Source organism: Echeneis naucrates, chromosome 1, assembly GCF_900963305.1.
Source record: "Echeneis naucrates chromosome 1, fEcheNa1.1, whole genome shotgun sequence".
Taxonomy (NCBI): domain Eukaryota; kingdom Metazoa; phylum Chordata; class Actinopteri; order Carangiformes; family Echeneidae; genus Echeneis; species Echeneis naucrates.
The window spans coordinates 19,545,082-19,617,170 of record NC_042511.1 but is presented as its reverse complement, the minus strand read 5'-3'; the positions used below and the strand labels follow the sequence as shown (position 1 = coordinate 19,617,170).

Here is a 72,089-nt window from a genome sequence, read left to right as displayed (position 1 = left end):
AGCTCCTGACCAAGAACATATGATGTGAAGAAGTTGTCACTTGTGATATTTTGCCCTTGGAGACCGGTTGTCATGTCCAGCACAACATGCATTCCCTGTTTTTTTTCGGCCCTTCCAGTACTGGGTTTCCCCATGTATACCTGCATATTCCAGGCATAGCTGGTCCTGGCGTCACATGCTGCCTGGACATTCCTGGTTTGCTTGGAATGTACACCTTGAACGAACAGCGACCTTTGAAAGGAACCAGGTTCTCATCAGCTGTCACGTCAGGGCCTGGATTGTACATAAGTGGTAGGCACTCCACCCACCTGTCCCAAATGTTCCTGATGGCAGCCAATTTGTCATTTCGCCAGCGGACGGGTCGTGTATCTCTCTTATCAAATCGAATAATTTTTGAAAGGACATGAAACTGTTGTAAGGACATAGTTGCCCGGAATATAGGCCTTCCAGACTCTGCATCCCACAGACTTTTTGTAGCCTCATTGTTTGAGCGATATACTCCAGCTAAAATCAACAGACCTATGTAGGCCTGGAGGTCTACCAGGTCTCTCCAGGTCTGTCCATCTGTTGACTGGTCAGTCTCCTCAAAGTCTGGATCAAAATCTAGGTTTTCTTTCACTTCTGAGACATTCTCGTCTATCTCTGGTTCAATTTTAGTGCCTTCTTCATCATGTCAAAAAAGCTGGACCAGAACCTCTTCGACAGAGAACCGCTTGGTCAGTGGCCTACTCATTGTGCTCAAAGTAAAAGGAATGCAAGGCAAATATCATGCTATATATATGGGGTCTGTGTGAAGATGATACATTGATTAGTCTGGAAGGTGTATTTCACGTGGGGGATAGGCACAAAAGCATGGGAAAGAAATAGGTTCACATAACAGACACCTGTCTAGTCTGTGTGAAGATATGATACATTGTTTCATTGGGAAGTTGGTTCACATGGGAGGATCGGCACATAAGCACGGGAAAAAGATGTCTACCCGCAAAATACATTGTTCAGTATGAAATGTGTGTGTGAGCGAGTGAGTGAGTTGGGGTGGTGTGTATGGGGATGTTTTCTGTCTGATAGATGAATATAGTCTGGATACCCATTCATTTCCTATGGCAGTCACTTTTGACCGGGAACACCACAGGTGTAACAAGGTTGATTAAAACACTCAGAATTCAATGAAAGAGGTGATCATCATTTTTATATGTTCAAGTGCATAGTGTTGAGGATATCATAAGGCCTTGAGGCAATCAGATGTAAAACACAATATTTATGAGTGTTTTAAGTTGTAAATCGGTCAGATTTGACCCAAACACGACAGGAGGCACTATTACATGTCATGTAATAGTGCCTCTAGCAAGCAACGTGTGTGTCGCCTGTCTGCTCTTTTCTTCAGGGCTGTGTCTGAAACCGCTCCCTAATCCCTAATTAGTGCACTATATGGGGAGCTCATCATTTTCTAGTGGTGTCCGAAATCTTTTGCGACAAAATGTAGTACACTGAAAGTGTCCCACAATGCATTGTGAAAAGGAGTGACTAGCCGATGGTCACTAATCCATGCAAGATATCCCATGATGCAGTGTGCTCGCGGCAAAAATAAGAAAATCCCACAGAGAGAATATAATAAATATAAAATATATAAATAAAAAAATAAAATATAACTAGAAAATTCCTTGGCGGAAATTTCGAGAGTGACTCGGGGGGGCTGCTGCTGGGATGTCCATTTGGCGCAATTCCAGAAGCGTGTGTGCGTGAATGTATGTGTCAGACTAGTCTGACCGAGGCGTTAGGAATTGACAAAGCCGTTTGGATAAGAGTCAAAACATCTTTGACAAAAACTAAGTCCTGACTTCATTTGCTTGCGATTCAATTGTTGACCGGATATTATTTTCACCTGTGTGAATATACAGAATATACACAGCCAGACGTACGACAGACATACGATTATGTATTTCAGACATCTGTTTCACACATACACCCTGAGACACTATTCAAATCAAATCAAATCAAATCAGATTTATGTATATAGCGCCAAATCATAACATAACAAACATCATAACATCAAGGCACTTTACATATAGAGCAGGTCTAGACCAAACTCTTTATAAATGTATTTAAACAGACCCAACAGATCCCCCGATGAGCAAGCACTTGGCAACAGTGGCAAGGAAAAACTTCCTTTAAGAGGCAGAAACCTTGAGCAGAACCAGGCTCGGGGGGGCGGCCATCTGCCTCGACCGGTTGGGTTGAGAGTGGGAGAGAGAGAGAGATAGGCATTGGGGCTGACTTGTGCAGTAGTACAGAATTCATGAAATATGGGACCAGCAGGTGTTGCAGGAACATGGGATGGCGATGAGTCACCACCTGCAGGATGAGGACAGGGAGGGAGAGGAGAGGAACTGGGAGAGAGAGAGACTTTGGCAGAACATGGTTGGTAAATGTAGTATAAATGCTTAGAACTGGGTGAAACTGTGTTTTTTAAGAAGGATGGTTCTTATCAGCGCATGCAGGGGGGGAGGAAAGGAGAGCGAGCGAGAGGGAGGGAGAGAGAAAGAGGGAGAGGGGGAGAGAGGGTGACAGGGAGAGACAGACAGACAGCGAGAGAGAGAGAGCGAGAGAGAGAAGCTCAGTCCTTCTCCCAGCAGTGTAGGCCTACAGCAGAGATTTGTTTGGACATCCAGATAGTAATGAATTTACAGTAGTCCAGCCTAGAAGTTACAAATGCATGGACTAGTTTTTCTGCATCATCCTGAGAAAGGATCTTTCTGATTTTCCTAATGTTTCTCAGGTGGAAGAAAGCTGCCCAACTAACTTGTTTTATGTGAGGGAGAAAGGACAAGTCTTGTCCATGTCAAAAATTACTCGAAGGTTTCTTACAGTGGAGCTGGAAGCCAAACTAATGCCGTCCAGACTGATGAGATGATTAGATAGTATTTTTCTGAGGTGCTTAGGGCCGAGTACAATAACTTCTTTTTTGTCAGAGTTAAAAAAATTTCCAGTCATCCAGACTTTTATGTCTTCAAGACATGCCTGCAGTCTGACTATCTGAGTGACCTCATTTGGCCTCATTGATAGGTACAGCTGAGTATCGTCTGCATAGCAGTTGAAGTTGATGCTGTGTTTCCTGATAATGTTGCCTAGAGGAAGCAGATAAAGCGTAAAGAGGATTGGTCCAAGTACCGAACCCTGCGGGACTCCATGACTGACTACAGTACAAGAGGAGGAGCTGTTGTTAACATGAACAAACTGATGTCTATCTGATAAGCAGGATTTGAACCACCTTAGTGCAGTTCCTTTAATTCCAATTTCATGTTCCAGTCTCTGTAGTAAGATATTATGATCTATGGTGGTGAATGCAGCACTGAGATCTAGAAGGAAAAGTATGGAGGCTGATCCATTGTCTGAAGCCGTTAGGATGTCATTGGAGACTTTAACCAGTGCTGTTTCTGTGCTATGATGGGCTCTAAAACCTGACTAAAACTCTTCAAACAAATTGTTCCCATCGAGGTGGTTGTGTAATTCTTTTGCTACAGGTTTCTCAATAATTTTAGAAATAAATGGAAGGTTCGATATAGGTCTATAGTTTGCCAAAACATCTGTATCAAGATCAGGCTTTTTAAGCTGGGGTTTGATGACCGCAGTCTTAAGTGCCTGAGGTACATAACCCAGAAATAAAGTCTGATTAATCAAATCTAGAATGAACAGCTCAATTAAATAAAAGATCTCTTTAAAGAAGCTAGTTGGTACTGGGTCTAATAGACAGGTTGACGGTCTGGATGATGAAACTATAGAAGCTAGCTCTGAGAGATTCAGAGGTGAGAATGATTCCAGATGTAAAAAGAGGAGTCGCAGCTGATTCAGGAGTTGCTGTATTCAGCAGGAGATTTTTATCTAACGTAGGCAAGAGCTGATAAATTCTTTCTCTGATCGTGAGAATCTGTAAAAAAGTCCATAAAATCATCACTGTTTAGAGCTAAGGGGATCACTGGTTCAACTGAGCTATGGCTCTCTATCAGCCTGGCTATAGTGCTGAAGAGAAACCTGGGGTTGTTCTTGTTTTCTTCTATGAGTGCTGAGTAATATGAACTTCTAGCACTTCGGAGAGCTTTTTTATATGTTTTTAGGCTATCTTTCCAGGCTCTGTGAGACTCTTCTGACTTACTGGAACGCCAATTTCTTTCTAATTTCCTTGATGTCTGCTTTAAGGCACGGATTTGGTAATGATACCATCAAGCCAGCCTCCTCAGATTGAATACTTTCTTTTTGAGAGGGGCGGCATTGTCGAGATTCGAACGCAGTGTGGCCATAGTGCTAGTCACAAGGTCATCAACCTGCGTATGGGAGAAATCCTCATTTGAATTTAGATATGGGAATGATGACCGAATGTTCTCTTTAAATTTAGCCACAGCAGCTTCAGATAAACATCTTCTATAGCTGAATTTATTCCTCAATGCTGTGGATCCCATTAAAGTAAACTCAAATGTAATGAGGTAATGGTCAGTCAGGAGAGAGTTTTGGGGAAGAATTGTTAGCTTGTCAATTTCAATGCCATATGTTAGAACAAGATCAAGGATATGATTGTAGAAGTGAGTGGGTTCATTCACATGCTGGGAAAAGCCAATTGAGCCTAGTAGGGAAAGAAACCCAGAACTAAGGCTGTCGCTTTCTACATCAACATGTATATTGAAATCTCCCAGTATAATGATTTTATCTGTACTGAGTACTAACTCTGATATAAACAGAAAAAAAAAGTTGACAAAGAGACACAGACAATTTTGACTGATGAATTTGATTGGTACTTAACTAAGACCAAAACTAGTTCAACAGGAAACACTGGACCAGAAGAAAGAAATATAACACAAGATGAACAGCACTGTTCCCCCACATGTATATGGTGCGTCAGAACAAAACTGGTTGAAGGACTCTGGTTCCTCTCCTCTCTCTCTCTGTCCTCATCCTGCAGGTGGTGACTCATTGCCATCCCATGTTCCTGCAACGTCTGCTGGTCCCATATCTTCATGAATTCTGTACTACAGCTCATCTTCATGAACTTCATGTAGCAACATGTTCCTACCTACACCCCCCCCATGCCTCTCTCACCCTCTCTCTCTCTCTATTTCTCTCCCACTCTCAACCCAACCGGTCGAGGCAGATGGCCACCCTTCTTTTCTGCTCGAGGTTTCTGCCTCTTAAAGGAAGTTTTTCCTTGCCACTGTCACCAAGTGCTTGCTCATCAGGGATCTGTTGGGTCTCTTTAAATAATTTTATAAAGAGTTTGGTCTAGGCCTGCTCTTCATGTAAAGTGCCTTGATGTAACTTTGTTATGATTTGGCAGTATACAAATAAATTTGATTTGATTTGACGACTTCCTAATAGAGCTGGACGATTTGAAGAAAATATCAAATTGAGATTTCACTGAATGCTTTGCTGCAAAGACAGCCCGCCTCCGAGTTTAGCGACCACTCTTTCTGATCAATCATCAGGACATATCGAAAGGCGAACCAAGGCTTGAAGTGGAAGTTATTGACGATACTGTCAGAGAGTCCAATGGCGCTGAAGGCGAGATAACACTTTAAAGCACAATGTTGCCTTCTGACGGGAAAGGCGCAACGAGCACGTACATGTTAACGTCTGTAGTATAGAAAGTTAAACCTGACTGTTGCATTCTTCTTTTCGACTGAATTCTGAATATACATACATACATACATACATATATATATATATACACACACATTTTTGTGTGTCTAAGTTTTTTCCCAAACTTAGACTCATTGGTCTTGGCTCACTTTCTGTGATGAACATATCGCAGAACACAATTTCAAAGACCCCAATTCTCACACCCCTCCTTCACATTTATAATTACCAAAATTGTGTACCTTCACTCTGTCCTCCTGTCTGGGCCTACTGTTTGTGTTTGTCAGTGTGAGTTTTGCGTTTCTGCCCCTGCTGTTCCCACATAAGGATGGAACGTTTTTGCGAAATTCAAATGCCAACACTGTTCTCACATTCCTGCACATTTTATCCTCTATCTTGTGGGGGGGGGGGAAATCTTTATTTTCTCATACTCTATCCCAGGTGCAAATTGGGAGCAGGAGACAATAAATATAGCTTTGCCAGTGTGGTTCCTTTTGACAACTGATCAAGATGGCCAAAAGACTATCCAGAGGGCATTGCAAATCATTTTGGAAGTTAGAGAAGCTTCTGATGATGTAGGGGAAGAGGCATCAGAATGTGAGGATCACAGTTTTGAAAATTCAGACTCTGAAAGTGACTTTGAAGAAAAGAATGAAATTGAGCATCAGCTAGTTCCAAAAAAAAAAAAAAAAAAAAAAGAGGAGCCACAGGACAAGCCTGCCAGCTGCTAACAATTTAAGTATTATGGATGTGGAAAAAAGTCATTAAATTGTCTTTGTGCCCAAGAATTGAGTCACTCTGTATGGCTGCCAATCTAATAGGGATGCCACCAGCGCAAACACAATGTGCAGGATGTCAAATCTTTTTACCTTTTTGTCTCAAGAGACCATGTAGAAAATCATTCTGGATTGCGCTAATTTAGAAGCAAGGTGTGTTTTTGGAGGTGCAAGGGCGAAGGAGATGGAAAAAACCTATTTACATGCCTACTTTGAGGTTCTTATCTTTGCTGGAATTCTCAGTCCAAAGGGGAACACACAGAATCTCTGTGGGATGGTGAAACGTCCAGATAACATTTCCATACTACAATGCCTATGGAAAATTTCAAAGATTATCCACCTCTGTCGGCAAAACAACAAAGAGACAAGCTAGCTGCCATCAGGACAGTGTGAGAAAAGTGAGTTCACCAACTACCTGTTTTATAACCCTTGGCCTAATGTCACCAGTGATAAGCAGCTGATGGCATTTATGGGGCGTTGTCCCTTTAGGCAGTATATATACACCATTTAAACTGCAAAATATGGTATAAACACCTGCCTGTGACGCCACTTCCTCATATGCTTGGTACTTACAAATCTACACAGGGAAACCTGATAAGAGCCCCAAAAAAAAGGAATGAGAATAAATGTCCTGTACATAACTCAGGGACTAAGACACAAGACCAAATGTGAGAATGTTTTTACCCACACAGGCTGGGGCAGGAGCTCTTCACGAGGATGCTGACCGTGGTGGGTGCAATACAGAAAAAAAAACAAAACAAAAAAGTCTGAACTCCCCTCCCAACTGCTGACTACAAAGAGCAGGCCTGTCAAGCCAAGTTGTCTAGACTGGCATGGTTACTATGTGTTCAGCTTGAGTTACGCCACCCAACCTGAATCGGTAAAATTTCAAGAGGTTCAAAAAATAAACATCAGTAGTTATGAAAGACCTTGCCTCATTCATAAATTTGTAGATTTTTGTCCACTCATCTTGATAATTGATTTTTTTATTTTATAAAAAGAGTAGCACTTTAATTCATAAATGTGCTCTACAAAGGTATAATTGCAAATACTAACCATATAACTGTTTATATTGCTTGTAACTGGGATGAAGTAAACAGCTATAGACTATTTTAATGTTTTCACTGTACTATTACAAACCCAAAAAATTGCAGTGGGTCTACAAGATCCACAACATCAGCCAATTAACAAAAACATGAACACAACACAGTGGTTCAACATTCCAAAACAAAACAGTACAGCTTTTGGTTGTTCTTTTTTATTTAGAAAATAAAACACCCTTGTGGATGTTGCAACATTCTTCAGCCTCCATGGTGAAAGCCTCTGTTGCTCCTTTTCATGCAAATTTGTTCAGTAGTTTTTAAGGGTCTTATACTTGGAGTTGTAAGTGGCTGACATAAATGCAGACATATAAAGAAACTTGAGGCTGCTTTTTTTGGAGATCTGCCTTCTTTTCCCTTCTTTGCAATGGCATGCTCACAAAGGATATTCGCTCCACAGGCTAAAAGACAAAGAACAATTATTGACCCAATGACTATCAGTGTCATTCTGTCTAGAGAAGTTGGTCTACATGGAATTTCCCTGAATCTCTTCATCTGAGCAGATACAATTTCCAGCAAATATCATATTATTGTCTCACACTGAAGTGTCACTGACCATACAAAGTTACACAATATTATTAGCATTGTGTAACTTTGTGTGGTAATAAAGATTTGGGATTGGGAATGCCGCTAAGCATTCTCAGCATTCCCACTAATAATTAGCATCATTACTATCATCTACACATCAACAGTGAGCACTGAAGCTCATGCTGGTCTACACAGGATCTGCTCCAGCAAGGCAATAAGAAAAACACATATATGCTTTACATATAAAGCAGGGGGAGTGTAGGGGGCTGTATATTTACGTGTTTGTATATAACCTGGGTTTGCAGTCAAGGTCAGTGTGTTTTTGGAGCAGCAGATCTCTGATCTCCTCAGGTGGGTTCAGACCATGAAGCTTTGCTCTCTCCCATCTCTGCAATCTGGTAATACCTGAAAGAGAGCAAGAGCAAGAACTTGACCTTATGTCTGAGATGTTATCCACAGATGAATAAAGCAAGAACATTTCAGTTTAGTTGATCCTTTTCATCTTAACATTGACAAATGTTCCCAAGAATATTTAGCAGTTTCTTTTAAGATTATCATCAAAGCTGCAATTGCAGCAGAACCAGCTGCAAACATAACATCTGGTATATCATCACTGTCAATGTTTCAGATGCAGAGCAGCATTAACATGAATTAATTGGCAGAATGTATCTGGGCGTAAAACAAAATTTCATTGAATATCATTTTTCATTTAATCTCTTCCGCTTCGAGTCTATTGTCATTTTCATATTGCCAATTTGTCATTTGCTGTGTTTTTTGTTTTTGCTGTATGTCCATATGCCTTCACATACTTGACTTGATTTTCTCTATTTACTTACTTTATACATTTTTTAGATGATGTCACACATAAGTGTGACCAAGTATTTATCTCTAATTGCAGGCACCTTATAGAGTAACAGGGTAGATGGCACTGTAGCCTTTATCCTGACTGTGTACCATCATATTGCACATACAGTTAGGTCCATAAATATTTGGACACTGACATAATTTTCAGCATTACAGCTCTGCGCACCACAACAATGGATTGTCAAGTAGTCTTATGAGCAAACTTTCAGCTTAAATTTGAGGGTATTTATATCCAAATCAGGTGAATGGTGTAGAAATTACACTGCCTTGAATATATACCCTCCACCTTTTCAAAGGCACTACAACTCAATTGGTCCCTCCATAAATATTTGGACATTCACACAGGGACCAAACTATATCTTTCACACTTTGCTCTGAATAAATGATGAAGAAAATGTATCGATCTTATGTATAGGGTTCAGATTCATTATTACTACACTGTCTTTCTGTCCAACAACCAGCGCAGAACCTTCCATCATCACTCAAAAACTGTCCAGACATATTTTATAGCATATAAACAGTACATTTATACGTATATGTGTATGTGTGTGTGTCACCTGTACAAGGCCCAAATCTCCAGTCCAGATCAAACTCTCTTAGTCTGTGCAGCTGTTCCTCTTTGACCAGCTCAGTCTCAGCCTCTAGTCCAACAAAAAGATTCAGTCAATGCTGCACAACATAGCCAATGTTACATTTAGATTACATTGACCCTACATTTACATTTGACTGTTAACGTTCCATGAACCTAAGATTAACTTAACATTGACATTGGATTACCAACATCACATTAACATGTTGGGCTGAAACAACTACTGAACTAGTCAAATAATTCCATCCATTCATCTAGCCATCCATCTTCTACCGAATTTCCGTTTGTGGGGGGTGCTGGAGCCCAGCTCACTCTGAGTGTGGACGAGGTACACCCTGGACAGGTTGCCAGTCCATTGCAGGGCCAACACACAGAGATAGACAGAGACAAACAACCACTCACACTCAGACCTACGGACAATTTAGAGTCACCAGTTAACCTAGACAAGCATGTCTTTGAACTGTGGGAGGAAACCCACACAGGCACGAGGAGAACATGCAAAACAGAAACTGGGAACCAAACACGCTCCCCTAAACGGGGGGAAAAAAATAAAAAATAAAATTGTTAAACAGTTAAAACGTAAAAAAAAAAAAAAAAAAAACTAACAAAAAAATAAAAACAAGAACAACTCAGCTTGGATTGCCAGAGGATCCTTAGAAGCGCAAGAGTTTCCAGAGACTGGCAAACCCCATTTGCTCCCTCAGAAGAGTTTCTATATGTAATTGGGAAAATAGATTGGCATCCATCTGTCAGCTTTTAGAACCTATGAATTCAATGGGGCTTTGACAGTCCTACCGACAGTCATGACAGTGCCTTAACTCAGGAAAAAAACAAAAAACAAAAAAAAAACCCCAAACAAAACACATTTTCAGTGACTGATACTGACCCCTAAACAAAAACACTGCGGGTCATCCACAAAGTCCCACAGAATCGGTTGTTTTGTTCTTCCTGCGTCATGGTATAGGCCCCATTTCAAGTATGAGAAAACAATATAAAATTTTAATTTCTGTCACAACACAGATGCAAACAAAGATTTGCATAAAAGACAATACATGACACACGAAAACTACACAAACTGGCCAGCTTACCTTTCTGTGGTGGAGGAGGTGTAGGCTTCTCTCTGCCCCCTCTCCTGGCTTTCTTTACCACCTTGAACGAATCAGTTATCAGGCGGTGTTTGGTTGTCATGGTGACTGATCTTGAACAGACATATGCACAGCTGTAATTTGGTGTACAGCTTTAAACTACAACTCATTCATCATTTCCACAGAAATAACAATAAACAGTGAGTAAATGTCAGTTCAGCAATGTCACATGTCCATCTGCTTAAAACTGCTTTTTGTTTGTTCTACCTGTTCATTGCATCTTTAACTCTCCTGTCATTTAAGATCCTACCACCCTTTGCACTGCAATCCCCTCATTCTCCTCATCTGAGCTTCCCTTCACTTTTCCACAGCTTACCCTCATCATTCCCCCTCTTATATTCAGCCCTCTTTCATGTACTCTCAGTCAGAGGGTCAGACTAAATGCTCTGTTCTTGTCAATCCCAGTATCTTAACTGGAACACCTTTTTCAGACATCCTCTCAGTTTTTTTTAAACTTATGTAGTTTTGTGTCTAGTTGATTCATTTTTTTACATAAATATATTTTTGGACACTTGCTTTACCTCTGAGATCGTGGTTTTGGATCTAGTACCTTTATGAGTGATTGCAGTGTTGCGCTTGTGAGTGAAATATTGACTCTTCATCCTTGATTTCAGTGAAATTGAACTTGATTACTGCACTGACTTTCTAAAACAGCAGCACTTATTTTGATGAGCAATGATGATTATTGTTTAAGAAATGTTGTGTTGCAGCTTGTTTGTAGCTCCACTGGGTCCAACTGCCATAACCTTAATTTAACCAACTTTATCCAAACCAAAAGGTCACCATGAAGAGGGTGTACCTACCATGTGATTGGACTCTATCCTGATTGTGTGCCACAAACGATCTGTTATTACCTTCACACGTGCACATTAATCTCATAAATTACTTCTGCTTTGAACTTTAAAAATAAAAAGCCATTCTAGTGTGAAAAAAGAAGAAGCGCTGTAGTTTCAGTTCACTCAACGATTGTTAAACGGTAACTCAAAGAATAGACGCATCAGCTTATCTCAAGCTTCGGATTCCACTCTTTTAAAGGCTTGGTTTAACGGGCGTGCGGAGTGACAGTAGCGAAAGCATTGATGGGTTATTACGACTTTGCTATCATCTACTTCACCGACTCGTTACATGAAGGCCGCGTTCATGTCTGATTTTACTGATGCGCAATAGAAACGTACAGGCAGGTTGAGCGTTGCGACATAGCGTCCGATCTCGTTCTCGATCTAGTTTCAATCAGTTGATTTTACCTGGTTAAACAGTTAAGAGTTCCGTTTAGTGTACCCTCAGCAACAACGACGACTTCCACTTCAGTGCTTCCTCTGTTTCTTCGTTCTCCTCGAGTCGGTCTTCTTCTCTTTGGTGTTGTACAGCAATTAAAATGCTTAATGTTGCTTTACTGCCACCTTCTGGAGTTTGTGCTAACTCCAGCATTCTCTATCGTATTATAATCCTGTTGTTCAAAGGAAGCGCATTTAAGATGTCAGCAATGAATCTAGTACAAATAATTGTCTTTCAGAATTAAATAAATTAGGCCATTCTGCATACCCAACGTACCTGAACTCAACGCACACGCAAGAACACAAAGACAGGATGCGGTCAAATTGGAGTGCAGCGGCGAACCACAGCCAACTAATTGTAACCCTATCTTTCAAGCGGCAAGCCCTGCGTTGTGTTTGGTGACACCAGGGCCGGTAAGACAGACAGGGAAACAGGACTCCAATGGTGGTTGAGGCGAACTTTGACAATTTATTGTTTTACAAGACACAAAACAAAATTCCATAAGTTTCCAAACCGTTCATTTATAAATCAAAGACAAAATAACTTAAAATACAGCTGTCTGTGTTACAGTTATGGATTTGGCCGCAAGAATAAGTTATAAACTAATTAAATCCTTGGCAGAAATTTCGAGAGTGACTCGGGGGGCTGCTGCCGGGACAGGGACGTCGACTTGGCAGATGTAAAGATATACTCAACACTGTGTGCAAGAATGCATGCGTCACACCGGTCAGACCGAGGCGTTGAGAACTGACGAAGCCCTTTGGATAACAGGCAAAGCTTTGGCAAAACCCAAGTCCTCAGTTCAGTTGCTTTCCATTCAACTGTTGGACGGATATTACTATGATCTGATTGAATGAGAATATACACAGACAGACATATGTCTTTAGACACACAACTATTTAATTGACATATACACTCTGTGACACTATTGTAAAAATGACCAATGCTGTCTATCTGTTGTGTGTCTGTGTGTGTCAGCTGTGTTTCTGTTTGTCTCAATATGTGCATTCCTGTGTGCATCTGTATATTTGTCTTTGTACATGCATATATTTGTCTCCGTGTGTGTGTCTGTATATGTGTGTGAGTGCGTCTGTATATTTGTCGCTGTGTATTGCTGTAAATATGTTTGAGTGCATCTGTTTATCAGTCTCTGTGTGTGTTCTGCAGTCTAACAAAATTGTCAGTAGTAACAGTTGATCAAAAGCTTTCATATCAGAGGAGTCTGATGACATCATTGATTTGTCAGAGTCAGAGAAGAAATCCTTCAAAGTGATGGCCTTAGTCATAGTGGTTGTCAGCTGTGTGTTTGTGTCTCAGATTTTTTTGTGTGTGTCTGTTTGTGTCTGGAATTGTGTTTCTGTATGTATGTGCCTATGTATAGGGCTGTATGTTTGAATATTTGTGTCTCTTTGTATGTGCCTGGCTGTGTTTTTTGGTCCCCGTCTGTCTATAAGTGTGTGTATGTGTCTGCGTATGTCTGTATATGGGTGTCTGTATGTGTCCTTATATCAGTCTCTGTGTGTTGTGCAGTCTAACACAAATGTCAGTTGTCACAGTTGATCAGCTGCTCTCATATCAGATGAGTCAGGGATGAGTACATGGATTTGTGTGTCGGAGAAGAAATCCTTCAAACTGATTGCCATAGTCACTGTTTGTCAGCTGTATGTTTGTGTGTCTTTTTCTGTGTGTGTGCATGTGTTTTTGTATCTCTTTGGGTTTGTCTGTGTCTGTTCATGTCTGTGTTTCTGGATGTATAATTGGTCCTATGACTAGAGCTGTATATGACTGTATTTCTGTGTATTTGTGTCTGTTTGTGTATCTGTGTGTGTTTGTGTGTGTGTGTCTGTATGTCTGTATATTTATCTGTGTGTGTCTGCATATCTGTCTCTGTATATCAGTCTCAGTGTGTGTCTGTGTATCAGTCTGTGTGTGTGCCTGTGGATCAGTCTTTGTGTGTATCTGTGTATCAGTCCTTGTGTGTGTCTGCATATCAGTCTCTCTGTGTGTGTGTGTGTGTGTGTTTGGATCAGTCTCTGTGTGTGTCCTGCAGTCTAACACAAATGTCAGTGGTAGCAGTTGTTCAGCTGCTCTCCTATCAGAGGATGATGACTTAATTGACTGCAGCTGTCTGTGTGTCTGAGCTTGGATTGCATCATCCTTCTCAGAAAGAGAAGAAAACAGGTTCGTTTCTCTCGGAGAGCCTCTCACTCTGAGGCAATTTGTGACAAAACGGTAACTCCTATCAGAAAACCGAGCAGATGCTGAGCACCACAACAAGTGGTGTTCCTAGGATGTAAAATGTGGACACGGGAGCGAGTTAAATACACATGAAAATGTGAACTCCTCTCCTTCCGGCCAGAGAAAAATACATGGGAAGTAATGGGAGAGAGGAGGGGTGAGCATGTCCTTTAGATCGGCACAGTTCAAATTTGGTTTGTCTGACAGTTAAGGTAAAGCCATTTAACATTTCAAGAGAGGACAAGAATCTCTACTACTTTGGAGAAAATGAGGTGCATACCTTAAACTATGTGCCCATGAGGGCACATAGTTTCTGTGTGTCTGGATATTTGTCTCTGTTTGTGTATACGTGTGAGTGCGTCTGGATATTTGTCTCTGTTTGTGTATACGTGTGAGTGCGTCTGGATATTTGTCTCTGTTTGTGTTTGTGTATACGTGTGAGTGCGTCTGGATATTTGTCTCTGTTTGTGTCTGTGTATACGTGTGAGTGCGTCTGGATATTTGTCTCTGTTTGTGTCTGTGTATATGTGTGAGTGCGTCTGGATGTTTGTGTCTGTGTATATGTGTGAGTGCGTCTGGATATTTGTCCCTGATTGTGTCTGTGTATATGTGTGAGTGCGTTTGAACGGCGTTGCTGTGACAAAGTATGACAAAGCAGTGTGGCTCCAAAGAGGGGTGGGTTTGATCCAACACCAACAGCAGCACACAGACCTGAGCTGAGGGACCTGCGGTTGCCACAGTGACTTGAGAATTCGCTCTGGTCAGAGCTCAGACTCTCCCCAAAAGTCTCAGAAAAGTGGCTTTTGACCACGTCCCGCTCTATGTCAAATTGCGAGCAAACCATAGCTCCGGTCTGAAAAGCGAAAACACCGTGAGAGACAGAAGAGTCGGGAGATTCCGACAGTCTTTATTTGAATCGGAAACTAATTAAAATGAGCGTGTATCGACAGTGCGAAGACAGAGTGAAATTGTTTTGAGGAAAACTTTGATTTACATTACGTTCAATTGGGGCAAAAACAGGTGTTGCTGGCGCTCTGATCCCTCCCGTTTAAATTTGGTGAGGAGCAGACCTCTGAAAATTAAATTTTATGAATCCCAAGACCCGTGTCTACGTTTTGCCAAAAATTATTTGTCTCCTTTTCACGGTTTGGCCGTGAGCTCGAGTTAAAAATGAAAATGACTGTTCCTTTTTCACTCTGCTCTCACTCGTTAACGAGCGGATCCACTGTAACTTGTAGGAAAAAAGTGATTTGGACTGCTCCTTTGAGCACTCATAGTTTGAAAAGTATATTGTTTAGAAACAAAAGAAAACGGCTTGATGTTCTGGGAAGAGCACAACATTTCCTCCGTTTTAAAGTTTGAATGACATTTCTACGTGGAAGTATGACAGAGCTACGCGATTGAGAAAACAGGTGATTTTTTTTTTCTGATTTTTCGTCGGCTCCCATTCATTCTATGGAAAATTTCGGCTGGTTTTTTGGGAATAACTTTGGGGGAAATCGGAATATTGACTCGCCAGAATTTAGCACACTATTCCCGATCGAGCCGCACGTTTTGATATATATATTGTTGGGCTTTGTCCAGCGGTACGACCCGCATTAATTACCGAAAATGTGACGGAATAATACGTATGGAGAAGATTAAGTAGTGCCTCGTGCTTTGCACAGAGTGAGCTAAAGCCTGTGGCACAAAACTCGAAAATTCCTTGGCAGAAATTTAGAGTGACTCGGGGGGCTGCTGCCGGAGGTGTCTGCCTTGTGTCATGTAGGAATGTGTGAATCACTACAAAAGGCCGTACTTAAGACGTGGAGATTTACTTATGGACTCATTTTGATCATTCACGTGTTACGGCTCCATAAAATTGAATAGTATATTTTGTATAGTCTTCAAATACTTCAAAAAGTAAAATAAAACTATAACAATTGTTTGTGTTTATTTAGATAAGATAACAAGCAGATAATCAGATAACAAGCATTGCAATTTTGCATGTTTGCAATTTATACAGCACCAAATCATAAAATACACATACAAAACAGGTTTAGATCAAATTTAAAGAGACCCAACAGATCTCTTGAAGAGGCAGAAACCACAAGCAGAACCAGGCCTGGGGAGGGGGGGTTGGCAGCAGTGCAGTGATCTTCCTCCATGTTGTCTGAAAACAAAGATATCACTATACAACATTAGATCACTATCAATTAACTGAAAGTAAAGTGAAATCAAGTTATTACATATCCTTACTTGTGTACTTCAGTTAGGCTTCTGTGGTCCTGTGGATGTTCTTCTGGACATGCCGTCATCTTGGTCAGCGTTGGAGATCTTTAAACTGCATGAGAGCACATGTATAATAATAATAATAATAAAAATAATTATTATAATTATAATTATAATTATAATATAATAATAATAATAATAATAATAATATTATTATTATTATTATTATTATTATTAAATATTCCTTATCTGTATTGTGCTGCACTGCTGTCTGCAGGGGAATCCTCTCAGGATCTTTTAGTCCCTAAATAAGACATTAAATTAACCCTCTTCATATTAGCAAATCATTTTAAGAAAGACAGAAAGAGACAAACTTACTTGGAAATTGGGTCTGGATCCTCACTCAAGGTGTTCGCATCTTCCCCTGCAAAAAAGTAAAAAGATTAAACAGAACCGTGTAACGTTTTTGACTATTGGGTAACATTAACTTCATTAGTTTCCCATCCATCTCGGAAAAGAACAGCAGCAATTGAAAGAATTCTTAACCTCAGCCTAAACTATTAGCATTTACCTGAATCTCCTCTTTTCCAGTCCAGCTTCTTCCCTGACACCGATGTCCCTATCGAGTCTGCACCTGTTGGATTCCTCAACACTACAGTTAGGCAATGACAATATAAGCTGCTGCTGCTTTCTTGAGCTCCCTGTTTTACATTCGAGCACACTGACGTTGTCCTTATCATCTTAATGTAGATATTGCTGACCCAAAGAGTGTGAATATGACTGTGGTAACTGTAATATGTTTGGAGAACACCTGACTGAAGATTAGGGTTAGGGTTAGGGTTTATCAGGATGTGAAATGTAAATGTGATCAGTGTGTTCTTTTCAGTGGTCGATTCAGTAATTAATTGAGTGTAGCCTCTGGACTTTTTTTATTTAGAGAAACACAAGAAACTTTTGCAACAAAAAATGGACCAGACTCAGTGATCGCCTTCCTAGCAACAAACTTTCACACTGCTCTATGTTCCCTACAGATAATATCCAACTAGGCCAGTGAGCGGTGATAGCTATCATGTCTTTGGGGTCATCAGGTGGGAACCTCCTTTCACCAGTGTTTCGTCTAGTTAGGCCCACAACACCTCCAGAAGGCTAGACCGTGAACACTGGCGTCCCAGAGTCACCCCCTAATGCCATCACCACTCCTCACACAAAGACAACTATCTCAAACAGCACTACTATCACCTACTCTGACCTCTCACCAACTGCACCAGTGAAAGCGGGGTGGGGCTACAGACCCTGGTTCGGGTAGGGGGGAGAAATAGAAAAGGTGGAGATAAAAGTAGGGATGGGATACAGACCCTGGTTCGGGTAGGGGGCATGAAAGTATAGAGGGTGCAAGAGGTGGAGGCAATACAAGCTGCATTAGTAGATTCAGCAACTAAACTCACCTAAATGGTCCTATACTCAAACAACACTCCAACCCAGGCCAGCTCACCTATACTAACTGCATGGTGTCAAAGAGGCACAAACACAAAAGGAACTATCTCAAGCACCACTGTCAACTACTCTAACCTCTCACCAATTGCACCAGTGAAAGCGGGGTGGGGATACAGACCCTGGTTCGGGTAGGGGGGAGAAATAGAAGAGGTGGAGATAAAAGTAAGGATGGGATACAGACCCTGGTTCGGGTAGGGGGCATGAGAGTATAGAGGGTGCAGGAGGTGGAGGCAGTACAAGCTACACTAGCAGATTCAGCGACTAACCTCATCTAAACAATCCTATATTCAAGTAAAATCAACACACCAACACAGGCCAACTCACCTGGACTAACCGCATGGTGGCAAAGAGGCTCAAACAGGCCACACCCCCACTTAAATACATTTTACATTTTTCCTTTCATATGCTTCTTCAACTAAATCCTCCCAAGGCACAGTCAGCTCTATGAAATATACTTTCTTTCTACTCCTAGACCACAAAACTATATCAGGCCTTAGCTTTGTGCAGGCTATTTCCTGGGGAACAACAAGCTTTCCTCCTAAATCTACCTGCATCTCCCAGTCACTAGCATCCTCTAAACTGCCTTGCTTCCTTATTATCTTATTAACTTTCCCTCCTTCCTGCACAAACTGTATTGCAACTCTCTTTGTCTTAGACCCTCCTAAAACTGCCTGCCTCCGTATATCTTCAATGCCTGCAGCTAAGCTTTTTAAAACCTGGTTATGTCGCCACGTATATCGGCCTTGTGAGAGACTAACCTTACAACCTGACAAGATGTGTTTTAAAGTTGCAGTACCTGAACACAACGAACATACCGGGTCTCCATTTACCCAGAGTTTTAGGTTCTGGGGAGTTGGCAAAACATCATATGTTGTCCCTATCAAAAATCTAATCCTACTTTCCTCCATACTCCACAGCTCTTTCCAACTAAGCTTTTTCTTCTCTACACCTTCCCAGTTCAACCACTGTCCCTACTTAGCCTGAGCCACTGCCTTCGCACCTCTTAATATTTCCTCCTGTCTACGAACCTGCTCCACAACTAGCTTCCTCTTCTCTTTGGGACCTGCTCTACTCCACACCGGTTTGCCTGAGCCAAGCCCCAAGCCTCCCCGGCCTATCTGTACATTACCCACAATCTCGGTATGCCTAAGAGCTGCTTCTGCTTCCTGCACTGCCATTCTTGGATTCCATTTTCTCCCCTTGGTTGGGTTTGGAATTACTTTACTAACAACCACGTCTTTACTCCCAGATAACAGGAGCTCTGTCCTAACCTTAGTACATTTAAACTCCTCCACTAGACTAGATACTGGGAGCTGAAGTATGCCTTTCCCATACAATGCCACAGTGCTTAAACATCTCGGAACCCCGAGCCACTTCCAAATGTAAAAGCTTACTAGTCTTTCCATTTTCTCTGCAACAGATATTGGAATCTCATATACTGACAGTGGCCACATCAATCTAGGAAACAATCCAAATTGCAAACACCACAACTGCAACTTTCCTGGAAGTCCTGATTTATCTATTCTATCCAGTCCCTCAGCAACATCCTTCCTAAACTGCACTACCTGTTCTCTGTCATTCAAATCTGCCTTGTACCACCTACCTAAACTCTTTACTGGTTTTTCCCTAATTATTGGAATTGCTACTTCATCTATTACAAACTTTCGATCACTTAATCTTCCTACTCATTGAAATACTTCTAGACTTACTAGGCTTGATTCTCATACTAGCCCACTTTAAGTTTTTATTAAGTCTCAAGTATTCTTTTCATACATGGCACCATTGTAGTTATCAACGTCATGTCGTCCATATATGCCCTAATTGGTGTAAGGCGCATCCCATCCTGCCGCCTCTCTCTCCACCTACAACCCACCTAGAGGCTCTAATAATTACTTTTTAATTGCTTTTCTTACCTTTGGAGAGGAGATCCTCATTAAAATCTCCACAAACAACAATTGGCTGGTGATTTAATATGTCCAATGAGTCCAAGAGGCTTTGCAAATTTGGTAAAAATGTTGCCAAATTGAATATGTCCAATGAGTCCAAGAGGCTTTGCAAATTTGGTAAAAATGTTGCCAAATTGAAATTGGGCAGTTTGTAAACAGTCGCTAAAAGTACTTTGACCGGGGCCTCAATTTTGACAACGAAAAACTCCAGATCTGTGACACCTTGCATGTACCTGCGAGGCTCAGCGTGAACACTAACTCCACCTCCATCTTTTCTTGCTATGTCCACACAGCTGTTGTAAGAACAACAATGTTCACAGCTGCGTATGAACATTCCGTATCCCTCCAGATGGAAAATTGGGGATACCGAGGACCCTGACAGGTGTGACTTTGTGAGGCAAAGCACATCTGCCAGTCTCAGCTTGTGATGCGCTTTCAGGTCCACAATGTGCGCTGGAAGTCCTTGAACGTTGTGGTGGATTAATGTCACAGTCTGAAGCGATTGATCCATACATTTAAAGAAAGTCAACAAAGGTCTTGCAGTCTGGAAAGACGCATGATTCATATTTTCCAGAGCTGTCGTGATGTTTGGGTCAGCATATATCTTTCTCTCATCAAAGTCCATGATGGCGAGACCCTTTAGCGAAGTTGTGCGGTTGAGTGCGACATATGCCATTCCAGGTTCGAAAACACGTTTGAGGCACACGACTGCTGTCATGGTCATGCCTTGCATTTTGTGGGCTGTACATACAAAGGCCAACTTCATGGGAAACTGACGTTGAACAACTCCTTTCTTGCTACTTAGGTTTTCCTCAGATTTCTCAATGTAGACAAGATCATCTGAGGGGCCCAAGATCTTTTTCCGGAATTTCTGTCCTGCTGTGGGATTGTCCAGAAATTTTCCTGAGAAAGTCTGGACTCAACTGCGGTGCATCTATTCTTGGCATGGAGCCCGTGCTAGCCCTCTTGACTTGATAGTTGGCATCGGGAGTTTAGGGAATCCAAATCTGCAGGAAACGTTGCCTTTTTTGCACAACTTTGAATGTTTCCTGCTGTGCACTTGAACCTCGGATACAATTTCGTAGAGCTCTGGGTCCGTCTTGGGGGCGGGCATCTTGCACGTAATATGCTGATCTATGAAACTGTAGACGTGGCTTTCCAGGTCCTCTCCCAACACAGGGGCATCTTTAATCCAAATTAACATTAGTTTTTGTAAAATACAAGCAATGATGACAGTCAGGTTACACTTTTTAATAAACCCTACACCAATATATACAATTTTGATTTAGCATGCAGAGTTGTGCTGCTGAACCAGACTGGGTTCAGTGGGAAGAAGCACTCCTCCACCTTATGAACAAAAACAAAAATCCCTGATAAAAATTTGTCTGAAAATCTAATCATAAAGCAACATCCAATTCCCACATTGTAAAAGCACATTAGAAAGAAAACAAACCTGCTGCTGAGCCTTCCTGGTCTGGATTCACCAGGTTGGCTCATCTAGAATAATTTTAAAAGACCACCACATTGTATCAAATATGTAACTTAAGTTGTTTTACTGATGCCATAACTTGCTTTTGAAATGTCATAATTCATCAAGTCTCAAACACACTGAAGTGGAAAATTTACCTTGCTGCCGTAGGAGAGAATCTCCTAACCGGAGGTGAAGGCCGAGGAGAGACCCGTGGTGCTGCAGGTGGTGTCTCCAGTTGCTGCACTGAGATGGATCCCCATCCCCTCGCTATCACTCAGATGTACCTACAGAAATAAGACATTAACAATGACTTTGCAGAAAATCTTCACTCTTGATATTTGTGTGCAACAAAGGGAAAATCTGACTTTTTCCCCCTTCAAACATATTTTACTTACACCATCCCTGCCCCACAGCTCCAGGCATGTAAGGGGGAAGTACTCCACAGCCGAGAAGTACTTCACACTTGTTAAAATAAATGCATTACGACTTTATTACAACATCTGCAAACATATTCTTTTAAGTGTAATTTTTTTTATCTTCTTCTATCCGCTTGCCCAAGAATGCACAATATGTCATAGCTGTATTTAAACTGAAATATTTTTTTTATGTACCCATACGACCTGCAACACAGTGGTATTCCTGACGCAGGAGGTCCTGGTAAGACACCTCAATGGTCAGGCGGGGTGGAAAGTAGACAACAAAAACCTGTTTAAAAAAAATTTATTAAAAACACATGTTGCATCAAAATTCACATTAACATTCACATGCATTTCAAAAATTAGATTAGAAGTTGCGTACACAAACTACACGGCCTATAATAAATATAAAATGGATGCAGGACAGGGAACACAGCTTACCTGAGGCCAGCGGCCACGAATGCTGCACAGGAGGTTGGCGAAGTCGAACGCTGCCTCATCCATTGTCCTACTTGCAGTCAGGTTGTTGCTGGGGGCCAAAAGACAAACTGCCTCAGGGATCCGAGGAAGCACAGCATGCACCACCTCAGTCCACAGCTGGGAGGCAGAAGCCCCTGGAGTCGACATGATGCCAAAAGAGAGGACCCTCTGGCATCGAGACCAAACCATCTACAAGGGATCGTAGATGGGATCCCCGACAATCAGAATGAACTGCAACAACAAAGAGCATTACTTCAGCATGTAAGTCACTAATCACCACAAGTCCTTCACAAAAACAATAATTTTGTAAATTCTTAAAAAGTTTAATAAAAACTTCTTGTCGGGGGATGCAGGTGGGATGACCAATTTGTGGCTGCGCCCAGTGAAGGCTGGTTACCCGATGGCGGTAACCAGTACCACTGTTTGGAAAAAGACAAAATGGATAAAGATAAAAAAAAAATAAAATTAAACCAGGATATCTGGTAGGAACATACGTTGTTCACTGGAGATCAAGTGCAGAGGGTCTGTGTCCCTGGTAGGGTGGGCACCTTGCCGGTCTCCTCTGGCGCTGGGGTAGACAGTGTCTGGACACACTGTTAGATACTGCACTCTCTAGCTAAAAAAAGCTAGCACTAAATTTGACATTTCTACTTTTATTTCCGTGCAGACAGTTGTCACTGCAACATGAAAGTTTATATACTCTAAGTACCAGAAGAGTGGGACTGATGGACTGAGGCTTGGTCAGGTCGAGCTTCTTCCATCGCAGCTTCTGGGCCTGGGATTTTCTTCCCTTCCTTGGCATCCTGTAGGATAAAACTTACAAGATACAATAAACAAACAACCCTAACAGCAAACAAATAAATCTAGGAGTGTTGAAAAGACTAGTTCAATTAATTTAGTGTATATCAACATTTTCTCTACATACAGAAAGATTTTATTAATTGCATAAACTAAAACCTAAAAAAAAAAAAAAAGCCTAACAATAAATAAGTATATATATTAATCTGATCCTAACCTAATGAAAACAATTTACCTTTAATGTAATGTTATTAAATCTACGCCAATCAGAGTCCTCTTGTAACGTTTATCCAATCAAATGACGATTGCATGATCTATGACTGGTTGTATCCAGGCGGGTTTCACACTCAGCAGTAGATAGCAAAAACGATCAATGTGAGCCTCTCACTCTGGGGGCATTTGGGACGAAACGGTAACTTCTATCAGAAAACGGAGCAGGCGCTGAGTGCCACAACAAGTGTCTGAAGCTATGTGTGTATTTTGGTGTTTCTAGGATGTAAAATGTGGACACGGGAGTGGTTTAAAAACATATGAAAATGTGAACTCCTCTTCCTCCAGCTAGAGAAAAATACATGGGGAGTGATAGGAGAGACGAGGGGTGAGCATGTCCTTTAGAGGGGCAGACTGTTAAAGTAAAGACATTTTTCAAGAGAGGATAAGAATCTCTACTACTTTGGAGAAAATGACGTGTGTACATTAAACTAAGTGCTTGTGAAGGCAATTTATAAATAATTTTTTCGATAATAATCACCACATTGATGCACTCTAACTGAAGATTGCTCTAAGTCACCAACTGTGTGTGTGTGTCTGTATTTTTGTGTGTGTAAATGTTTCTCTATGTGTATCTGTATGGATGTATGTGTCTATGTATGGGACTGTCAGTATATTTGTGTCTCTTTGTATGTGTCTGGCTGTGTTTTTGTGTGCCCATTTCTCTGTATGTGTCTGTATATCTGTCTCTGTGTGTGTCTGTATATCTGTCTCTGTACATAAGTCTCTGTGTGTGTCTGTGTGTCTGTGTATCAGTCTGTGTGTGTCTGTGGATCAGTCTCTGTGTGTCTGTGTGTCTGTGTATCAGTCTGTGTGTGTCTGTATATCAGTCTGTGCGTGTGTCTGTGTGTCTGTATGTATGTCTGGATATCAGTCTCTGTGTGTGTCTGTGTATCAATCTCTGTGTGTGTCTGTGTGTCTGTATGTCTGTATATCAGTGTCTATGTGTGTCTGTATATCAGTCTGTGTGTGTTGTGCAGTCTAACACAAATGTCAGTAGTAACAGTTGATCAGCTGCTCTCATATCAGAGGAGTTTGGAATGAGTACATGGATTTGTCAGTGAGAGAAGAAATCATTCAAACTGATAGTATTAGTCATAGTGTGTCTGTGTGTCTCTCTGTATATGTGTGTGTTTGTGTTTCTGTGTGTCTCTCTGTATATGTGTGTGTTTGTGTCTGTGTATGTCTGTAGATGTGTTTCTTTATGTTTGTATGTATGTGCCTATGTATAGGGCTGTATGTCTGAATATTTGTGTCTCTTTGTATGTGCCTGGCTGTGTTTTTTGGTCCCCGTCTGTCTATATAATTGTGTGTATGTGTCTGCATATGTCTGTATATGTGTGTCTGTATGCGTTTAACACAAATGTCAGTAGTAACAGTTGATCAGCTGCTCTCATATCAGAGGAGTTGGGGATAAGTACATGGATTTGTCTGTTGGAGAAGAAATCCTTCAAACTGATGGCCATAGTCAGTGTTTGTTAGCTGTGTGTTTGTGTGTCTGTTTCCGTGTGTGTGTGTCAGCTGTTTGTGTATCTCTTTAGGTTTGTCTGTGTCTGTTTGTGCCTGTGTATGTGTTTCTGTATGTATAATTGTTCCTATGAATAGAGATGTATATGACTGTCTTTCTGTGTGTGTGTCTTTGTATGTCTGTATATGTGTTTCTTTATGTATGTTTGTATGTGCCTATGTATAAGGCTGTATGTCTGAATATTTGTGTCTCTTTGTATATGCCTGGCTGTGTGTTTGTGTCTGCGTATGTCTGTATATGTGTGTGTGTGTGTGACTTAGGGATGAGTACATGAATTTGTCTGTCGGAGAAGAAGTCCTTCAAACTGATGGCCATAGTCATAGTGTTCGTCAGCTGTGCGTTTGTGTCTCTGATTTTTTTGTGTGTCTGTATGTGTGTGTGTATGAGGAATATGGCAGTCGTGACTTTTCCCAGGACAAGCTGGGACCCTGTTTATTAGAAGGTTTTAAAATGTTTGCACTTAAAGTGACAGAAGGAGAAATGTGGCCCAGTCAAAACTCAGAATGTTGTGGCCTAAAAGATCATTAAATCAAGTAAACATACCTTGTGTGACCCTAGTCTGTGGCACACAAGGTACACAAGGGCAAATAATACCTCTAAAACACTTAAGTTGGCTTTATTAAATGTGTGAGGAACGTTCTGCCTGGAAAATATATCAAGAAGTGGTTAAAATGGAGTGAAATAGTCAGAATTCACTGCGAGCTGACTCCACTGAGTCCTTGGTTGATGTTACCCACTCGGCAGTGGGTTTATTGTGCATTTTGAGGGATTATTGTGGTGTGTGCGCACTCCCCTCACCTTCAGCGCTTACCGTGGTGGCGGTAAGCGTGTTGCATCATTTCCGGTCACTGGCAGTTGTGCTCTGCTGTGCTCTGTGTCATCTTGTGTGTTGTTTCCACTGTTCTTCTGCTATTATTTCCTAATTCACTCGATTAATCTGACAGCAAATTATTTTCACACCAACACTAGGTTTAAAAGTCAATATCTCCCCTTTCTCCAAAGATTATAACCGGTTCTGCTCCTCCGCTAATCAAACTACCCGATTAGCAATGTCTGCTCTCTCTCTCCACTCCCTGTTCCTCCTTCTCCTCCTCCTCTCCTCTCCTGTGTGCCTCATGTGTAGTTATTCTTCTGCCTCCTTTTATGATAGCACCTCTCCGCACTTTAGCTAGCCCAACTTATGCTAGTGTAGCTAGCCTCCCCCCTGTAGCCGGTGCGGGTCGACCTAGACGAGCTCATACGGCAACCGAGATAGTTTCCTCCCCCCCAGTGGCTCCCGAGACAAGAGGCATATTCGTAGGCAGCAGCCCCCGGTTCACCATCGACCAGTTCACATTTCCAACAGGTTCTCCCCTCTCAGTGACACACCCGCTGAAAAGCAGACTCTAGTGATTGTCGATTCTATTCTGAGGAACGTGAAGTTAGCGACAGATAGTGAAGTGAAGTGTATCCCGGGGGCCAGAGCAGGCGACATCCAGTCTTATCTGAAACTGCTGGCTAAGGGTAAACGTAAATATGCTAATATTGTTATTCATGTTGGCACCCGACTTCGCCAGTCGGAAGTCACAAAAATTAACGTGGAATCGGTGTGTACTTTTGCTAAAACGATGTCGGACACTGTAGTTTTCTCCGGCCCCCTCCCCAATCGGACCAGTGATGCCATGTACAGCTGCATGTCGTCATTTAACCACTGGCTGTCAAGGTGGTGTCCCGAAAACAACGTGGGCTACATAGATAACTGGAAGTCTTTCTGGGGGAGACCTGGTCTAATTAGGAGAGATGGTGTCCATCCCACCATGGATGGGGCCGCTCTCATTTCTAGGAATATGGCCAATTTTATTAGAAATCCAAAACCCTGACAATCCTGAGTCGAGACCAGGAGGCAGAGCCGCAGTTTAACACGCCCCTCTGCGCCTCAGTCAGAGCGGTCACCTGCTGAGAATAGAATAGAGTCTCTGTCTATGTTTAGCTCTATAGAAACTGTGTCTGTCCCCCGACCACCTAAATTTAGAAAAGGCAGAGGCACTAAAAACAAAAACTTAACTGAAATGAAAACAGCCACTATGTCAGTCTCAAATAACACTGCAATCAAATGTGGACTGTTGAACATTTGATCATTATCATCAAAATCTCTTCTAGTAAATGATCTCATTGCTGCTCATATTGATTTATTTTATACAACTGAAACGTGGCTGCAGCAGGATGAGTATGTTAGCATTAATGAAGCTACACCCCCAACTTTCATATCCCTCGTACCACAGGTCGAGGAGGGGCGGTGGCAGTCAAGCCTATTAATCAACCCCACACCAAAATCTGGCTGTAGGTCTTTTGAAAGCCTCACTCTTAGTCTTTCCCACTCAGACTGGAAAGGTGAAAAATCTGTTCTCTTAGTTACAGTGTACCGTCCACTTGGGCTGTACCCATACTTGTATCAGAGTTTTCTGAGTTTATATCAGAGTTAGTACTCAGTACAGATAAAATCATTATACTGGGAGATTTCAATATACATGTTGATGTAGAAAGCAACAGCCTTAGTTCTGGGTTTCTTTCCCTACAAGACTCAATTGGCTTTTCCCAGAATGTGAATGAACCCACTCACTTCTACAATCATATCCTTGATCTTGTTCTAACATATGGCATTGAAATTGACAAGCTAACAATTCTTCCCCAAAACTGTCTCCTGACTGACCATTACCTTATTACATTTGATTTTACTTTAATGGGTTCCACAGCATTGAGGAATAAATTCAGCTATAGAAGATGTTTATCTGAAGCTGCTGTGGCTAAATTTAAAGAGAATATTCGGTCATCATACCCAACAATGCCATATCTAAATTCAAATGAGGATTTCTCCCATACGCAGGTTGATGACCTGACTAGCACTATGGCCACACTGCGTTTGAATCTCGACAATGCAGCCCCTCTCAAAAAGAAAGTATTCAATCTGAGGAGGCTGGCTCCCTGGTATAATTACCAAATCTGTCCCTTAAAGCAGACATCAAGGAAATTAGAAAGAAATTGGTGTTCCAGTAAGTCAGAAGAGTCTCACGGAGCCTGGAAAGACCTAAAAGCCTAAAAACATATAAAAAAAGCTCTCCACAGTGCTAGAAGTTCATACTACTCAGCACTCATAGAAGAAAACAAGAACAACCCCAGGTTTCTCTTCAGCACTGTAGCCAGGCTGACAGAGAGCCATAGCTAAGTTGAACCAGTGATCCCCTTAGCTCTAAGCAGTGATGATTTTATTAACTTTTTTACAGATAAAATTTTCACAATCAGAGAAAGAATTTATCAGCTCTTGCTTACGTTAAATAAAAATCTCCGACTGAATACAACAACTCCTGAATCAGCTGCAACGCCTCTTTTACATCTGGAATCATTCTCACCATGAATCTCTCAGAGCTAGCTTCTATAGTTTCATCTTCCAGACCGTCAACCTGTCTATTAGACCCAGTACCAACTAGCCTCCTTAAAGAGATCTTTTATTTAATTGAGTCGTTCATTCTAGATTTGATTAATCTGACTTTATTTCTGGGTTATGTACCTCAGGCACTTAAGACCACGGTCATCAATCCCCAGTTTAAAAAGCCTAATCTTGATCCAGATGTTTTGGCAAACTATAGACTCATATCGAACCTTCCATTTATTTCTAAAATTATTGAGAAACCTGTAGCAAAAGAATTACACAACCATCTCGATGGGAACAATTTGTTTGAAGAGTTTTAGTCAGGTTTTAGAGCCCATCATAGCACAGAAACAGCACTGGTTAAAGTCTCCAATGACATCCTAACAGCTTCAGACAATGGATCAGCCTCCATACTTCTCCTTCTAGATCTCAGTGCTGCATTCACCACCATAGATCATAATATCTTACTACAGAGACTGGAACATGAAATTGGAATTAAAGGAACTGCACTAAGGTGGTTCAAATCCTGCTTATCAGATAGACATCAGTTTGTTCATGTTAACAACAGCTCCTCCTCTTGTACTGTAGTCAGTCATGGAGTCCCGCAGGGTTCGGTACTTGGACCAATCCTCTTTACGCTTTACCTGCTTCCTCTAGGCAACATTATCAGGAAACACAGCATCAACTTCCACTGCTATGCAGACGATACTCAGCTGTACCTATCAATAAAGCCAAATGAAGTCACTCAAATAGTCAGGTTGCATGCATGTCTTGAAGACATAAAGGTCTGGATGACTGGAAATTTTTTACTTCTCAACTCTGACAAAACAGAGGTTATTGTACTCAGCCCTAAGCACCCCAGAAAAATACTATCTAATCATCTCATCAGTCTGGACGGCATCACTTTGGCTTCCAGCTCCACTGTAAGAAACCTTGGAGTAATTTTTGACCAGGACCTGTCCTTTGTCCCTCACATAAAACAAGTTAGTTGGGCAGCTTTCTTCCACCTGAGAAACATTAGGAAAATCAGAAAGATCCTTTCTCAGGATGATGCAGAAAAACTAGTCAAATGCATTTGTAACTTCTAGACTGGACTACTGTAACTCATTACTATCTGGATGTCCAAACAAATCTCTAAAAGGCCTTCAGTTGATTCAGAACGCTGCTGCACGAATAATAAAATGTAATGATCTATGGTGTTGAATGGGGTACTGAGATCTAAGAAGTGTGGAGGCTGATCCATTGCCTGAAGCCATTAGACCATTATGATTAGCCATTATTCATTTAAACTTTCAGTTTTGGCTGATCAAGGTTAGGGTTAGGGTTAGGGTTAGGAGGAAGGAGACACTCTAGCTTTTTATCATCATAGTGAAAATGGTTTATTTTGTCAAACTAGACCTTAATCTAGAAATATTATACAGCGTAAATCTGTCTGAATGGAAAATGAGCCAACATTGTGTCACATCTTCTTTATTTTAAGTGTTCTGTCACACAGGCTTAATAACAACAGTTTCAATGCAAGGTGGACAAGAAACACTAGCTCAATCACAATATATATAAATATCATGTCTTATTTCTTTTTTGAAATCAGAAAAATCCTGAGCCAAATGCAGATTTTAGACTATGAGCATGCAAAAACATTTTTTTTTAACATACATTTGTTTGTTGTTTAACTCGCTGTCAATAAATATATTAGGGTAAGAGTTTAAGGTTTTCCAGATGCAGTTCAACACAGATATGAAGGTGAGTAATGCTGAGGTACTGTGTCATATAAAGATGCTCCTATCCATTTAACTGTAATGTTCAAAAGAAAATGCTCCTGAGTCAGTGGACCTCATGATGGTTTCATTGTGTCTGAGTGACAGCTGGGAGCGGTAAAAGCCATTCCTTTGGGATTCCAATGGGCTGTCCGAAACCTATGAAACAGGAAGAGATGTATTGTTCTTTAGCACCTTAACACAAAAACAGTATTGCCATCTGTGCCAAACCCTGATCATGGGTTTTGTCTTGTCTTATATTAACACATTGGATGCTACTGTATTGCAGTGGGCGGGTAAGATAGGTGGGTAAAAATACCTCAGTCTCCACCACATCAATTCTCAATTCTCTTTTCTTCAGTCAACGCAAAAAACAAAATTAGCTGCAGAGACCAGAACAGTTTTTGTTCCAGATTGGAAACATGATTATTTAGTATCTGTTGGACTGGTTTATGGAAATGACTTGCTGCTGGAGAGTTTGTTGGATCATTCTTCTGATCTGGATTTTGCTGCTTGATTCTCACACCTGGATTTATGATATGTCCTTCGTGTGGCTATTTCTTCAAGGGAGTTTACAAGCTACAATGAATAGCTTTTAAAAATGATAAATTGATAGCTTTTTAGTATGGTAAGCCATTATTCCTTTTCATCAGGGCTGGCAGATGTCAATCATTAATGGCTCTCTTTACTTTTACTCTTTACTAACAAACAACCAAAAAAACTCCAAAAGGGCTCATTAGACAAAAGTAATGTGCAACTGTCTTTGTATTAATTTGATTACCAATAAAGCTAACTGCTTTACATTTTTAATATGGATTTGTTGTAAAAGAATTTTGAACATGCAATAATTTTGTGATTTAAATTTTTTTTAAACATATCAGTCTTACTTTGTGATGTTTAAAGTTTGTGACATTTGATAAATCACTGAAATATGGAATTTGTAAAAATTTAAGTTAAAGTGATCAAAAGTTTCCACTGTATAATAAACAAATTAATAAATATAACCAATCCTCCTGCTACCCCCCGTCCAACAGAAGCTTTTATCCTCCTTTAGCTAATTAGTTTGGTTTCATGGCCAACAACTCCACCCTATAATTGTTGCTGAATATCTGGTGGATGTGTAGATAACTGTTTAAATCATATCAGGTATAAAATGTAATTTAACTTGTAATGTGCCACAGAAATCCCATACTTGCACTTGTGGTTAGATCCAGTTTATTCATTCTTTGGCCACGGTGCATAAATTTACACACAAGCAAATACAGACACCCACAGACAAGTGTGAAAAAGGCTACAACTCATGTCTGCACAATCGAATTGGATTTGCAGCAAAATTATGTGATTATTTGCCTTTGATCTCTTCAGCTGCAGTGGTTTAAGCTCTCAGGCCAAAAGCACTGTACCTCTTCAAATTTTTTGGCCTTGTACTGGTCCGCCCCTTTCAGGAAGTTCAGCAGTATGATATCACACAGCACTGTACCCTAGAAAACATTAACAATATGCAGATTAGAGGAAAACTGAAAATGTTTAAAAGGAGTTGTGTAAACAGTTCTGAATGAAATGACAAGAGCATAGTGAACTTTTGTGATAGTACAACTCACCACTCCCACTGATGTAAAGGCTGCTACCATGTTGATGAGTGTTGGGATCATGTTAAACTTGCCTGCCTACAAAGACCAGTTTATTTATATAACACATTAGCATAGGCCACATATAGCATAAACATACAAGAAATAGAACTTATTCATGGCATTTTAAACAAGAAAAACTAATTTGACTAATTATTTAGACTAAAATATTTGAAAAGCTGATGAAATAATGGTAAATAGGAAGAGACTCAGGGTGTTTTGTATATGATGTATTGTTTAGTGGCAGTAAAAAAAATTATACTTTAAGCCAAGAGCTGACAGTTTCAGCAGGATTCAGGTTTTCAGAAAACTGGGTATTGAAATCTCTCCAAGGCAGCCTTGGGGCTCTGAATGGTGGATAACCTTGTATCAATAGGTTCTAAAATGTACCAGCATTTACTTCTGTTTATTTATAAGCTTTGAATTGAGAGAGCTTAGAGTTGCATTGGGAGACCCGCACTGCCATCCGTCTGAGCAAGGGAGTCCTAATGTGAGTGGTAGTTCATCTTGTGTTGGCCCTGCGATGGATTGGTAACCTGCCCAGGCTGGTCCCGCCCTTGCCTGAACTGAGCTGGGATTGCCCCCAGCATCCCCCCACCACAGCAACCCAGAAACAGATAAGTAGTCGAAGATGAATGAATGAACGGATGATTTTGAGAGAAGCCTGGAGAAGTCACAGGAAACATACCTAATTATGGGGTCCAAACCCATATAAGTGAATTGCCTTTAGTTTATAAAGAGTTTGGTCTAGACCTGATGTAACTGTTATAATTTGGCGCTATATAAATAAATATGATTTGATTACATTTGCTTTAGGGATCTTTATGCACAAAAGATCAGTGATGAATATTTAAACAGGATAGTGTATAGAAAAAGACTGGGGTTACCAGGGGATTTATTGGGTTACAGTTAATAACATTGTTAATATCATATACAGCTGTTGATTACAACATCGTAATAAACACTATAAGTGCTGTAACAACTTGAGTGACCTCTTTGCTTTTGTGCTGGTTTTGCAATACATTTCAACTGAAGAAAGAGCCTTCTTATGTAAAAAAAAAAAAAAATGCTGTCTTCCCTCATCAATATGGTAGAGCCTCCATTTGTATTACATCAGAAATTTTGCTCTTAAACATTTTCATAGTAATATAAGCACTACAATCCGACTAAGTTGATAAATATTATGATGAAATGTTGCTATATAAGCTTCAGGCCCTAGGGGTTTGTTTTGTGTTTCACTTCCCTGTGTGCTGTCTTGTCTTCGGTTGTTTTACTTTCTGTTTTCTTCCTTCCCTGATTACTGTCCCCGCCCTAATGTCATTCACCTGTGTTTCGTTTCCCTTGTGTTCCCTTGTATACCCGGTGTCTTTCCCCATGTCCTTATCAGATTGTCTGCATCTTAGTAGCTTTCTGGCATTATTACCTCATGTTTGATGTCCAGTGACCAATTTTGTTTCTCTCGTGCCTCACTTTTTGTCTAGCGTCTCTGTGCTTTTGCCTGTGTCTTTTCATCTTTCGGTTTTGACCCTCACCTGTTTTTTGGACTGCCTATACTGCCTTGCACTGCTGCTTATTCTAACTGCCTGCCTGTGGACCAAACCTGGACTGATAAACAACTTCTTCATGAACTGCTACATGAACAACTACAGTATCATGCAATCTGAATAACTACTTAAACTGGTATAAGTGTAATGCTCACAAAAAAATCACTTCTCATCATGTCTACAATAGTAAAGCGTGGGACAGGAAACAATGCTTAGTAGCATTACAATTTGCTTGAAATGGGCATATTTAAGTGCTTCTTTCAAATTTGGAATATCTTATCAGTGAGCCATTGTGCACAAGAAATTTCAGAACAATTGATGCAACAGTGAATGATACTGGACTGGTTTACATAGTAATTAATAAATGAAACTACTTGAGTGGCTTGTGGTAGCCATGATTTTTGAAGTAACACATTTTCCTTCATAAATTAGAAAGAGGTTAGTGTAAAGGTTTTGCATACCAAGTTTGGTGTTGATCAGGCCGGTGGTTCAGAAGCAGAAAACTATTAAATAACAAGAAACTCACCACCATATAACTCATACCATATCACCATTGCAATTTGATTGACACATAGCTCTGACAGATATGATGTACTGACTATTCCTTCGCAAATTAAGTAGAGCGTGCCCCAGAGGCCCTCATTTCTTCATTTTTTATAATCAATTAATGTTGTGGCTCATAAGAAGATAATTTTTAAGTATTTTCACATTAAATTGATAAAAAACGGTGTGTTCAAGTGTTTGGAGTGTGTATTTTTTGATGTATTGCTTTCAAATTTGGAATATCTTGTTAGTGAGGCCTTGCCACTGTGAACAAGAAATTTCAGAACAATTGACACAATGGTGCATGATATCGGCTCATTTGCATATTAAAAAGTAAAAGGAAGCAAATTGATTGAGAAAATTAGTTTTTTGCCTAAATAATTATTATGCTAATTAGCTCAAAATCCAATATGACGGACTTCAATGGTCCAAAATTTGTTCCTTGTGAGGAGGGGAACCTGCTTACCAAGTTTTGTGACTTTTCGTCAAAGGGAACATTAAGATATATATTGAGTGTACTCACATTTCCATTGACCAGAACATCAAACCTAATAGCGTAGGCTTTGGCCAGCGTGCGGTAGTCTGTCCCATTTTCCATCTTATAATATTTGGCAAACCTGTGAGGACAGACATGTTGTGCCAGTTAATATGTAGGGAAATAGTTTCAAACTTTAAATCTGTATAAATTGTTGATGTAATACTTAAAAAGTGGTTACTTAAATTGAAACAAAAGCACTTAGGTCAAATGGGCAAAGGAGGACATAACCTGTCAAACATATGAACCTTCAGATATTTTTATCTTTCATATGGTGTTTGTTTGACAGAGTTATCTTCCAAAGTTGCTGATACAGGAAATGTCTTGTGTTGTCAAAAATATTTAGAAATCATCATCAGTAGTTTTTTTTGGGATGGACCCTGAGGTACCTAAAGTTGTAGCCTGGAGAGACGGCGGTCTTCTGTGACATGGCATCCAATCGGGTGAATGAGTACGAGGGGTTACACTCGTCATCTGACTTATCCAGGTCACACATCCAGCCAATCTTTATTCCAATCACTCCTCCCTTTCAAAATAAGGAAAGCCAATGGAATGGTGTTTATAATAACCAAAGAGAAGTTCAGCAAAGAAATGTTACACACTGATATTAGCTGTTTTAGAGCTGATATGAAGTTTAACTGAGTTGTGGTTACAAGCCCTTTTTCCTTTTCGTCTTCACAGATGAACACCTGCTGCTCCCATATTTCATGAATTCTGTACTACAGCTCAACTCCATGAACTTCATGCAGCAACATGTTCCTGCCTATACCCTCCCCCCAATGCCTATCTCTCTCTCTCTCTCTCTCTCTCCCACTCTCAACCCAACTGGTCGAGGCAGATGGCCACCCCCCCTGAGTCTGGTTCTGCTTGAGGTTTCTGCCTCTTAAAGGAAGTTTTTCCTTGCCACTGTCGCCAAGTGCTTGCTCATCGGGGGATCTGTTGGGTCTCTTTAAATAATTTTATAAAGAGTTTGGTCTAGACCTGCTCTATATGTAAAGTGCCTTGATGTAACTTTGTTATGATTTGGCGCTATACAAATAAATCTGATTTGATTTGATTTAGATGCATGTGCCACAAAGATTTTTTTAGGTGTTGAATGAATAATATAAGTGAAAGTAACTTTATCTACACATGCACATTTTATACAAAGGGTGAAACCAATAGTGATCTCACTGTCAGAGCAGGGGAATGTGGCATAACCTTGTTTACAATTAAAATCTCATCCACACATGCCAAATGAAATATGTTATAATCGATACTTCAGGATGGGGTCAGCATGGTGGCATAGTGGTTAGTGCTGTTGGCAAGGAGATGTGGAATTGATTCCCAGGACCGTGGCCCTTCTGTTTGGAATTTACATGTTCTCCCTGTGCTTGTGTGGCCCTCCTCTGTGGCTTAAAGGTACACCAGTTTCCTCCCAGTACAAAACATGCATATCTAGGTTAATTGGTTACTCTAAACTGGTCGTAGATATGAGTGTGAGTGTGGGTGGTTGTTCATCTGTCTGTCCCCATGTGTCGGCCCTGCTATGGACTGGCGACCTGTCCAGGGTGTACCCTCATCTAATGTGAGATGTGATTGGCTCCAGCACCCCCTCGACCTAGAAATAATCGTTCTGTTCATCGTGCTGTAAGTGTGTAAGGTTTAGGTCCTAATCTCCACAAAATAAAAGCAGAAATTGATTTTAGCTTGAACATTTATGTTTACAAATGATACATAATATTTTAAGAGCGAAGTAGAAAGAAATGCTTGATGAGAATGTAAATCCAACAGCGTCTGATTGCCAAATAATTGAAAAACTGCAACGTCCAGTTGAGGTCAAGTCCAGATGTAAAGATCCTAGGAATCTATCTTGGGCAGTGGAAGGAAGGTGAGACTGCGCATAGTGTGTGTGTAGATTTCACACTTCAGTGAGTGAATTGGGGGAGTTATAGTTTTAGATGTAGTTCTAACTATAGTTATTGTTGTTGTAATTATAGTTGTTAAACCCAACCATGCCCGTGGGTCGGCCTCAACAAGTAGTCAACACAAAATTTAACATTGGCAGAAGTTTGGGGGAAAAGTTCTGGAGAAGAGGCGTGAATTGGTGGAGTTCTGGGGAAGCTCTGAAGAGGAGAACTTCCCCAGGAGAACTGATGGAGCAACAATAACAACAAAAAAAGAAACTCAGAAGTCAGAAGTTAGCCGCTAAACTACAAGGGCTAAGTTCTGACTTTAAGCCAAGTCTGTTTGCGACTGGGAAACATTTGTCTGCACTGCACTCAGCCTCCAGTGTCTCGAGTTGCCATTATAATCATGTCCACTTTTGCTGCACGCGGCTCCAGTCTGTTTTCATTCATTCATTCAGCAGGAAAGAGGAGAATAATTTGGACATTAACTTAATAACCAAGCCAATCGCCCTAAGGATAACAGTGCTGGTGAAGAGGGATGAGACACACCAACAGTCACTTCTTCTTTTTTTTTTTTTTACTTTTTATTGTCATCACATTTTATTCACACATTGTACATATTTTAGCAGTCTACTATGTAGAGGGGAATTTTTTTTTTTACAAGATGTGAATAGGTGCACCACCCAGTGATGTATTAACCCAGACGATATAACATCAACATAAATAAGTACTGAACATACAGACATTTCATTTCCATCTACTCAGTCAATCTCAAGTTAATAAAAATATGAGTTAAAAGTAAGACAAATACCTCCTTTACTATTTTCCCACCTGGAAAAAAAAAATCTCATTTCATAATTATTTTCCCCTAACAAGGTCTCATCTGTACAGGAAAAAAAGACAAGGAGAAAAGAAAGAAGATAAAACAAACAAACAACAACAAAAAAAAAAACAAAAAAAAAACAAAAAAACAAAACAAAACACCACCACAGAAACAAAAACAAAGCCATACTCAAGGCAAGGCACACATAATGCTGCCCTATATAACTGTCAATGTGAGGAACCAGGTCTAATTTTTTCAGTAATCACTCTTTAACCACATTATAATACATCAGCCACTTAAACCATCAAATAATTTCTAGTTACCTCTCAGTTTACTCCATGTCAAATATTTGTTGAACAGTAGCTCTCCATTTATCAATCACAGGACATGTTTTTTGAAGCCAGTTCCTTGTTACCTGTTTCAATGCAGTTGCATGCAATACTCTAGGTAAATATCTATCATTTTCTTCTTTGTATTTCATCAACTGTCGTGCCCAACAACACAAAATCTGTATTCAGATGAACGTCATCCTTTAAAATAATATTAATTTCCTTCTGTGCATTATTCCAAAATGTTTTTAATGAGGTGCATGATTGGCACAGTCCCTCCAGCAGCAGCATTACTATCATATTTAACTTGCACTGGTGTTATAAAGTAACGTGATTGCATTTTTCCATGCATACTCCCTACAATAGGGAGATGCTGTAGTTGTATGAACATTCTGATTCATTTGCTTCCATTTTTCCTTTGCTATATGTTTTGAGTGATGTGTGTTGTGTGAGTGTTGAGTGTTGTATTGTTGAGTTCTTCTTCCCATTTCAATTTGGCCCTTATGTCTTGCTGCTTGCAGCTATTTTCCAAAATAGCATAGACTACTGAAATTTGATGTGGTAGTCTAACATTGCCATCGTCCTTTACAGAAATTGAACCAGTGGATGAAGCTCCCTTTTGGTTTTTCTTCCTATCTTACTGTCATGGACATAACTTCTCATTTGCAAATAACAAAGATGGAGGGAGTGTGGTAAATCATCATCCTTCTTTAAAGTTTCAAATGGCATTACTCCACTATCATCGAAACACTGTCGAAATATGGTCAATCCTCTTTGTGCCCATGTACTGAACAGTACATCCTGTTTATTGGGTGTAAATTCAAGATCTTCCTCAGTGCAATTCACAATGCTTTTTAATTCTACACCATATCTCCAAAGTATTCCTGCTGAACACATTCTCAGTCACTTGCGTTTTTTGTTGGATTACTGTACAGAAGGGTATTCTTTTTAATGAAACATGGCACATGTACTTTTCTATTGACCTCCACTTTGCTTTGGAATTATCGTTTAATCAAACCTGTATTGGGTACAATTGAGCAGGATAATAGTAGTGCTTCAGACTGTGGAGAGCAATTCCTCCCCTCTCTTTGGCCAGTTTCAAATTTAACTCAATTTCTTTTCATCCCACAAGAATTTACTCATCATTTCATCCCGGTTTATAAAATCACTTGAACTTATATTCACAGGTATTCTCTGAAATAAGAACAAAAAGCGGGGGAGTACATTCATTCTAATTGCGTTAATTCTTCTTCCCAGTGTTAAAATAACAGTTCTCTACCGATTCAGGTCTTCTCTAATTTGTACTTCCAAACTTCCAAATCCTTATCCCATTGCCATGAATAGTCCTTTTTCAGTGCTTTGCAGACAGGGGCATATTAATCAATTGCTAAGCGATTTTTGGTCTGCGTTAAATAAAGTTATTGGTCTATATGAACCACAGTCAGAGGGGTCTTTCCTCTCTTTGTGTATTACTGAGATTATCGAACTGCAGCAAGTGTTTGCCCATTGGCTGTGGACCAAAGCTGAATTGAATGCTCTCTCTAATATTGGCAGTAGTTATTTCTCAAATTCTCTGTAAAATCCGTTGCTCCCTGGACATTTACCCTTTATTAATGTCTTTATTGCTCCCTTAATCTCATCTAATGCAATTGGTATAGTTAGGTTTACATTTTGTTCATCTGTTATTTGTGGTAGTCTTGTTCCAGATAGATATTCCCTAATTTTATTTTGATCAAGTAGATCATCAGGGTTATACAGTTTTTCATAATATTTAGCAAATTCCTGAGCTATATCTTGTTTGCCTTTTACATTTATATTCCTAGTTTGAACTTTAATAGTTGCAATATTTCATTTTATCTGTTGCTTTTTCTACTATATGCCAAATTTTTCATTGCTCTTGCTCCACTATCAAAGTATCGTTGTTTCGTAAATATCAAAGATTTCTCTACCTTTTCAGTCAGTAATTGATCAAGTTTTTTTCTTAATTAATTCAAAAGGTTTAAAATAGCACCAAATCTTTTTGCCTTATGTTCCAACTCCAATAACAATCAATAATATATTGATTGTTCAATTTCTTTGATTTTCCCCCTCTCTCTTTTCTTATATGAGGCAAAAGAAATGATTTTCCCCCTCAAGACTATCTTTGCTCCCTCTTACAATGTAACTGGTTCAATATCCTCTGTATCATTATTTTCTCGACAATTTATAAAACTTTTTCTTATTTTAGTCTTAAAGTCTTCCATTTGTAACAAAGAGTAATTCAATTTCCAGAGGGTGTGACCCACTTCCAGGTCAAGATTTAATTTCATGGTTATCATAGCATGATCAGACAATGTGATGGAATTTATGTTACATTCTACCACCCTCGATACTTGATTTTTAAAATAAAAAAATCAATAGTCCAGTCTTGAGTATTTATTAAAGGATTTTGAAAAAAGTATAATCTCTTTCTTTTGGGTGGAAAATTCTCAACAAATGTATCAGCCCTATTTCTTTGGCTGCTCCTCTCATTATTTTCGCAGCTTTATCTGAGCTATGCAATCTATCACTTTATGTGTCCATACTTGGATCCATAACTAAATTGAGATCACCCGCAGTGATTGTTATCCCTTGGCTTTCTAATACTACTGTTTCAACAACTTTTTTTATTAGGTCTGGACCCTCTTCAGGTGGATTGTAGACATTCTTAGATGAGACTAAAACTTCATTGAGCTTTCCAAATCTGATTATATATCTACTTTCTTTGTCTGTTATCATCCTTTCCAGCGTAAAAGCTATTTGAGGCATAATTTAAATGATTATATGATGAGTAATAGACTTGGGCCTTTGTCAGTTTTCATGTTCTGATTTCACAGGGTGTGTTTACTGCAGGAAAACAATGTCTCCCGCTTCTTTTTTAAGTTGTTGAAGTAACTTATTATGTTTAATTGGATTATTTATACAGTCACATTATATGAAATAATTTTTAATGCTTTCATTTATTAACAAGGAGAGCATATAGGTTGACTTTGGCCACTAAATCACAGCCCATGTTATGCAGGATAGCTTTAGTTACGTTATTTTTCAAATATTTAACATTTTCATTGGCAGTCATGTGAATAAGTGAACAACACAAAAACCCCACACCAAAAAGATGAAAAAAGATGATGGCTTCTAAAAGTGGCAATCACTCTCAGACTGCGGAATGAATATAAATTCTCTAATAAATTTAGGGATCTAGTAGGAATCTAGAGCTTCTCTATAGAATTGCCCCAAATGAGAAAGCCGTTACTGCTTCCCAAAAATTAGTTGCATTGTACGTTGCTGTGACCCTAACCCTTTTCTCTTTGAGACAATAAGCAACAAAAGTAATTAAAGGGGAAGGGAAGTTAAAACAATTTCCTTTCGCTTCTATTCCTGATTTATCCATAAATATTTAACACAAATATGTGCCTTTATCTTTAACTAGAATTCATACTTCTTTATGGCCAAAAATATAAAAATAGATTAATAGGCTATATTAATAAAAAAATGCAATAAATGTTGCTTTACGTTACTTATTATCCTTAGAGATTTACAACCTTAAGTTTTGCCCAATCTGCCTTGCTTCGACAGACACTTCATTAGTAGGCCTAAATAAAATAGCCAGCAGCAGATTTAAACACAGTTCAATATGGATTTTATCCCAATTTTTCAATCATTTATATATCTCAATATATAAGACGAAAAAGAAAAAAATAGGCCTGATGCTCTTTCATTCAATTAAACATCATATCACAACCCCCCCCACCCCCCCCACCCATTCAAAAAGGAAAAAAAAAAAAAAAAAAAATATATATATATATAAGGAGCAAGAGAAAGAAAAAAAGTTAGTCTATCCCTCATGTTTCAGTCCAATTGTTCTTTAATCATTTTGATTTGGTTTAGAGTTCACTTTCTTAAAATCACCATCTATTCAAGCTTCACACTCATTACGGTCGTTCCGAAAATAAAGAATAAAGATAATATATTTGGCTCTTCAGCTTCTTCAAAGTCTATGCATGCTGGTGTCCATGCTATGTGTGTGCGGGCCATTTTTGCCTATGAGTAACGTGTTACAGTACCTTTGGGGTCAAGCTCAAGGCATAAGCTACCCACCAGCTCCTTCAATAAGTCCACTGCCGTCAGGTAATACCCCCCTGGTCTCCTCTACTATTCAAATGGCGCTGGCAGGTGTCTAGTCTGGGTATTGGTTATCCGGTCCTCCTGATCCAGTAGGTAATGTATTCCGCTGATAACACCTGCAGTATGCAGGGCTGCAGCTGCCTCCCTGGATCCTGATGTTTTTCTGTTTTGATTTGTTCTCCAGATATTCTAGTTTTTCAGCCACATGTCCACATGGGTCAAGACTTTAATGTTACTTGTCTGTCGCTCCTCCAAATAATTAATTCTTTTTTCCGCAGCCGAAACATCCTCTTTGATCCCGTTTAGCGCCGCTCTCTTACTTCAGATCATTAGTTTGGAGATGTCTCCTTTTGTGTCATTAGAGCGTTGCTCAAACTCTGATCTGAAGTCCTTAATTTGCGAAGCAAATTCTTCTTTAATGTTCAGCACCAATCTTTTCAGAGTGTTTCTCTTACTTCAGATCATTAGTTTGGAGATGTCTTCTTTTGTGTCATTAGGAGCGTTGCTCAAACTCTGATCTGAAGTCCTTAATTTGCGCAGCAATTTCTTCTTTAATGCTCAGCACCAATCTTTTGGGAGTGTTTCTGGCCACCTCACCCATGCTTGTCTTTGTTTTCTCATTGCGTCCGTCCTTTTTAATTTTAATTTCCACTCTTTGAATCACTGCTCCCTGAATGCAAGTTCATACCACTGTAGACCAAAGCCTATCTGACAAGTTCAGGTGGAAACCAGTCTTGCTTTGAAGGCCACGACGAGGATCTCGACAGGGCCATTTCTCGTAGGGCATCGCCTGCCTTTTTTGTGGTCAGTTGAATTGCCAACCCAAAGTAATTTGTTTCGCATTTGTTTTCCCAGCTGGCTATTCTGAGTGGTGCGAGGCATGGCTATCCGACAATATTGTCTCAAAGGTTAGCTTTAAAAGCTCTCCTTCCTTAGATATGTATTTGATAAACAACCTTCCGTTCATTTGCCCAAGTCTGAACTCTCCTGTTTCATTTAGTTTATGCTTTGATCTGCACATGTATATAATGAGCATGTTTTGATTTCTCAGTTATTAGTTAATAAAAATCAAAAATTCTGCCATTGTTACAATTCTTCCTTCAGTTAATTAGATAAAAGTCAATCCACAGGAAAGAACATCCCTTCCAGATTGAGACTTTACACAATTCTAGGCACAACACAGTGCTGGTTATAGTGTCCAATGATATTCTAATGGTTTCAGACAATGGATCAGCCTCCATCACTGATTATAATATTTTATTACAGAGGCTGGCACATGAAATTGGCATAAAAGAAACTGTGTTCAGGTGGTTCAAATCCTATTTATCACATAGACATCAGTTTGTTCATGTTAACATGGGTTAACTCTTCTTCACGCACTATTTCCAGTTATGGAGTCCCACAGGGTTTCTTTATATGCTTCCTTTAGGTAACATTACCAGGAAACACAGCATCAATTCCCACTGTTATGCAGATGATACTCAGCTGTATTTATCAATTCAGCCAAATGAAGTTGCACAGTTAGTCAGACTGCAGACATGTCTTGAAGACATAAGTTTTTACTTATAAATTCTGACAAAACTTAAGTTATTGTACTCGACCCCTAAGCACCTCAGAAAAGCACTCTTCATCTAATCAGTCTGGATGGCATTACTTTGGCTTCCAGTTCCACTGTAAGAAATCTCACAGTAACTTTTGACCAGGACATGTCCCTCACATAAAACAAGTCAGCCAGCTTTCTTCCACCTGAGAAACATTAGAAAAATCAGAAACATCCTCTCTCAAGAGGATGCAGAAAAATTAGTCCATGTATTTGTTACTTTCAGGCTGGACGACTGTAACTCATTATTATCTGGATGTCCAAACCATGTCCAAATCTCTGAAAAGCCTTCAGTTGATTCAGAATGCTGCTGCACAAATATTAACAGCAAAACAAGATCACATCTCTCCTCTGTTAACTGCTCTTCATTGGCTGTGGTTAAAGTACAGAGTAGAATTTAAAATCCTTCTGTTAACATATAAATCTCTTAATGGCCAAGCTCCATCCTATCTCAGAGAGCTCATAGTTCCCTACTGTCCCAATAGGCCACTCTGCTCTCTAGATGGAGGTTTACGTGTGGTTCCTAGAGTCTCCAAGAGGCAGATCTTTCAATTATCATGCTCCTCTTCTATGTAACCAACTTCCAGTGTCGGTCGAGGGGGCAGACTCTTTAGCAATTTTCAAGACCAGGCTAAAAAATTTTCTTTATAACAGAGCTTATAGTTAAAAAGTTACGTCCATCTACTTGTTAGCTAGGCTGCCATAGGCCAAGCTGCTGGGGAAAGGACTGAACATCTCTCTCTCCCCCTCTTGCATGCGCCAACATACCAATAACTATGTTTCTCCGAAATCCCTGTTTCTCCCAGTTCTAAGCATGTGTAATGCATTTACTAATCAGGTTTTCCCATCCAGCATCTTCTCTATTAGCTTCATGTCGCATCATATGTTCCTGCCCCTCACCGCCCCACTGTCCCCCACTCTCTTTCTTTCTCTCGCCTTCTCTCAACCCAATTGGTCGAGGAAGATGCCCCCTCCCAAGCTTGGTTCTGCCCAAGGTTACTGCCTCTTAAGAGGTTTTTCCTGGCCACTGTCACCAAGCAGTTGCTCATTGGGGGATCTGTTGGGTCTCTTTAAATAATTTTATAAAGAGTTTGGTCTAGACCTGCTGGATCATCTATGCTCCATGTTGCCACTCAGAATCTGCTGCTGCAAGAGTTACCTTTAATTATCATGACACACTACTCACTTCCCATTGTAACTTTTTCTTTTCCCCTACCAGGTTGCAACCACTGTATGTTTTATTTGTATTTACCGTAGAATCTTCTCTTTTCCTGTTCTTGTCTCTGTCTATCCCTCTACCAAGTAACCCCCACCTCTCCTCTCCACTGTGTCTCTCTTACTGCTTCTGCTTCTTCAGCAAGTGAAATGCATGTCTGGGACCTTTCTGTGCGGAGTTTGCATGTTCTCCCTGTGCCTGAGTGGGTTTCCTCTGGGTACTCTGATTTTCCTCCCACCATCCAAAAACTTGAGAATGTGTGTTGACGAATGTGAGTGGTTGTTTGTCTTTGTCTCTATCTGTTGGCCCTGCAATGGACACCCTGTCCAGGGTGTACCCTGTCTTTGCCCAGTGTGAGTTGGGATTGGCTCCAGCACCCACCACAACTAGAAGTTGATCAGCAGCTGAAGATGAATGAATGAATGAATTTGTAATTCCTACATTTTCCACCTGATGGGGATATCAATGCACTAAAGTTAAGGCAGGAACTCTGCACTTAAAGCACATTTTGATTGTTTTATTTCAAACCCATTGTGGTGGTGCAGTGCTGAAGTGCTGAAAACTGTGCCAATGACCTGACTGTATCTCTAATTACACAGTGGAAGTGTTGCATTTTTTTAAGCTTATTTATTAATATTCTTATTTGTTAGTGACTGTCTGTGTTCAAACCAAAGATGGATAAAAAGTAACAAATTTAACAAAAAAAATTTAAATCCAGAGAGAAATTTTTCACTTCATTTCATTTTAAAAAATGATAGGTTTATGCAACTTTTAGCACTGATAGAAAGAAATGTTTTGACTCCACCTTGTCTGCCAGTTTAGAGAAGTTCTGCTGGGCATAGCGGACCACATCTCCCACTCTGAAGATGGGGCAGTAGGTATTGTTGACCATGTCAAAGTTACATTTTTCAATGTAATCACCAGTGATTGTAGGAAGGAAGTTCCCTCTACATACAAACACACAACAAACATGTTGTAATGTTAATAGGCTTTGTATCATCATCATCATTATGTGTAAAATCATACTTGGTGTAGTTGAAAGTTGGGAAGCGAATGCTGTTCTTGATGAAAATGGTGAAATTTTCCACCTCCATCATTGGAGTCCTGAGAGATGGAAAGTTAAGGACATAAAAGCAAAGGACAAGTTTAAACAACTTTAAGCTTAAAGGTGCATATTTTTCCACATTTATCTTAAGTGTAGGTTTTTCAAATTCTACACTATGCACTTTATCGACCTTTAACAGCAACCCTAAGATTGTATGGACGTATAAAACTTTAGATTGTTTGCACTTTTACCATCTACCTTTAAGACTACATTGATCTTTAAACCTTTGCATTTTATGGTACTTTTGTCTTTCACAGACATATTAAATAGGTCAATAGCTTTCATAAGAAAAACAGCACAGAGCTGTGATAGTAGCGATAATCAGTCACATGCACAGCATCATCTTACATCTTGATTGTGTCTATCTCGGCAGGACACCATCCTTTTATCTGACACATTTTGATGGTGGCATTGAAATGAACACATTTCCCTGTGAGAATCCCTGAGGAGGAAGAAAAATGCCCTCAAAAAAAAAAAAAATAAGAAAACATATAAACAACATGACATTTGCAGAAATTTCATTATTATCAAACATTATTAGATTAAGAAATAAGAAAATGTGAGCGTCTTACCATAACTCCCTGGTTTATTGAGGTGTTTGGTGCAGTCACTGTCTTGGGTACAAGTATACTTCTTCTCACTCTGGATCACATCCAATCAAGCACATATAGCAAGAGCAACAGCACACACTTTTCAGTATCTTTCATTTAATTCCTTGGCTGGATCAGTATAGCACAAATGTTCAAATAACAGGAAGATCAAAAAACTAATAAATAACTATTCTCATGCTGCAAATGGTATGAGAAAAACACCAAATCCAATTACTAGAAGCTGTCAAGGTGTGTGTCTTCTTAATCTAATGAGATGTGAAATGTGATATTTATGGATTATAGCTTGTTGGCCATTAGCAGAAGGAGGACAGATTGGCCAAAGAAGCATGAGAGGAGAGATCCATGTTCTGACTCTCTGATGGACTTCCCCAGACAAGTTTATTGAAACTGGATACACTGTTTGGCTTCTTGAGGTGTGGCTGAGTCAAACTCTGCATTCACTTCAGAGGCTTAAAAATGAAACCTACCAACTCCCATGTTGGAGATAATTTTCTTCCAAACAGCAACCGTATGGGAAGAATTTACAGAATTCACCTGTTTATAAATTTTCAAAGATGAAAGTTGTTGAGAATTGAGGCTACGTGTCACTTTAATCCTAAATGCACTGCAGTTATTTTAAGAAAATATTCAACTCTGACTCTGGACTCTGGACTGGTGATGGTCTCACTCATATTTAGGGATTGCCCACTTGCATGGGTGGTTTCCCTTGCCAGCTCATGTTGGGTCACATCATGAAGAATTGATTAATCCTGCCTAAAATTGGCTGAGCTGCTTTTTCATCCCATCACTATGTATCCTATCTTTGACTCATCTCCTCTTATGGGACAGCTTCACCGACCTGGACTGCAATGTCTCCACAGATCTACACAGTCCTCCTCTGGACTCTCTTGATCCTGAGTGAGGTAACAGGAAAAGCACAGGATCCTTCACTCCACTAGTCCCTACCATCAACGCCTGCTTCCCTTACCCTGTCCATCTTTCCACATCTTTTCTGTCCGTTATCTCCCCCTGTATTCACTGAGGTGTTGACCAATTAGTGATGGTGGTCAGATAATAAGCAGTACTGTGGTAATGTAAGTAAAAGTAGCTGACCTCAGGGCAGTATCCTTGAACCTGGTTCTCTGTAGTGATGAGTTTGGTGATGATGCAGAAGACTGATGCTCCCTGTAGAAAACATGTTTCACTTCACTATCATAAAACACCTACCTATCCACCCATCCAACTATGGATCCATACGTCTTACCTGTGTAGGAGTGACATAGTCTGCGACATCCATGACTTTGTCATTGTAGATTCCAAAACCTTTAACCTTGGTCATGACAGAGGATTCAATTGCGGTGTCTCTCACCTGGTAGGCTTTCTCATAGAGGAAGACCCACCTAATGCACACACAGACACACACATACATCCAGACAATATGGCACTAAGTTAACACTTAAATGTGATGCCTGTGCCGAATAATCAGGCTGTGTTAACAGAAACATCAAACATTATCTTAAATTCATTGAAGAGAAACTGGTCTTACAGCTTTGTGTTTTACTTCCTGTGAATTTCCTTGTGTGTTTCAGAATGTGAAAACCACCCAACTCTGCCTCTCCTTGTCTTACCATAAAATTTTACTGTGCCTTAGCCACTCATTATCACTTATCACGCTGTTGTCCTAACCGAAAAGAAAAAAAAAAAAAAACTTAGGCTGACAATGTACTGTACAGGAACAGTACTGAAATATAATTTTTTTTATTTTGCTTACAACTTACAACCCATACTTTGGGGAAAATTATACATTAGCTGTCATGGCTCTGTCCTCCGTTTCCTCCCTTACCCCATCTGTCTTTGTGTGTCTGTGCTATTGGTGTGGCATCTCTCTCACTCTCCTGGGTTGTTGATTGTATTCATCCTGCTCACCTGCTCCCTGCTGCTTACCTGAGAGCAACCCAGTAATCAGCACTGCAATATAAAACACAGTTAGTTTTTTTTTTCCTCAGCATCTGTCCACGGCCAAATGTTACTACAATGCTGGGAACCGTGAGTTGCTTGCAGTTAAGCTGGCATTGAAAGAGCCAAAGAGACATTGGCTTGAGGGTTCAGAGCATCCCTTCATCGTTTGGACTGACCATAAGAATCTTGCTTACATTCAAACATCCAAACACCTGAACTCACAGGGAGCTCGCTGGGCATTGTTTTTTGGCTGCTTATGGTTTACACTCACCTATCTCCCTGGTACAAGAAATGTTAAATCAGATGTTCTCTCTCACCAGCATGTTTGTGAGAAACCTCTGCCTCCCTGAAACCAATCTTCCTTCCTCCTGTGTTTTGGAAGCTGTTACCTGGGAGATTGAGTCTCTTATTAAAGAAGCACAGCGCACCCAACCTGATCCAGGTAACAGTCCCCCTAATGACAGCGTGCCATCTCTTGGTGCAAACATCATAGTCAACTTCAGATGCAAGGGCGAAGAAAACCTGCACCTGCACCATAAAAGATTAATTTGAATAAGTTTGATCTTAACTTCATTTTTAAGTAAAAAAAAAATCAGTGTGGATGTGCAGATTTCTTCATACTGCATATGATTTCTTCATAGTACATGTTTTTGGACCAAAGACCACAAAACCTACACAGGCACAGGGAGAACATGCAGATTCCACACAGAAAGGCCCCATGACCTTCCTGCTGTGAGGCAACAATGATAACTGCTAGGACATTGAGCACCAGTTCACTTATCGATGTAGAAGAAATTATGCTAGTTAAGCATCAACTTTGATTCTTGACCTGCCAAGAGCTGTATCCAGCAGTGGTACCACAAGGGGCATACACATGACTTCTGTTGGTGGACCAGAGCTCTGCATTTAACACCATTTTACTCAGCAGCCTTTTCTCAGGGATGATCTGGGCTGTGCCTACAGCACATCTTCATATAGACACAAGACTTCTAAACAAACAGGCCACAGTCAAACAGGTTGTACTCTTAGCGTGTAATCTCTGTACCCTTGACTGTGTTCCATCTCATGACACAAACATCAACTTTACAGATGATGATGATCACTGAGGGAGACAAGCCTGCCTACAGAGAGGAGGTACAGAATGATGCAGAGAAATAATCTATCGCTTTCAGGAAGAAGCATACAGTAATGCAGTAATTCAACAGGGAGGGGGTGTCCAGGTACACATTCCTGTGCGCACACATTTCAGAGGTTGCAATGACAGTGTCCTAATCCGTGGCATCCTGGTGTTGTATGGGAGCAGCTTTGCAGCTAATAAAATGTTCCTGCAGACAATCATAAAGACGACAGAACATCAAAAACCAGCAGCTACCTGCTGGGGAAGAGGTGTTCACCTCCCTCTGACTGTAAAAGCCTGTTTGGAGTGCTGCCCTCCAGAAAATCCCAAAGCTGTTACCATACTGAAATCTAAACTGAAAACACACTGCTAAAGAGACTGCAGCATTAACATGCAATAACCCAGGAACATTTTTTTCCTCTTACAGCTTTTCCCAATTTTGAATTGCCACAGCAAGTCAGCACAATGATTTTCATGATGGATCTGGCTACAGTTTTTATGCCAGATGCCCTTCCTATCGCAACCCTCCTCATTTATCTAGGCTTGGGACTGGCACAAGCCTACCACTGGTTTGCATTTTGGCTGGGATGCAAAGCCGTTGCTCTACCACTGACCAAGATTCCTGGGCTTTTTTTTGGGGGGGGACATAAAGAATGTTCTCTCTTGGCCTTGTTCTCTCCTACCTTAATGTGGGTTAATGAATTGAATCCAAGATCATATATCCTAAACTGAATTTTGGTTTCATAATGGTATGATTTATTTATTTTTTTCTTTCTATTTTTCTCTGGAAAACAAGAGGGAATCGTTTGTTTATTTTGTCTTAATTTCATGTAGGTTTAATTTTATGCAAGGATGGCATGTCAGGGAAAAGGCCCAGTCTATCAGCTCCATCAGCACTGCAGACAGATTGCCACTTTCAAGTCTCTAACACACTGACGGAAAGCTATAAGGAGCTCTTTCAAAGTGCTGGCTATCTTCTGAGCCTGAGATGGAGAGATACTAACACACACACACACACAAACTCAGTCTGTCATGAGTCCAAATTAACAGTGATGTGCTAAAGTGAGGCAGAAGCAGCTGAGCTGGTGTAGGAGTATGGTGGCGGTTGCAGTGGGAGGAAGTCAAAAAATAATGGAAACAAATAGCCAAAGCCATAGTTTTGTGAATTTTTCAGCAATGATGCAACAGTAGGAGAGATGAAGTTGGTGCCTCCCACTGTCTTAATCAGGATGTAGAAGCTGCCCTCCGCTGTGTGGTTGCAAAAAAACCCTCCTCCTGGAGCTCACACCTTACCTGGGTTGAGTATGCCCACAACCCACTGTCCTACACTGCAACTGGTATGTCACCTTTTGAGAGTTCACTAGGCTATCAACCCCCCTCTGTTCAAATCTCAGGAAGAGGAAGAGGAAGTCTCTGTTCCTCCTGTGTGGGCTCACCTCTGTCGTTGCCGCAGGATTTGGAAGGACACCTGTGCTGCCCTGCTCCACACGGCCAACTAGTCAGCGACATAAGATCCCAGCTCCCACCAGCCAGGTCAGAAAGTTTGGTTATCATCTAAAGACATTCCATTAAAGACTGGTTCCAAGAAACTCTCGCCACACTTCATTAGCCCTTATGTCATCAGTCTGTCTGTTGTTAAACTGAAGTTGCCCAGATTCACGAGGAGCCATCCCACCTTTCATGTCTCTTAGTTGAAACCAGTCTCTTTCAGTCGTCAGATTGCTGGGTGTCCCAAGAAGCCTTCTCTCAATTGGGCTGTAAAGCAAAGGCAGCAAGCAGCAGCTGCCACTAACATCGGTGGTCGAAGAGTATAAAGGCATCAAAGAAACACCAGGCTATACTACTGAGAGAAAGCAGGGATTGTACAACCCACCCACCCCCACCAAGCCTTTGAAGAGCTGGACAATTTTTGTTTTTGCACCTTACCCTGCTACCTTCTGTTCATTAAAAACACTGAAACTGTTGCTGCTGTTGGTCCACCCCTACACCTGTCAGAAATCCTCATTTGAATTTAGATATGGCATTGGTGGAAATGATGACCGAATGTTTTCTTTAAATTTAGCCACAGCATCTTCAGATAAATATCTTCTATAGCTGAATTTATTCCTTGATGCTGTGCAGTCAATTAAAGTAAACTCAAATGTAATGAGGTAATGGTCGGTCAAAAAAGAGTTTTGAAGGAAGATCGTTAATTTGTCAATTTCAATGGCATATGTTAGAGCAAGATCAAGGATATGATTGAAGCAGTGAGGGGTTCATTCACCTGCTGGGAAAACCCAATTGAGTGTAGTAGGGAAAGAAACCCAGAACTAAGGCTGTCACTTTTCACTTCTACATGTATAATGAAATCTCCTTGTATCATGATTTTATCTGTACTGAGTACTAACTGATATAAATTCAGAAAACTCTGATAGGAATTCTGAGTAGTAGTACTAGTAGTAGTACTTGGTCTAGGGTTGATTAATAGGCTTGAATGAAATATCGCAGCCACCCCCCCCTCCTCAACCTATGGTATGAGGAATATGAAAATTAACATGAGTGGGGGGTGTAGCTTCATTAAGACTAAGATAATCATCCTGCTATGCAAAATAAATCACTACAATGATCAGCTATGATATCATTGACTAGTAGAGATTTTGATGATAGTGATTGAATATTCAACAGTCCACATTTAATTGCAGTGTTATTTGAAACAGAATTTGTGGTTGCTTTGATTTCAAGTTATTGTCTGACAAATGAGCCTTGTATCAAGCCCTAATCCTCATGAGCCAGTGAAATGGATAGAAGGCGTGGAACCTGGTCGGCTGCGGAAGTTTGCTGGGCAGAAAATGAGGACCCTTGGGGTTCTGGGGATTGAAGGGGGTCAAGAATGCAACTGATCTGGATCTGGATAAAGCGAGAGGTGCAGTGGCAGAGCCAACCAGCTGAAGGGTTGGCTTAAAAATGCATGGTGGTCAGTGGGGGCAGATCCAGGATGCTGGAGCTGCTGTCGAGTCCTCCCAAAGTGTTGTGGCCTTGAATTGGCCAAACACCAGTAAGGGAGTTGTCCACGTGAAGACCTGGTGTATTCACCCAACTCTCTTGCCCAGTATAGTCACTGGGCCAAGTACTCCAAGCGGTGCCTTGAGGGAAGTTAGAGAGGAGAGAACGATACTGCTGGCCCACAAATGGGGCAGACCAGGTGTGATGTCCCATCATATTTTGCATATACTGTATATGTAAAGTTAGATTAAATTAAACTTATATTATTTTATTTATTTATTTATTTATTTATTTGTTTGTCTGCATTTGTCCTCAGGGTCTCAACATTGTATGAGACTGATGCAATTATAGTCTTGCAGCTAAATATTTTATTATTTCAGTGTGTTTATGTGACCATCACCAAGCCACCCTGGAATCCCCCCTGGATGTTTTTTGAGTAAAATGACCTTGAGGCAGGGAGGGCACTGCTACAACTCAGTGAATACAAGGGGTAATATAGGTCAGAAAAGATGTGGGCGGATGGGCAGGGGAAGGGAAACAGGTGCTGCTGGTAGGAACTAGTGGGGTGAAGGATGCTGTGCTTTTATTGTTATCTCACATGGGATTAAGAGAGTCCAGAGGGTTTATGTGGGGAATGTGTGGGGAGATTTGAGTCCAGGTAGATGAAAGTGTCCCAGAAGAGGAGCTGAGGCAAAGATAGGGTCCATAGTGATGGAATGAAAGAATAGCTCAGCCCATTTTAGGCAGGATTCATCAATTCTTCATGATGTGACCCAACACGAACTGGCTAGTGACATCACATATGCAAGTGGTCATTCCCTAATTGTTTTTTTTCTTTTACATCAGTTTGTTTTTGTTATAGTCAAGTATGATTATGGTTTTTTCTCACTTCCTGCTGATACAGCTGCATTTTTGTGAAGACATGGACATCAGTATCACATTCCAGTGTTTTTTGGACAGTATGAAACAGCACCTGTAACATTTCAGCAGGCAGCTCAGGTTTATTACTTTAGTTTAGGCCTATTCTTTAGTTTTAGCAAGCTTACCTTAATATAAGGATGACACCTGCAAATGTGGTTTCAGGATTGTTCCATTCTTGCCAGTAATTACAACGTAGCACTTCTTTCTTCTGACTGGATCTTTTCTCTGACCAACCTATTCATCTCATTGTTTTCCATCGATGAGAGGGTCACTCCATTTAATCAGTGTTTTTGCTCTTGTTAGTGCTTTAATTTTAGTTATGTCGTTTTTATCAGGAAAAAATATGTCGACAAAAATTGTTTGTCTACTAAACTAACACTGCGCAGCACTGCATGGAAGTCATTATTAGACTCAATTTGCTTTTCCCAGGATCTGAATGAACTTACTCACTGTTACAATCATACTACAGATTAACCAATTAGTAATATGTCCTCACAACCCTCTTCTCTCAGATCATTAATAAAATTTGAGTTTACAATCATTGGCTGCAAAGCATCTAGGAATAAATTCAGCTATAGCAAATGCTTATGTGAAAATTCTTTGGCTAAATGTATGTATGTAAATCATTTGCCACAATGTTTGCTCAATTCAATAGAGGATTTACCCCCTGCACAAATCGATGAACTTGTGAATAGCACTATGTGTTCAAATCTTGATACTGTTGTTCCCTGAAAAAGAGACTAGGGAAACAGATGAGGCTGGGACTATGCTATAGCTCTGAAATTCATGCGTAAAGCTGAGCTCAAGGAAATTGGAAAGGAAATGGCAGTCCAGTAAGCCAGATAATTCTACCAAGCCGTGAAAGAAATCTTACAAAAAAAAAACCTTGCAATTCCAGAAGCTCCTACTATTCAGAGCTGATAGAAAATAAAAACAAGAAAAACTTAGACTGTCAAAGAGCCATTAATTCCTTTAGCGCTCATCAATGGCAAACCGTGGACCCAGACCCTGGGCCTTCAATAGGACCATATGTTGCAATAGAAGACTAAACATAGCAATACAAATAATAGCCAGAGCTGTCACATGAATGTTCAGCATATTAAAGGTTTAGTTGCGCCAACTGGTTTCAAGACACCAAAGTGATTCTGGAAAAACAGACATTCAAAACTAGCTATCATGACATAATTTAATTACCAAAACCAAATTAAACAAGCAAATCACGCATTCACTTACCTCACACATTTGTTTAGCTGGAGTGACAGTAAAATATCTAGAATAATCATTAGCCACTGTTCAACTACTAAATATGGATCCAATGTTTTTTGTCTTTGTTTCAGCATGGGCACAATTGAATTTCAATGTAGATTTAATATTTCTGCCAAAAGTATAACACAAAATGGGAAAAGGAAAAAGCACTTTGTAAGTTATGCTCAGCCATTTTTCAATGGCCTTTCATGGCTATAAAACTGTCTGCAAATTGTAGGTTTAAACCATCAACTTGTCCTTCAGACCCTATACCTACCAGGCTATTTAAATATGTTTTTCCACTAATAAACACACACATTCTGGTCAATATGACTTGATCTTTAATTTATGTACTACATAATTTCAAGATTGCAATTGTTAAATCTATCCTCAAAAAACCTTGTCTTGATCGACATGTTTTGGCTAATTATAAACCCATGTCTAACCTCCATTTTATTTCTATAATTCTTGCAAAAACTTTTCAAAGTCAATTATACAAACATCTGCATCGGAATGGTCTGTTTGAAGAGTTTCAGTTAGTACATCATAGCACAGAAACAACACTGGTAAAAGTTAACAATGATCTTAGTGCTTTATTTGACCATTGAACATATTTTATTAGAAAGGGCATGCACTAAGCATGTGTAAATCATATTTATTGAACAGTTAAAAGTTGTTTTTTTTTTTTTTATTTTAACAATGGCTCTTCCTCACGAACTTTAGTTAATCATGGAGTTCCACAGGATTGTGTACTTGGAACAATCCTTTTTACAGGATCAGTGTTCACTGTTATGCACTTCGTTGCACTGAACATTTCTCCCCCCCCCCCATGCATGTACCACACAACATTGCACAGTTTTCTATTTTTCCTTTTCCTGCCCTGTTTGCCCTGAACTTGTTTTTTTTTTTTTCCTCCGATTTGAAAGATTTTGAGTTATTTTTGTTTGCAAAATAAGGTCGGCATCTGCCCTGAACTGGTCACTGCATCTGAGTCCTGATTCGAGTCCCAACCTGACAGATAGATTGATACAGTATACACACATATAATCACACGCAGACACACAGCTAGATGTACAGACATACACTGACATACAGAAGCACACACACACACATCGACACAGACACAGATTTAATCTGTCAGCCTCCGACGGACATGTCCACAATCCTATTTGCTCCAATACAATCTCCTAGGAGAACAGGAGCACTATCTCTCTTATGTGAATTTTAGGCTCTGAAAACACCATTCATGAACTTGTTATGGCCACTGTCTGGTTAGTTTTCCAATTGAGCTTACTGTTTTGTTGTAAGTCCCCCTAGTTTTAGGGCTTTGCCATGGCCAAAATTAGCTTGCTTTGGGCTCCCTGCCTCTGCTCTCAGGGTTTTGTTACTGCACCCTGGAGGGGAGGGGAGCAGGGGGGCTCAGGTGCAGACAAATTTCTCTGATTTGAAAACCGTTGATCAACTAGCATGAACTCATACATAGACATGCACACACACTCAGAGAGCGATAAGATCACATTTCTGTCAGTTGATAAACTGGCACAGACATACTCAGAGAAATACATTGACATATAAAAAGACAGACAGACCCACCCAAAAGATATACAGTACATATACACACATAGATATGCGGACACAAATACACACACACACACACACTGAGTGGCATACAAGAACAGACACATACCGAGCTAAAGCAAATGTTCACTTTGTTCACACTTTACTGTGGAACAGACACAGCCTTCCCTCCCCTGAGACACTCTCAAAATTTCTGTAAGTAAATTTTCAAGTCACACATGTTGGCAATGATAGTGTTTCGAGTTTTAAATGTTTTGCCAGGTTTCACCATAAAAGGAAGTTCTTATAACGCCACCATATTGTGTGCAATCTTCCCACAATCCATCACACATCATTGAACTCCTGTCATGAATGGTTCAATACTCTGTCAGACTCACAGCACAGCCTCCTGGACACCAGCCACATAACATAGACATCATCTGATGAAATTATATTTAGAGGGTGTGCTCTTCACATCTTACACAATACTATCTACTACTGCTTGCAAAACATGGTATGCACACCACCACTGGCAAAACAAGTTTTAATGTGATTAGCTATGAGAAAGACCTGTGGGCTTCAAGTTGCACAGGTGTGTTGAACGCCATTCTATCTCTGCTTGTAATAATGATAATTAGTATTATCATTATTATTTTTCTTCAAAATTTTTCACTTGTTAATTATTAAAAATTCAACACCACCACTTTTCTCTACAAATGCTTAAATTTTTCAACATCAATATTTTCAATTAATATATAATGCTGTAATGAAAGGCAGACATAAATATATATATATATATATATATATATATATATATATGTGTGTGTGTGTGTGTGTGTGTGTGTGTGTGTGTGTTGTTTAATTCAGCCAGTCCATAATCAATGCTGCATAGTATAGACACTCACCCAATGAAGTAAGTAATGATGAGGAGCTGGACAACTCGATTGATGATGCCGATGGTCCAGCTCTTCACCACAACGGACTTGGTGGTTTCATAAGTGAAGAAGTCTGTAATACAAGACCACATACCGGCAGTGGCTCTCTGGTTGCTGTTTCTGATATGACGTGAGAGAAGATAAAAGCAGTTCAGAGGCAGCTGCGACCACTATCAGTGGATTTCCTGACATGTGGCTGATGTGTCCACAAATCAGTCTCAGCAGTGTCCTGAAGTCCAGCAGTTGTGTGTCTCTGCCTGAGCTCTAGCTGCAACTGATGATCTCTTCCTGTAACTTCAGACTAAATGCATCATGATGACCCACTGGTCAACACATTAACAGCTCTCTCTCTCTCACTTGGCTCTCACTTTGTTTCTTCAGCCATTTCCTCTCTCTCTCTCTCTCTCCTTCTCTCTCTTTTATCTCCTCTGAGGGGGGGTCTGCATGTGCCCACACCAGCTGTCACATGCTGTGCCTTTATTGTACGCTAAAGTAGACACAATAAATACCAAATTGATAGATTGGTGCTATTTTGTAAAAGAATTATAAAAGCACAAAAAAGGTGACTATCAAGCCCATATACCACTGTGCACATAAACACAGTATACACAGCAGACCACATTCAGGAGATAAGATTTCACTATAATCTAATCCGGCCTACCATCTGTCTAACAGCATCCAAAATGCCTGCAATATATGTATATATATAATACCTGTAAAAAAAAAATTGACATGCTTCTTATACCTAAGACACGCTACGTGTTTGTTGAATGCATAGCCTTCACCCTTATATTGAACTTCAGCTATTCGATTGTGCAGCACTATGTGTGTTGTTTTGTAGCTCTCTTTCCTGGCACCCCAGGTGTTTTTTACTTGTTTTGACTGCCAGAGCAGGTCCTGATAACCTGACTGTCATATTGACCTCTGGAGCCTGTCTTTCCCTAAAGTTTCTTTCATGATCACAATCATCAAAAAGAATAAAGTAAAGGAGGATGGAGTGACTCAGGAATAACAGATGTAGAAAAAGTGTAACATTTGGGGAAGGGATGGGAGGAAATGAGGGAAAATGGCAGGTAAAAGTAAAATGCAAAGAGAAGAATGGATGGAGAGCAGTCCTAACAAAGGGTTCTATGGTTGCCAGTCAGGCTGATGGCTCATGTCTAAGGGGATGGAGAACATACTTTACCGACATCAAACACACACACACACACACACACACAGACAGGTTACATAGCTACCTGCTTTAGTACAGTGCCTTGCTTTCCGTTGATTGCGGACACACAGAACCTGAACATCAAACATGATGTTCAGCCTCATGAGAACCAGATGGAGTTTATTCCAGAACAAGGTCAAAAAGAAGTGACAGAAACATGCACTTTAGATTAGATGCTGTGGTAGGGAAGCTGTCAGGAGGCAGAAGAAAAAATGCTAAAGAAAAATAATTGTATAGATTTAGGCACAGAAAATAAATCAAATCAAATCAAATCAAATCAAATCAGATTTATTTGTATAGCGTCAAATCATAACAAAGTTGCATCAAGGCACTTTAAATATGGAGCAGGTCTAGACCAAACTATTTATAAAATGTATTTAAAGAGCCCCAACAGATCCCCCGATGAGCAAGCACTTGGCGACAGTGGCAAGGAAAAACTTACCTTTAAGAGGCAGAAACCTCAAGCAGAACCAGGCTCAGGGGGGGCAGCCATCTGCCTCGACCGGTTGGGTTGAGAGTAGGAGAGAGAGAGAGAGAGAGAGATAGGCATTGGGGAGAGGGTATAGGCAGGAACATGTTGCTGCATGAAGTTCATGGAGTTGAGCTGTAGTACAGAATTCATGAAATATGGGACCAGCAGGTGTTGCAGGAACATGGGATGGTGATGAGTCACCTGCAGGATGAGGACAGGGAGAGAGAGGAGAGGAACTGGGAGAGACAGAGACTAGAAACTAGTATTGTCCTCTGGCTTCCTGTCATCCACCATTGTCAGAGGCAGAGAGAACAAGAGCAGGAGGAGAGAAGATGCCATGGAAAATGCAAGCAAAACATTGTGATGTAAATAGTGATTTGAAGCCTGATACAACTGGATAGGCACTAGTAAATATTAAGGGGAATTAAAAGGAAATGAGAAGTAGTGCATAATGATATCTAATGGTAACAATTGTAGCAGCAGTTACAGAGCAATTCAATAAGTATTGGAACATGAATAAAGTGATGTAATGATGTAATGATGTAATGTTGTAATGTACACGCATAGAGTAGAGAGATAAAGAGTTAGAGAGACAGAGACAGAAGGAAGTGGTGGGAGAGAGGTTCACACTGCATCCACAAGCAGTCTGAGCCAATAGACTTTAACCTTTTAACTGTAGGCTTTGTCAGAGCCTACACAAAGCTGCAACAGAGTCCACCCCCTAGACTGATACTTACAATAAGAAACCAATATTTCTATTCTGGAGCACCTGCAACAAATGTAAATCCATGTGTGTGCTTCAGGACTGCTGCTCTCTGGACCATTTTTACCCTCACCTGTGTGTCTGCTCACTTCCATCCATCCCCCTTTTGCCTCTTGTAAAAACAGTTGAACCCTCCTTGTGCTGTGCAGTAGTTGGGGCAATTTGGTCATTCACGAATAGTATGAATAATTAAGGGGACAAATTATTAATAAACAGAAATATGTACTACAAATAGTACATCTCAGGGCACCAACCTGTCACCAGGGACCAATAGCCAAATCGACCAACTGAAAGTCTTATAAAGGTCAGAAAGGATGACTGTTATAAATCTAGCAACTGTCACAGTTGTATAACCACAATAATCACAAACAATGACAGATTTAGTTGTAATAGGATTTCTTCACAGCAGTGGCAGAGCCAGAAAATTTTCAGTGGGGTGGTCAGGATGGAGCCTGAAATAATTTTGGGGCGGCATAGAAATCATTATTTCACAGACATAAAAAGTTGAAACTACGGCGCTATATGCTTACACTATACAAATTTACAAATGGACTGCAATATAGACTCTTAATCAACACATTATTTTTTTTTTATTTGTAGAATCATACTTGTTTTTAAAGTCTGTGTAAAGTTGACTTGATTGATTGTTGCTGACTGTTGTATATATGTTGTATGTAGGGCCTGGTACTGGGAGGTGACGCAGAATTTCAGCTGTGATGATGAATTCATTCTGTTCCATTCTATAATACATATAATAAATTGCTTGCTAAATTTACGAAGCCAAGAAAGATTCATAAATAAATTAAAATACGACTGTATAGTTTAGCACTTTCAAAATTAGTTTTAAGGATGAGAGATAGAAAACACATACACACGTTAAGTACTTTATAAATTAGATTAAAATGCATTTAGGCGGAGATCACATTTGTATCTCCTCATCAGTGACACAATACATATGATAAAGGAGGGGGGGCACCTGCAAAGACATTGGGAATGGCTGCTTTGGTAGAGCTTTATTAAAAAATATATATGAAATTAATATTAATTATACATCATGTGAAGGTGTTATGTATCATTAATGTTAACTGTGAACTGTGCGCGACACTTAACCAACACTTAAAGCAGCATTTCAGCTGTGCAGCGAGCAGCTTAAGTGTCCGGCCAGAAATGCAGTGCCAATGCAGGAAGATTCCATTCCACATGTAACATACCATTGACAGCTGTGACCAGCCACCCCTCACATCCACCACTGATTCACAGCAATAATTAAAATAATGTTTTTTGTATGAAGACTATTATAATTCAATTATTAAAAGCTAAGCACGTATTACTAACTATGACAGGCAACAGACATGTAATGCAATTAGTATTAGCGATAGCTGTAGTGGTAGCAGTAGCAATAGCAATAGCATTCAGCAATAGCTGTAGCTACAGCACTAACACTAGTGAGATCAATGGCAACAGCAGTAACAATGGTAATATGTGTGTGTGTGTGTGTGTGTGTGTCAGAGCTGATGAGAGTGAACCCAGGTGTAAAAAGGGGAAACGAGGCAGAGGTGGTGAGTCCAGTAGGGCAAGAGCTTTTAATCCAAATGGAGGCAGGGGTCATACACAAAAAGGCTGGCAGGATCAGGCAGACAAAACAGGCAAGGAGTCGGCAGGAAAATCAAACATAAAAAAAAACAGTCCGGTCATACACTGGGAGCAAACAACTGGGTACACGAGAGTGCTTAGCACACGGGAGGCAACAAAGACAATCTGGCAGAGACATGGGGAATGAGGCAGGGTTTAAATATACAGGAACCAACACAGGTGAAACAAATTAGGAATCAACTCATGGCGGGAAAAAGAACAAAGAGGGGAAGTAAACGGTAAACAACAACATGGAACACAAGATTTTCAAAATAAAACAGGAAGTGTACAAGACAATGAAAACAGAGTCTGACAGTGTGTGTGTGTGTAGGGAGGAGTTAGAGGGAAAGTGGTGTTGAGGTCACATGACTGACGTGCCTTTAGGAGCCAAGATATCGGCAGAGTGATTTGCTCTTGCCGGAGCCAAAATAGTGATTCGTCGTGAGGTGTTGTTAGCATGAACAAAGGGAAAGGGTAGCGGCCCTTGAACTTGCGTTAACAAGGCAATCTCTGTCTAACGGACTCAAGATCACACTACCACCGCTGATGGCAACTTTAATGTCTGTGAGATGTGTATGCGTGAGATGTGGGAAGAGAGGGAGAGAGAGAGACCACAAAAGATTGTCACCACAGCTGATAATTTCAATATCACTACGTAATAGCAGAGCCAGCAAATGGAGTCTACCAGGTCGGGTATTGGTCTTTAAAAAGTGATGATTGACTTGTCAGCGGTGAATGACCTGCAACAGAGAAAAATAAATTGCAGCCTACTTTCAAACACAGATACAACTGCACTCTATACTAATTGTCTCTGCCTAGACATAAGCCTGTTACTTCTCGTTGCTTCAATCCTTCAGAGTTTGAGGGAGAAAGGAAAGAGATCCACTTCGTGTGTCCACAGTGCGTTCCATGGCTGGGTGTCAAGCGGTTCGTGCCTCGCTCTTTAGGCGGTGCACTTTGTCTAGGCTTTAAGGTGGTGGAAGTCAAATGTTTGACTGTTTGCTCCTTTCCGGCAAACAGATTGTGGAGAAAGCTTGGAGTAGCTCTCTTCTGTAACCATTACACTGGGAAAAAGCACGGAGGAGGGTCGTAGCGGTGCCTTTATTACCTGAATGATGTCGCCAGGGACTGATGGGGTGCAGGTGGCACGGTTTCCAAATGGTCAACCATACTTTGGCTCAGGCTTTTGAAGGAACAAGAATGCCTCTCTACTGTTCTTTTCAGAGCACACAGATAAAAATAACAACATCCCCCCTTTGATCTGAAAATTGGGGTGCTGGCCGCAGTCTTTGGATCAACTCTAGGGTTGAATAGTCCATGTAGTGAAAGTGGTAATCCTAGTGGTCCTTCCTGTCATGTCTGGTGGATTGGTATAGGTTAACATTTCAAGGTTCAGAGTTCATTGAGGCTATCATCTCTGGGCAGAGTTAAAGATACATACTAGGCTAGTAAATGGTGTCACAGTATGCCTCTGCCTCTCACCATGGACTACTTTCTTCACGTCAGCTCCCTGGTAAACCTGCTCTTCATCCCTGACCACGAGTTCTGTCTCAGCGTCCTTGGTTTCTGTCTCCTCTCCTGGCTACGACCCATCTGCGTGTCTCCAACCACTTCCCTGCTCTCTCCTTGTCGGAACCTCAGCACTGCTAACCGGCTTCACAGACCACATATTTTTTTCTGCTCTTGACAATAAAATTAATTACTGACTGTCTCCCATTCTCAAGTGTACTGCTGTTGGGTCCAAACTACACCAGTTCTACATGGTTTTGTCAACACTGAGAAAAAAAATTAAATAAACTCATATTTCCAAACAAATAAACATCAAGTTTAGAAAGAAGGAGAAGAGAGATGGTTTGGTTCAGTGAGTTGATTTTATGTTGGAATGTGGTGTGACAAATAGGAGACAGACTGCCTCCTTTTGTTGAAGGAAATGTGAGCAATACTTTATTGAACACTGAGGGGCATATATAATGGGTTGCAGTAAGAAAAACCTGGGATAAGAGAAAAACATAAAGTCACAGAGTACAGGGGTGAAGCGATGGAGCCACACGACATGTATGATGTACAGGATGGCACATTTAATGTGACAGTGTGTGAGGACATGGGAAGGCAAATCAAGGATCAGAAAAATCAAAGACAAAAGTCAGAAAAAGTAAGAGTAAAAGTAAGAAGAGCAAGAAAACTACAGGAAACTTCTGAATGAGGGTTTAACTGAATTAAAAGAAAAACAAAATAAGTGTTACAAAACACACTTCCTCCTCGTGATATCTGGCTCCATTCTTGTGATCAGCCCCTGGCGGTCATTGATAGTCCCTGTTTTTGTGCAAAAAGAAGAACAGACATAAACCACAACAATCACAACCCCAGTGTATCTCCTTTGTTTGGTTAGCAATTAGTAGAAGGTCACAGTTGCATCGTATACTGTATATGGATATTTCATAAGATTTTTTCAATCATGTCTATACAATATATCCTCATTATATTGTGCAGTTGTTACTTTATTCTTCTTTATTCATGTAAATGTCACTCTTCACTTCATCATGTGCAGTTCAAACAATATAATCATCAAAGAGTATAAAAGCATGTAAGAAGCATGAAATCAGATATTCCAACACAAACTTTGGCTCAGTGGGAGCTGTGTCCTGCCCCCTGCTACTGAGCCCCCTTTTCCTTGATTTCCATTTGGGACACTTTCATACTGACTGTTACGGCCGCCGCCGTATTATTGGGGATTTGTCTGTCTCTCTCTCTCTCTAGCCAAACAGCTGATCAGCTGGGCCCGCCTGTTGTCTCCACCCCCGGGCTATAAAACAGCTATCAACCCTTTGTTCTGGGTGAGCTGGGTTTCCCCATACTCTGACTCGCCGTCACGCTGTGAACATTTGCTTTTGTCCCAAATCCTGAATCCCTGTTTTGGGATTTGTGTGTTTAACTAGGATCTACCTTCATAGACATTTCGTCTTTTCATTTTGTGCTGATGTATTGACTGTGGCCCTTTTGTTTTCTCCGTTTTCCACCTTCTTTTGTTAACTGCTTACTTTTATTAATAAATACCTTTTTATTTTACCCCTTACCATCGGGTTTTTATGTTACTTCCGTTTCCCCAAATGAGCTGGTCGTAACACTGACTGATATTCATGGCTGAGTCTCTGGGAACCACACCTGGGAACAAGTCCCAGTTACTGAGGCTGTCTTGCAAATGCCCCCCATTTTATTGCCTTTTGTTTCTTACCTTTTAGGTTGCTAATATTTCCCTTTTGTTCATTGTTTGTTGTCACGGCTTTGATACAACTGTATAAAGAGGTGCCATTTCATTTGCTGTGGGTCAGCTCACCAAACCAGACAAACTCTGTGTCAGCTCACCAGTTTTCCGGCTTAAACTTCAGCACAGCAGACTTCTGAACTGGATTTAATGTTTTCTTCAACAAAGTCACTGCGTGATGAATTTCCAACCAGAGTAGATCCAAAGGTGTTAAAGGGGGAGCTGCTATCAGAGACTGAAAATGCCACAGTCTACATAACATGCCAAATGAGGAGGTGGAAACAGGAGACACACAAAGAGATACGCAACAGCCCGGTGTTGACCACGTTGTTTTGCAACACCATAGTGGAAGCAATGCCAGCCCCAGTTCAAAGCAGGCTGGAGGACATGGTAGGGCTGACCTCCATGTTGCATGAACAGTTTCCTGGTCATGTAGTGCACACTATTGAGAGATACAGGAGGGATGAAAAACGAATGCATGAGCAGGACATAAAAATGCAGAGAAAAATTGCACAATTGGAACTGGGTGAGTTGCAAGGAAAGATCAAGGCAAAGTCACAGGCTGCAGTCGTAGCAACGAAGGGCGCTCAAGTGGTGAAGGAGCAGCCTAGTGAACTCACTGCACCTGTTCTGGCACAGAATGCTATACCACCCCAGCCACAGCAGCCAGCTTTTCCAGTAATTGCTGTCAGGGGCTGAACAGACAGGGATGTATAGAAGAGGCATAGTGGCATAGTGGCGGTTGCTCAGGGGTGTGTTGGAATTAGGGAGACCAAGGATGTATGTGCTTATCGGTGCTAGCACCCTCAAACTAGTTGGGACTTTCAGTACAGCTGCGGCCAACCCCAGCCGGGTGGAGGTAGAGACCTGGTAAACCCATGGGCAGGGCCCAATTTTGGCTACTAGGGCTGCCCAGAGAATCCTACCGGGGAGGGTCAGTTCCCAACTGTAATCATAGGTACTGATGAAGAACCAATGCTGCAGGTTCAAATAGAAGGCAAGCGGACCCCTATGCTGGAAGGCACTGTAGCAACTTACACCTGTGTAAGTCCAAAGTATGCCACACACCTCCCCATGTCAGAAAAATTTGTTGAGACAGTAGGATTCTCGGGAACAAAGAAGTTAATTCCAATAACACAAGGTGGGCAAAGACGAACTACAATTTTGTCAGCAGAAAGTTAACTACCTAGGGAGACAACTGCATGGGGACAAATGGCTAAATGCCCCATCCCAGAGTGAAGCAATTGCGAAAATTTGAAAACCACAGATGGTTGGTCAAATGCTGTCATTCCTGGGTATAGCAGGATACAGCTTAACATGGATTTGTGACTATGCCCTAAAGAGCGCACCACTTTGTGCGTTAATAAAAGTAGGGTTAACCCTAACCATACCACAGTAGACAGATGGGGGCCAGCGGGTGTCCTCCGTCAGGCAGAGTGGTCCACTTTCAGGCTGGTGATTTTCTTCTGTGTTCCTCCTGGCTGGCTCACCAAGCTTGCTCCCAACTGCCAAGCTATGGGCCAGATAAGACCTGGCAGTGGGGCTCAACCTGGTCTTCCAATCTTCCAAAATCAGGTGTTGCCTTCTTCTAAAGTTTCAGGAATAAAGATCTCAGCCTTTAGAGTCTCTTGAGGTTGCAGTTTCATTCAAATTACAGCAAGTATTTTGAACAAACAACGTGAGTGGTTCGGACACCAGGGACAGACCGCAGGGTCTGAGAGCACACTCCGAACACACTGAGAAATTAATCTGTGTTTCCTGATAGATATGCTTCTTTGAGCTTTAACGTACAACCTACACTTTTTGCCTTGTCTCCAAGCTTTCTGTCCTCATTAATATTCCCACCATTACGAATCCCCTTTTCTGACTTTAGTGCCATCTCAGCATTTTATTGAGCTCCACAATGCCTTCTTACAAAAAAATCAAAAAATCTAAAGCAGTCAAAAAATTCTAAAAAGTGAAAAAATTTAAAATGTAAAAATGTATTATAATAAAATAAAAAACCTTAAAATATATATAAAAAATATACATAAACATAACAAACATAAAACTTAACAAAAAGTTAAAAAAAAAAAAAAAAAAAAAAAAAAGATGACTGAATCTTGACCTTGGAGTTGTGCGGCAACATCACTTGTCAACACCCGAACGTGCTACTCCAATCACCAATCAACCGAGACATGTTCAGGTGCCCACAACGGGAATCTAACCATGACCTTCAGGTCGGGGAGTCCATCATGAACTACTATGCCACCGTGCTCCCCAAAGTCACCATATAGCCAAGAAGTCATCAATCCTCTTGTCTGGTTGTAGTGGTGCTCAACATGCTCTTCCAATTTTCCAAAATCGGCTGTTGTGATCTTCCAAAGATTTCATTCATTCATAAGCCTGACCACGTCACCCTGATGAGTCTCGGTCAAATGTGAAAGTCAGGAATCAAAAAATACAGAAAGAAGCATTTTTCAGCAGAACATCAACTGGAATTATGTATTTAGTTGTTTGTGAAAAGATGGGAGAACTTTGTTTGCGTTGTTGCATTGTTGAAATGTTGAAAAATTACGACAAAAGATGAATTGCTTGTGGACTCATGTGAAACATAGTGAAATCATCAATTTTCAGCAGAACAGCAACAGAAGAACTGTATTTTTTAGTTTGTGAAGAGATGTGAAATCTTTGGTTATATTTCTTGTTGAATGTGGAAAACTCACGAGCAAAAGGTGAATTGCTTGCGGACTCATTTGAAACATAGTGAAAGAAGCAATTTTCTGCAGAAAAGCAACAGAAGAACTGTAGTTTTTTAGGTTGTGAAGAGATGTGAAAATATTGGTTATATTTCTTGTTGAATGTGGAAAACTCACTAGTAAAAGGTGAATTGCTTGCGGACTCATTTGAAACATAGTGAAATAAATAATTGTCAGCAGAACATCAACAGAACTGTATTGTTTAGTTTATGAAGAGATTGACACCTTTGTTTGCATTTTTGTTGAAATATGGAAAACTCTTTTCAAAAGGTGATTTACCTGTGGATTTTTTGGTGAAAACTGTAAAGCACAAACAATTTTCAGCTGGAGAACTGTATTTTTTAGTTTGTGATGAGATGTGAAAACTTTGGTTATATTTCTTGTTGAATGTGATAAACTCACTCCAAAAGGTGAATTGCTTGTAGAACCATGTGAAACATAGTGAAATAAGCAATTTTCACCAGAACAAAAACAGAAAAATTGTATTTTTTAGTTTGTGAACAGACTGAGCCATTTGTTTGCATTTTTGTTGAAATGTGGAAAACTCACTCCACAAGGTGAATTGCTTGTAGAATCATGTGAAACATAGTGAAATAAGCAACTCACTCTACATGGTGATTTGCTCATGGACTGCTGTGGAAAACAGTAAATCAAGCAGTTTCCAGCCAGAAATCAACAGAAAAGCATTTATTTAGTAGTTTGTGAACTGATTTCAACAATTGAGTTGCATTTTGTTGAAATGTAAAAAACTCACTCTACATCGTGAATTGTGTGTGGACTGCTGTGAAAAACAGTAAAACAAGCAGTTTCCAGCAAGAAATCAACAGAAAAGCATTTAATTAGTAGTTTGTAAAGAAATGTCAGGAATTGAGTTGCAATTTGTTGAAATGTGAAAAACTCACTCTACATGGTGAATTGTGTGTGGACTGCTGTGAAAAACAGTAAATCAAGCAGTTTCCAGCAAGACATCAACAGAAAAGCACATATTTAGTAGTTTGTAAAGAAATGTCAGCAATTGAGTTGCATTTTGATGAAAGGTGAAAAACTCACTCTACATGGTGAATTGTGTGTGGACTGCTGTGAAAAACATTAAATCAAGCAGTTTCCAGCCAGAAATCAAAAGAAAAGCACGTATTTAGTAGTTTGTAAAGAAATGTCAGCAATTGAGTTGCATTTTGTTGAAATGTGAAAAACTCACTCTACATGGTGAATTGTGTGTGGACTGCTGTGAAAAACAGTAAATCAAGCAGTTTCCAACAAGAAATCAACAGAAAAGCACGTATTTAGGAGTTTGTGAACTGATTTCAGCAATTTAGTAGCATTTTGATGAATTGTGAAAAACTCACTCTACATGGTGAATTGTGTGTGGACTGCTGTGAAAAACAGTAAATCAAGCATTTTCCATCAAGAAATCAACAGAAAAGCAAATATTTAGTAGTTTGTAAAGAAATGTCAGCAATTGAGTTGCATTTTGTTGAAATGTGAAAAACTCACTCTACATGGTGAATTGTGTGTGGACTGCTGTGAAAAACAGTAAATCAAGCAGTTTCCATCAAGAAATCAACAGAAAAGCACATATTTAGTAGTATGTAAAGAAATGTCAGCAATTGATTTGCATTTTGTTGAAATGTGAAAAACTCACTCTACATGGTGAAGTGTGTGTGGACTGCTGTGAAAAACAGTAAATCAAGCAGTTTCCAGCAAGAAATCAACAGAAAGCAGTTATTTAGTAGTTTGTAAAGAGATGTAAGCAGTTGATTTGCATTTTGTTGAAATGTGAAAAACTCACTCTACATGGTGAATTGTGTGTGGACTGCTGTGAAAAACAGTAAATCAAGCAGTTTCCAGCAAGAAATAAACAGAAATGCATCAATTTAGTAGGTTGTGAAATGATTTCATCAACAGAGTTGCATTTTGATGAATTGTGAAAAACTCACTCTACATGGTGAATTGTGTGTGGACTGCTGTGAAAAACAGTAAATCAAGCAGTTTCCAGCAAGAAATCAACAGAAAAGCACATATTTAGTAGTTTGTAAAGAAATGTCAGCAATTTAGTAGCATTTTGATGAATTGTGAAAAACTCACTCTACATGGTGAATTGTGTGTGGACTGCTGTGAAAAACAATAAATCAAGCAGTTTCCAGCCAGAAATCAACAGAAAAGCATTTATTTAGTAGTTTGTGAACTGATTTCAGCAATTTAGTAGCATTTTGATGAATTGTGAAAAACTCACTCTACATGGTGAATTGTGTGTGGACTGCTGTGAAAAACAGTAAATCAAGCAGTTTCCAACAAGAAATCAACAGAAAACCACGTATTTAGGAGTTTGTGAACTGATTTCAGCAATTTAGTAGCATTTTGATGAAATGTGAAAAACTCACTCTACATGGTGAATTGTGTGTGGACTGCTGTGAAAAACAGTAAATCAAGCAGTTTCCAGCAAGAAATAAACAGAAATGCATCCATTTAGTAGTTTGTGAAATGATTTCATCAACAGAGTTGCATTTTGATGAATTGTGAAAAACTCACTCCACATGGTGAATTGTGTGTGGACTGCTGTGAAAAACAGTAAATCAAGCAGTTTCCAGCAAGAAATCAACAGAAAAGCACATATTTAGTAGTTTGTAAAGAAATGTCAGCAATTTAGTAGCATTTTGATGAATTGTGAAAAACTCACTCTACATGGTGAATTGTGTGTGGACTGCTGTGAAAAACAATAAATCAAGCAGTTTCCAGCCAGAAATCAACAGAAAAGCATTTATTTAGTAGTTTGTGAACTGATTTCAGCAATTTAGTAGCATTTTGATGAATTGTGAAAAACTCACTCTACATGGTAAATTGTGTGTGGACTGCTGTGAAAAACAGTAAATCAAGCAGTTTCAGCAAATAATCAACAGAAATGCATCCATTTAGTAGTTTGTGAAATGATTTCATCAACAGAGTAGCATTTTGATGAAAGGTGAAAAACTCACTCTACATGGTGAATTGTGTGTGGACTGCTGTGAAAAACAGTAAATCAAGCAGTTTCCAGCAAGAAATAAACAGAAATGCATCCATTTAGTAGTTTGTGAAATGATTTCATCAACAGAGTTGCATTTTGATGAATTGTGAAAAACTCACTCTACATGGTGAATTGTGTGTGGACTGCTGTGAAAAACAGTAAATCAAGCAGTTTCCAGCAAGAAATCAACTGAAAACATTTATTTAGTAGTTTGTGAACTGATTTCAACAATTGAGTTGCATTTTGTTGAAATGTGAAAAACTCACTCTACATTGTGAATTGTGTGTGGACTGCTGTGAAAAACAGTAAATCAAGCAGTTTCCAGCAAGAAATCAACAGAAAAGCACGTATTTAGGAGTTTGTGAACTGATTTCAGCAATTTAGTAGCATTTGATGAAATGTGAAAAACTCACTCTACATGGTAAATTGTGTGTGGACTGCTGTAAAAAACAGTAAATCAAGCAGTTTCCAGCAATAATCAACAGAAATGCATCCCTTTAGTAGTTTGTGAAATGATTTCATCAACGGAGTTGCATTTTGATGAAATGTGAAAAACTCACTCTACATGGTGAATTGTGTGTGGACTGCTGTGAAAAACAGTAAATCAAGCAGTTTCCAGCAAGAAATCAACAGAAAAGCACATATTTAGGAGTTTGTGAACTGATTTCAGCAATTTAGTAGCATTTTGATGAATTGTGAAAAACTCACTCTACATGGTGAATTGTGTGTGGACTGCTGTGAAAAACAGTAAATCAAGCATTTTCCATCAAGAAATCAACAGAAAAGCAAATATTTAGTAGTTTGTAAAGAAATGTCAGCAATTGAGTTGCATTTTGTTGAAATGTGAAAAACTCACTCTACATGGTGAATTGTGTGTGGACTGCTGTGAAAAACAGTAAATCAAGCAGTTTCCATCACAAAATCAACAGAAAAGCACATATTTAGTAGTATGTAAAGAAATGTCAGCAATTGATTTGCATTTTGTTGAAATGTGAAAAACTCACTCTACATGGTGAATTGTGTGTGGACTGCTGTGAAAAAACAGTAAATCAAGCAGTTTCCAGCAAGAAATCAACAGAAAGCAGTTATTTAGTAGTTTGTAAAGAGATGTAAGCAGTTGATTTGCATTTTGTTGAAATGTGAAAAACTCACTCTACATGGTGAATTGTGTGTGGACTGCTGTGAAAAACAGTAAATCAAGCAGTTTCCAGCAAGAAATAAACAGAAATGCATCCATTTAGTAGTTTGTGAAATGATTTCATCAACAGAGTTGCGTTTTGATGAAATTGTGAAAAACTCACTCTACATGGTAAATTGTGTGTGGACTGCTGTGAAAAACAGTAAATCAAGCAGTTTCAGCAAATAATCAACAGAAATGCATCCATTTAGTAGTTTGTGAAATGATTTCATCAACAGAGTAGCATTTTGATGAAAGGTGAAAAACTCACTCTACATGGTGAATTGTGTGTGGACTGCTGTGAAAAACAGTAAATCAAGCAGTTTCCAGCAAGAAATAACAGAAATGCATCCATTTAGTAGTTTGTGAAATGATTTCATCAACAGAGTTGCATTTTGATGAATTGTGAAAAACTCACTCTACATGGTGAATTGTGTGTGGACTGCTGTGAAAAACAGTAAATCAAGCAGTTTCCAGCAAGAAATCAACTGAAAAAACATTTATTTAGTAGTTTGTGAACTGATTCAACAATTGAGTTGCATTTTGTTGAAATGTGAAAAACTCACTCTACATTGTGAATTGTGTGTGGACTGCTGTGAAAAACAGTAAATCAAGCAGTTTCCAGCAAGAAATCAACAGAAAAGCACGTATTTAGGAGTTTGTGAACTGATTTCAGCAATTTAGTAGCATTTTGATGAAATGTGAAAAACTCACTCTACATGGTAAATTGTGTGTGGACTGCTGTGAAAAACAGTAAATCAAGCAGTTTCCAGCAATAATCAACAGAAATGCATCCCTTTAGTAGTTTGTGAAATGATTTCATCAACGGAGTTGCATTTTGATGAAATGTGAAAAACTCACTCTACATGGTGAATTGTGTGTGGACTGCTGTGAAAAACAGTAAATCAAGCAGTTTCCAACAAGAAATCAACAGAAAAGCACATATTTAGGAGTTTGTGAACTGATTTCAGCAATTTAGTAGCATTTGATGAATTGTGAAAAACTCACTCTACATGGTGAATTGTGTGTGGACTGCTGTGAAAAACAGTAAATCAAGCATTTTCCATCAAGAAATCAACAGAAAAGCACGTATTTAGTAGTTTGTAAAAAAAATGTCAGCAATTGAGTTGCATTTTGTTGAAATGTGACATACTCACTCTACATTTTGAATTGTGTGTGGACTGCAGTGAAAAACATTAAATCAAGCAGTTTCCAGCCAGAAATCAACAGAAAAGCACATATTTAGTAGTATGTAA

At 40.0% G+C, this 72,089-nt stretch overlaps 2 protein-coding genes across 4 annotated transcripts; both read right to left on the bottom strand.

The window, feature by feature from the left end:
* Positions 1-7,407: 7,407 nt before the first annotated feature.
* Positions 7,408-11,981, bottom strand: pold4 (DNA polymerase delta 4, accessory subunit). Of its 3 annotated transcripts, none has more exons than XM_029506172.1 (5): positions 11,869-11,967; positions 10,568-10,672; positions 9,448-9,531; positions 8,305-8,431; positions 7,408-7,899 (listed from the first exon to the last, which is right to left on the bottom strand). In XM_029506172.1, exons 2-5 carry the CDS (start codon positions 10,665-10,667, stop codon positions 7,875-7,877), a joined length of 336 nt encoding a protein of 111 aa, XP_029362032.1. In that variant the 5' UTR covers positions 10,668-10,672; positions 11,869-11,967; the 3' UTR covers positions 7,408-7,874. The 3 variants fall into 3 exon arrangements, with proteins under 3 accessions (XP_029362032.1, XP_029362023.1, XP_029362042.1); XM_029506163.1 differs by having other exon boundaries at positions 7,420-7,899; positions 10,568-10,677; positions 11,869-11,981; XM_029506182.1 differs by having other exon boundaries at positions 7,837-7,899; positions 8,320-8,431; positions 10,568-10,677; positions 11,869-11,981.
* Positions 11,982-29,947: 17,966 nt separating this feature from the next.
* On the bottom strand, positions 29,948-56,667 carry LOC115047568 (P2X purinoceptor 3). The gene is made up of 12 exons (XM_029508595.1): positions 56,546-56,667; positions 47,124-47,259; positions 46,973-47,044; positions 45,842-45,911; positions 45,618-45,711; positions 45,191-45,268; positions 44,970-45,111; positions 34,554-34,690; positions 34,153-34,246; positions 31,516-31,581; positions 31,318-31,395; positions 29,948-30,073 (listed from the first exon to the last, which is right to left on the bottom strand). The coding sequence occupies exons 1-12, from the start codon at positions 56,665-56,667 to the stop codon at positions 29,948-29,950; spliced, it is 1,215 nt and encodes a 404-aa protein (XP_029364455.1).
* Between the last annotated feature and the right edge of the window lie 15,422 nt (positions 56,668-72,089).

Bases quoted from the DNA above. Each gene is read 5' to 3' on its own strand.
- pold4 (XM_029506163.1), bottom strand. From the start codon at position 10,667: ATGACAACCAAACACCGCCTGATAACTGATTCGTTCAAGGTGGTAAAG. The intron at 9,532-10,567 runs GTAAGCTGGCCA...TTGTTGGACTAG, and splicing joins ACCTCCTCCACCACAGAAAG to AGGCTGAGACTGAGCTGGTC. The intron at 7,900-8,304 runs GTAAATATACAG...TTTGTCTTTTAG, and splicing joins CCCAGGTTATATACAAACAC to CCTGTGGAGCGAATATCCTT.
- LOC115047568 (XM_029508595.1), bottom strand. From the start codon at position 56,667: ATGTGGTCTTGTATTACAGACTTCTTCACTTATGAAACCACCAAGTCC. The intron at 47,045-47,123 runs GTAAGACGTATG...TGTTTTCTACAG, and splicing joins ACTATGTCACTCCTACACAG to GGAGCATCAGTCTTCTGCAT. The intron at 34,247-34,553 runs GTACCTCAGGGT...CTGTCCTCACAG, and splicing joins TCTCCAGGCTACAACTTTAG to GTTTGCCAAATATTATAAGA.